Source organism: Schistocerca nitens, chromosome 6 (genome assembly GCF_023898315.1).
Source record: "Schistocerca nitens isolate TAMUIC-IGC-003100 chromosome 6, iqSchNite1.1, whole genome shotgun sequence".
Lineage (NCBI taxonomy): Eukaryota > Metazoa > Arthropoda > Insecta > Orthoptera > Acrididae > Schistocerca > Schistocerca nitens.
The window spans coordinates 23,733,794-23,805,882 of record NC_064619.1 but is presented as its reverse complement, the minus strand read 5'-3'; positions in this window follow the sequence as shown (position 1 = coordinate 23,805,882).

Genomic DNA, 72,089 nt, shown 5'->3' with positions numbered 1-72,089 from the left:
TAGAAATGTCATTAGCGAATCTTATCCTTGAGAGGTAACTTCACATTCCGAAAAGAACCTGGAACTCGTAAATTGTTAAGTTCATTACTTAAAGTGCCATTGTGAGTTCTCAGAATTTTTGCAAAAATAAATAATAATTTTCGTGAGTTTCACGTTTTTCCTACACTAGCTAGCACTACTCCAGTACCCAAGCAGCCCACTACTTACGTAAGAAATTTTGTGAATTTTTGTGTCATTTCCATACAGCGGACGACTCCAGAAGATATTTATTGCTGAAAGTTTTCCAGGCATTTCTCTTTAGAACGTTAGGAGCGTCTGTCTGACTTCTGTAGTAGTTTGGGGGTGGAAATTGCATCTTGCAGGAGCCACAGGGTAAAGGGTACATCTCAGATCAATCCGCACGCTCACAGCACAAGTTTCGTATTTTCTTGTTCCTTTTCTGTTCATGTAATATACTGCATTAACTAGATAATGTTGTTCATGCACTGCTACGGAATTTCATCATTCTTTTCTTGCAACGGAGTGCCGCAGGGTACGAGGGGCCGTCTGGCGGTCATGTTCCTCTAACCAGTTCTCGCCTACGAGTAACTCTGGCGTTAGAGCTAACGCGGGCGTTGATTATGTGCAGCACTATAACTTCTTTCATTTTGGCTTCTTTAGCGATTTGTTTTATAGTTTTATAGTTTTTATATTATTTTCTGCACTATGAACGATGTTTATTACTTATGTCATTATCTAGAATATTGGCACTTCAGCATATGTCAATTACTGTCTCGTAAATCTTCCTCTTTTTAACAATCTGACTTTTGTTGTGTCCTATTCCATTGCTTTTTATAACCTCACTGCAGACTTCAACGATTGTATCCCCCCCTTCATTTTATGCTGTTCTGTTAATCATTGAAAACTAGTGCATGCCTACAGGAGCGACATCTGGTGAACTTGCAACACAAACCTCTTGTGGCTACTGTACGGCAGCTCGTTTTGAACAGTAGTGTTACTGACAACATGACTCTTGAATATGATGTTATTTATATAGATTTGACGAGGTTGGTACTAATTTTGCATCTAACATTCGACGATGCCACTATGGCTGCAGTACTTTAGGACATTGTTTTTATGAAACACAGGTATGCTTCTTCATACTTAAAGCGCGCAAATGCATATGTATGTCAGTAGTACTTTTCATTACGGTCTATTTATTGTTTTTAAGCTGTAGACAATTTGCGAGTGTATTTATGTTGTTCCTATATATTTCTTACTGCAGATCTGAAGATGGTCGTTACAGACCGAACTGGTAATCTGTGATCAAAAAGTTTGTGACCATAGACGTAAATTAAAGGAAATTAATTTGATGGAAAGTGTGAGTGTAAAATTATGCAAATATTACTATACACAGAATTGTAGCAGTGTTTATTCTTACAGTGCTTCGTCCGAGAATGGAACGAGAGGAAAACTTGATATATCGCGGAATAGAAAGCGCCCAGAATTACACATTTTATAATGATCCCAGGTCATTAGAGTAGATAAAAATGTGTTTCAGAATGCCCACCATAAGTTTCCAGGCTCACTGTAGTCTCCTCCTACGTCTCTACGCCTGAGAGGGGGTGGGGGAGGGGGGAGTCCGGGGCTCCGTGCACTCGACGCCTTGCATCATGTGAAAAGAGGTGACCTGCGATTCGTCGAAGCACAGCATCCTCCCGTCAGTCACTATTCAGTTTCTGTCTATTCTGACCCTTTGATAACGTGGTGCTTTATGTGGCGCTATAGAGATTAGTTGTACCAGTGGTCTAGGGGTAGCGTCTTTGATTCATAATCAAAACGTCTTCGGTCTCGGGTTCGAGCCCCGCCAGTGCCTAAATTTTGATAAATAATCAGCATTGGTGGCCGAAGACTTCCGGCATAAGAAGTCAGCCTCATTCTGCCAACGGCCTTGTCAAAGAGGGCGGAGGAGCGGATAGAGGTTCAGGGCACTCTCTTGTCCTAGGGGTGGGAAATTGCCCCTAAAGCCGGAAGAATCAGCAATGATCAACGACATGAGGATGCAGAAGGCAATGGAAACCACTGCATTAAAGACACGTAACGTGTATCCACAGGACATGTGGCCTGTAATTGAAGAAGTGTCATGATGATCTCTCCATTGGCAAAAGATTCCGGAATAGTCCCCCATTCGGATCTCCGGGAGGAGACTGCCAAGGGGGAGGTTACCATGAGGAAAAAGATTGAATAATCAACGAAAGGATAACGTTCTACGAGTCGGGGCGTGGAATGTCAGAAGCTTGAACGTGGTAGGGAAACTAGAAAATCTGAAAAGGGAAATGCAAAGGCTCAATCTAGATATAGTAGAGGTCAGTGAAGTGAAGTGGAAGGAAGACAAGTATTTCTGGTCAGATGAGTATCGGGTAATATCAACAGCAGCAGAAAATGGTATAACAGGTGTAGGATTCGTTATGAATAGGAAGGTAGGGCAGAGGGTGTGTTACTGTGAACAGTTCAGTGACTGGGTTGTTCTAATCAGAATCGACAGCAGACCAACACCGACAACGATAGTTCAGGTGTACATGCCGACGTCGCAAGCTGAAGATGAACAGATAGAGAAAGTGTAATGCAGTATGTAAAGGGGGACGAAAATCTAATAGTCATGGGCGGTTGGAATGCAGTTATAGGGGAAGGAGTAGAAGAAAGGGTTACAGGAGAATATGGGCTTGGGACAAGAAATGAAAGAGGAGAAAGCCTAATTGAGTTCTGTAACAAGTTTCAGCTAGTAATAGCGAATACCCTGTTCAAGAATCACAAGAGGAGGAGGTATACTTGGAAAAGGCCGGGAGATAGGGGAAGATTTCAATTAGATTACATCATGGACAGACAGAGATTCCGAAATCAGATACTGGATTGTAAGGCGTACCCAGATATATACTCAGATCACAATGTAGTAGTGATGAAGAGTAGGCTGAAGTTCAAGACATTAGTCAGGAAGAATCAATACGCAAAGAAGTGGGATACGGAAGTACTAAGGAATGACGAGATACGTTTGAAGTTCTCTAACGCTATAGATACAGCAATAAGGAATAGCGCAGTAGGCAGTACAGTTGAAGAGGAATGGACATCTCTAAAAAGGGCCATCACAGAAGTTGGGAAGGAAAACATAGGTACAAAGAAGGTAGCTGCGAAGAAACCATGGGTAACAGAAGAAATACTTCAGTTGATTGATGAAAGGAGGAAGCACAAACATGTTCCGGGAACATCAGGAATACAGAAAAACAAGTCGCTGAGGAATGAAATAAATAGGAAGTGCAGGGAAGCTAAGACGAAATGGCTGCAGGAAAAATGTGAAGACATCGAAAAAAATATGATTGTCGGAAGGACAGACTCAGCATACAGGAAAGTCAAAACAACCTTTGGTGACATTAAAAAAAGCAACGGTGGTAACATTAAGAGTGCAACGGGAATTCCACTGTTAAATGCAGAGGAGAGAGCAGATAGGTGGAAAGAATACATTGAAAGCCTCTATGAGGGTGAAGATTTGTCTGATGTGATAGAAGAAGAAACAGGAGTAGATTTAGAAGAGATAGGGGATCCAGTATTATAATCGGAATTTAAAAGAGCTTTGGAGGACTTACGGTCAAATAAGGCAGAAGGGATAGATAACATTCCATCAGAATTTCTAAAGTCATTGGGGGAAGTGGCAACAAAACGACTATTCACGTTGGTGTGTAGAATATATAAGTCTGGCGATATACCATCTGACTTTCGGAAAAGCATCATCCACACAATTCTGAAGACGGCAAGAGCAGACAAGTGCGCGAATGATCGCACAATCAGCTTAAAAGCTCATGCATCGAAGCTGCTTACAAGAATAATATACAGAAGAATGGAAAAGAAAATTGAGAATGCGCTAGGTGACGATCAGTTTGGATTTAGGAAAAGTAAAGGGACGAGAGAGGCAATTCTGACGTTACGGCTATTAATGGAAGCAAGGCTAAAAAAAATCAAGACACTTCCATAGGATTTGTCGACCTGGAAAAAGCGTTCGACAATATAAAATGGTGCAAGCTGTTCGAGATTCTGAAAAAAGTAGGGGTAAGTTATAGGGAGAGACGGGTCATATACAATATGTACAACAACCAAGAGGGAGTAATAAGAGTGGACGATCAAGAACGAAGTGCTCGTATTAAGAAGGGTGTAAGACAAGGCTGTAGCCTTTCGCCCCTACTCTTCAATCTGTACATCGAGGAAGCAATGATGGACATAAAAGAAAGGTTCAGGAGTGGAATTAAAGTACAAGGTGAAAGGATATCACTGATACGATTCGCTGATGACATTGCTATCCTGAGTGAAAGTGAAGAAGAATTAAATGATCTGCTGAACGGAATGAACAGTCTAATGAGTACACAGTATGGTTTGAGAGTAAATCGGAGAAAGACGAAGATAATGAGAAGTAGTAGAAATGAGAACAGCGAGAAACTTAACATCAGGATTGATGGTCACGAAGTCAATGAAGTTAAGGAATTCTGCTACCTAGGCAGTAAAATAACCAATGACGGACGGAGCAAGGAGGACGTCAAAAGCAGACTCGCTATGGCGAAAAAGGCATTTCTGGCCAAGAGAAGTCTACTAATATCAAATACCGGCCTTAATTTGAGGAAGAAATTTCTAAGGATGTACGTCTGGAGTACAGCATTGTATGGTAGTGAAACATGGACTGTGGGAAAACCGGAACAGAAGAGAATCGAAGCGTTTGAGATGTGCTGCTATAGACGAATGTTGAATATTAGGTGGACTGATAAGGTAAGGAATGAGGATGTTCTACGCAGAATCGGAGAGGAAAGGAATATGTGGAAAACACTGATAAGGAGAAGGGACATGATGATAGGACATCTGCTGAGACACGAGGGAATGACTTCCATGGTACTAGAGGGAGCTGTAGAGGGCAAAAACTGTAGAGTAAGACAGAGATTGGAATACGTCAAGCAAATAATTGAGGACGTAGGTTGCAAGTGCTACTCTGAGATGAAGAGGTTAGCAGAGGAAAGGAATTCGTGGCGGGCCGCATCAAACCAGTCAGTAGACTGATGAACGAAAAAAAAAAAAAAATAGAGATTAGTCTTTTCCGAGGTATCCGATGTCTATTGAGTGGAGTTGTCTTCGCAAAATTCGTTCGGAAACTAGCTGAGATGCGCCTGCATTCGCTGACAGCAGCTCTCCCTATCAGATTCGAAACCTGTTGTCCTTAACATGGCGTCATACTTGGCTCTGGTCACTGAAGGCTGTGGACCACTGTTCTCACGCCGCGTTACGTAGATGCGAGTGCTAAATTTTTCGTCATTAACTCATTAGACAGTCCGTACTGATACATCTACAAATCAGGCAACTTCTTTCATAGTGCTATTACAGGCACATCCAAACACGATAGCTGGTTTTTTGTGATTCTCCAGTGTCTCCACGTGGCAGAATATTTAATGTCTGTGCTTGATTGATGACTCTGTTTAGTTTTAGTATGAAACTGCCAGCCTCACAGAGAAACGCAGCGGAGGTGATCTACTCGTACTAGCGGGTGAGGAGACGAATCACAGATATTGGCTACGCATCGCTGAAGAGACTGGCGCAATTTTGCTCGCGATGCTCACTCGCACCCATTCTGCTATATTACGGTCCGCCACGCCTTCAAAAGGAAAACTTCAACCGATTTCAGCTTCAGGCTAGCGCCGATAGTCGCTGATATTGCCATCGTATCGGAAAGTAAGCGAGCTGCGCGGACGGTTGAGTTCAGTTCTCTGTTATCTGCGTGCATCTTCGCGATTTTCTGTGGCTTCACCGCGGGATAGGTAACTATGAACTTAGGTTAGGTTACGTTAGACTGCCATTCTTACAAATCGCTGTACAGCTACAGGACAAACGCTATGGAAAGGTCGCGGGTGTGCAAAAGCGTTGATGGGTTCCATAGATATACCCAAATTGTTTTGTACTCGTATATCCTGCAAAGAAAGACTGGGTTTTTACATTAAAAGTTCCCAGAATGTGTTGAGATTGAAAGAAAATGGAGGGTCATTCAGTTCCGTGGATATTCACCGTTACTGGATCCACGACGTCACAACTGTCCAAGAAATGGGATCTGGATGAAACAGTATTGATTGAGAATGGCCGGACTTGGCCTGGATCAAGAATATATTTCTGACTCTGCAGTGGAGTGTGCGCTGATTTGACTTCCCGGCAGCTTAAAACTATGCTGCAACGGGCCTCGAACCTGGAATCTTTGCGTCTCGTGTGGAAGTGCTCTAGCTACTGAGCTGTTCAAACACGAATCTCACGTCGCCGTCACACCTTAACTTCCGCCAGTACCTCTCCTCGTATCTTCCCTGCGGAATGGTTAAGCCTCAGATTAGAATCTTGGTCTCAATGATTAACTATAAGCCTCCGAGTACTGTAATCAAGCCTGATACACATTATGAAGACATCGATACCAATGGATCACGATAATTTCATTTCTAACTAAAGCTCGTACAAAACTATGTTTGAGAACGATGTAAATCATTTAAACGTCTTTTCGTCAAATGTTGTTTTTGTCCTTCTGCTTCTTGGCACTTGGCGGGAAGGGTGATTGTATGATATACAGTTGGAAAAATGGTTGTATGGAGAAGTAACGTTTAGATGCGGAAAGAAAGGTCTTTTGGAAACTTTTGTGAGACATATTTTGTGAACTATTTGTCGACGAATTTATGAATACAGGAAGTTCAATGAAGAAACTAAACTGTTTTATTTGACATTTAACAAACTGTCAACTCGACAAACCTAGAAAAAGTATGTTCCTTTTCAGTGCAAAATCTGGGAAAACAACTTATATCCTGGAAAGAAGACAAGACCAATTTCAAAACAATGAGCTAAGAAAAAAGTAACCATGCCTTTCGATGACACTTTCTTTCTCATTTTTCCTTCAGATGACAAATTCCGTTCAGGTGACTCGTCATTTCGTAGACGATATTAAATTGTGTGTTACACATGGATGCTTCATCCTGGGATCTAATACTGTATGAAGAAATACACTCCTGGAAATGGAAAAAAGAACACATTGACACCGGTGTGTCAGACCCACCATACTTGCTCCGGACACTGCGAGAGGGCTGTACAAGCAATGATCACACGCACGGCACAGCGGACACACCAGGAACCGCGGTGTTGGCCGTCGAATGGCGCTAGCTGCGCAGCATTTGTGCACCGCCGCCGTCAGTGTCAGCCAGTTTGCCGTGGCATACGGAGCTCCATCGCAGTCTTTAACACTGGTAGCATGCCGCGACAGCGTGGACGTGAACCGTATGTGCAGTTGACGGACTTTGAGCGAGGGCGTATAGTGGGCATGCGGGAGGTCGGGTGGACGTCCCGCCGAATTGCTCAACACGTGGGGCGTGAGGTCTCCACAGTACATCGATGTTGTCGCCAGTGGTCGGCGGAAGGTGCACGTGCCCGTCGACCTGGGAACGGCCGCAGCGACGCACGGATGCACGCCAAGACCGTAGGATCCTACGCAGTGCCGTAGGGGACCGCACCGCCACTTCCCAGCAAATTAGGGACACTGTTGCTCCTGGGGTATCGGCGAGGACCATTCGCAACCGTCTCCATGAAGCTGGGCTACGGTCCCGCACACCGTTAGGCCGTCTTCCGCTCACGCCCCAACATCGTGCAGCCCGCCTCCAGTGGTGTCGCGACAGGCGTGAATGGAGGGACGAATGGAGACGTGTCGTCTTCAGCGATGAGAGTCGCTTCTGCCTTGGTGCCAATGATGGTCGTATGCGTGTTTGGCGCCGTGCAGGTGAGCGCCACAATCAGGACTGCATACGACCGAGGCACACAGGGCCAACACCCGGCATCATGGTGTGGGGAGCGATCTCCTACACTGGCCGTACACCACTGGTGATCGTCGAGGGGACACTGAATAGTGCACGGTACATCCAAACCGTCATCGAACCCATCGTTCTACCATTCCTAGACCGGCAAGGGAACTTGCTGTTCCAACAGGACAATGCACGTCCGCATGTATCCCGTGCCACCCAACGTGCTCTAGAAGGTGTAAGTCAACTACCCTGGCCAGCAAGATCTCCGGATCTGTCCCCCATTGAGCATGTTTGGGACTGGATGAAGCGTCGTCTCACGCGGTCTGCACGTCCAGCACGAACGCTGGTCCAACTGAGGCGCCAGGTGGAAATGGCATGGCAAGCCGTTCCACAGGACTACATCCAGCATCTCTACGATCGTCTCCATGGGAGAATAGCAGCCTGCATTGCTGCGAAAGGTGGATATACACTGTACTAGTGCCGACATTGTGCATGCTCTGTTGCCTGTGTCTATGTGCCTGTGGTTCTGTCAGTGTGATCATGTGATGTATCTGACCCCAGGAATGTGTCAATAAAGTTTCCCCTTCCTGGGACAATGAATTCACGGTGTTCTTATTTCAATTTCCAGGAGTGTATTAATCACTGGTGTACTCTTCAGATAACCTAAAGGTGAAAACCTTACAATGCATGCAAATGTCAACAGAGTGGAATCGAAACGGGAAAGCAATTAGGTTCTATGAATAATAGGACTATAAGACAAGGAAGACGTAATTGGACATACAAGACTGAAAGCTAAGTACGTAATTCCAGCTTGCTTCTTTAATTATTTCGTCAGAGCACAAAACAGTCGCAGAAAAATTATTAGTTGTGTCTCTCCTATTGCCTGTAAAATAATTTTTTACAGAATTCCGTCGATCTTGAAACTTTGCAAAATGTTGTTAACAAAAGAGAAATTGGTTAGTCCGTGAAAGGAACGATTTAGGTCTAGGATTAAGTCACAAGACAGATATTTCATCAGTTTCGGTTAACAATCGGTCAACAGAGAGCTTTGTGCCACTCGTAACAAAGTTGTTTGCCGAAATGAAGAGACGAATTTCCGAAAGCAGTAAGGCTACAAGAAGTGAGTTAAGGAAATAAAGAATGCTTTAAAAAGTGAGTTGAGTTGAAATATACTCAGGAAATGAAGCGGCTAAAAACAGTGGCGCTATAGGGAAGCAAATTTCGGCAACAAACAACCAAATTATTGAAACATCAGATTACTGAAAACAGTGACATTTTGAAAATTCAGAAAGGAAACAGAATTCCTGAATGTGCGTCGCCGATAAAATAATAGCTGGAGAATCAAATTCTGTCATCCTAGCAAGAACGAATTGAATAACTAATCAAATTTTTGCCATAAAAATCGAAGTAAATAATCAAATAGCAACCGGAAATTTCAAAATTGTGGAATCAGACGAGCAAATAACAAATACAGAACTCACTGTTCAGTTTGTTTATGAAAGAGTAACTGATCTGGGACTTAATGTGCGATGTGATATTTCAGACGCAGAAGGTAGTTAGTGAATCTTTTAACGACAGTTATGAAATAAAATTTCTTAACTTAAGTGGAAAAGTTGTTTCTGTTGAAACGATAGTTTATGAATAAGACAGTGAATTTAAGAAAACGGATAATCTTTGGAGAATAATTTATTTGATGTTCAGAAACAATTTCGTAATTTGCATGCAGTTGCAGCTCCTAATCCATTTTTAGCACAGGTTGTAATGTTTTATCTAACATGCCAGTGAAAAGTTTTCCTAGAGATGGTAGGTTGCATCGTTTTGATTTCTCAAAACAATATAAATGCAGTTTCTTTCCTGACATGACTAGTAATCTCAAAATCAGATTTGTTAAAAGAGTTTTGGATGGGGAGGCACTATCTTGGGCAACCTAGCCTCCTACACAAAACCAACCTATCAAGATTTTGAAAAGAGTTTCCTTAGTAATTTTTGGTGAGAATCAGAATAGCCTAGAAATAAAATGGAAATCCTCAGTGGGTCATATTTCAGAGCACATAGAAGGGGCATGAAAGAATTTTGTAAATATCAGTTAAAAAAACCTGTTCATTTGAACCAACCGATTGACAAATTGACTCAAACTGATATCTTCAGGAGAAGGTTATTTAAGTATTTTCCGTGTCTGTTTGTGCACTGACCTAATGAAAATGTTGAACAATTTTAAAATATGTAAATAATTTGGATAGGCCATTAGAAAGAAATAAGGCAGATTTTGGTAAAAATCAGCTCACACAAGGGGGGAGGGAGATTTAATCAATGGAATTTGGGTGATAATAAATCATAATGGGATGAATGAAAGGCATAATTACGGAAATCAAGAGAGGCGTCAACCAAGACAATCTCTTAATATGGTAAGCCAATATAAAACGGAACTTGAAAAAAGTAACAGGAACTGTAATCATAAGCTGTGTCTAGATCAGCACTTCAGTTAGGTTGTTAGGATTTATGACACTAATGGTGAATCCATTGGAGATCCACAGCGAGAGAGAGACGAATAATAAATTTAATACGGGGATCTATAATTGTGACAGGTATCCACATAATGATAGTTGCTATAAAACATAAGGTCAGCTGCCTCAGAGGAACCATTAAATAAAATTACAGTGTATCGAGAGTTTTGTTGTAATTTCTAGTAAGATTGGTTTAAGAAACAGACTAGAATATAACTTAAAAATCTTACATTGAACTGCAAGAAGGGGTTCCAGAAAACGTTTACAGTAAAGAAATGGGAAAAAATTGATGAAACCAGTGATGACAGCCAAGATGAGATCTTTCCTGAAAGTGAAGAGGCAGTGGAGCCTAAGCACAGAGATAAACTTATAACAGATGAAGATGTAGCTGTCCTCCCCCCGTTATATCACTCTCCCGTTATACCATTCTCTGTTGCTGTTTATATTACCCTACACTCATCTGACCAGAAATCCTTGTCTTCTTTCCGTTTCACTTGCCTGACACGTGCTACATCTAGACTGAGACTTCACATTTCCCTTTTCAGATTTTATAGCTTCCCTACCACGTTCAATCTTCTGAAATTCCACTCCCCGACTCGTAGAACGTTATCCATTCATTTGTTATTCGCCTTTTTCTCATGGTCACCTCCCCTTTGGCAGTCCCCTCCCCGGGATCCGAATAGGGGAGTATTCCGGAATCTTTTGCCAATGGAGAGATCATCATGACACTTTTTCAATTGCAGGCCACATGCCCTGTGGATACACGTCATGCTTCTTTAATGCAGTGGATTCCATTACCTTCTACATCCTCAAGCAGTTGATCGTTGCTGAGTCTTCTGTCTTTAGGGGCAGTTTAACACCTCAAGGACAAGGACTCTCTCCCCTTGTTGTTGTTGTGGTCTTCAGTCCTGAGACTGGATTGATGCAGCTCTCCATGCTACTCTATCCTGTGCAAGCTTTTTCATCTGCCAGTACCTACTGCAACCTACATCCTTCTGAATCTGCTTAGTGTATTGATCTCTTGGTCTCCCTCTACGATTTTTACCCTCCACGCTGCCCTCCAATGCTAAATTTGTGATCCCTTGATGCCTCAAAACATGTCCTACCAACCGATCCCTTCTTCTGGTCAAGTTGTGCCACAAACTTCTCTTCTCCCCAATCCTATTCAATACCTCCTCATTAGTTACGTGATCTACCCACCTTATCTTCAGCATTCTTCTGTAGCACCACATTTCGAAAACTTCTATTCTCTTCTTGTCCAAACTGGTTATCGTCCATGTTTCACTTCCATACATGGCTACACTCCATACAAATACTTTCAGAAACGACTTCCTGACACCAAAAATCTATACTCGATGTTAACAAATTTCTCTTCTTCAGAAACGATTTCCTTGCCATTGCCAGTCTACATTTTATATCCTCTCTACTTCGACCATCATCAGTTATTTTACTCCCTAAATAGCAAAACTCCTTTACTACTTTAAGTGTCTCATTTCCTAATCTAATCCCCTCAGCATCAGCCGATTTAATTTGACTACATTCCATTATCCTCGTTTTGCTTTTGTTGATGTTCATCTTATATCCTCCTTTCAAGACACTGTCCATTCCGTTCAACTGCTCTTCCAAGTCCTTTGTTGTCTCTGACAGAATTACAATGTCATCGGCGAACCTCAAAGTTTTTACTTCTTCTCCATGAATTTTAATACCTACTCCGAATTTTTCTTTTGTTTCCTTTACTGCTTGCTCAATATACAGATTGAATAACATCGGGGAGAGGCTACAACCCTGTCTCACTCCTTTCCCAACCACTGCTTCCCTTCTCTCTCCCCTATTTCTCGATAATACGAAACATGCTGCCCTTCTTTCAACTTTCTCTATGTACTCCGTTAATCCCGTCTGGTAAGGATCCCACTCCATGCTGCAGTATCTCAAAAGAGAACGGACCAGCTTAGTGTAGGCAGTCTCTCTAGTAGAGCTGTTGCACCTTCTAAGTGCCAAAAAAAATTTAAGTTGTTCGTGATAGTAATTTCTAGGAATTTAGTTGAATTTACGGCTTTACATTTCATTATTCTCTCGCGTATACCCTTTTAGCACTCATGTGGATCACCTCACACTCTTCATTATTAAGGATCAAAAATGGTTCAAATGGCTCTATGGGACTTAATATCTGAGGTCATCAGTGCCCTGGAACTTAGAACTACTTCAACCTAACTAACCTAAGGGCATCACACACATCCATGCCCGAGGCAGGATTCGAACCTGCGGCCGTAGCGGTCGCGCTGTTCCAGACTGTAGCGCCTAGAACCGCTCGGCCACAACGGCCGGCTATTTAGGATCAATTACCAATTGTCACACCATACAGACATCTTCTCTAAATCGTTTTGCAGGTGGTTTTGATCTTCTGATGACTTTACTAGACGATAAACGACAGCATTACGTGTAAATAACCTAAGGCGGCTGCTCAGAATGTCTCCTAAGTCGTTTGTATAGGTAAGTAACAATAGAGGGCCTATCGCCCCATCACCTTGTGGAAAACAAGAAATCACTCCTGTTTTACTCGACCACTTTTTATCAGTTACTACGAACTGCGACCTCTTAGACAGAAAATCACGAATCCAGTCACATAACTGAGACGATATTCTATAAGCACGCAAGGTGATTACAATCCGCAAGTGATTTTCGAAGTCCAAAGTCTTCTGAAAATTTAGAAATACGGAATCAATTTGAAATCCTTTCTCGATAGCACTCAGCACTTCGTGGAAGAAAAGAGCTAGTTGTGTTTCATTATAACGGTGTTTTCTAAATCCGTGTTGACTACGTGTCGATACGTCGTTCTCTTCGAGTTAATTCATAAAGTTCGAACACATTATATGTTCCAAAATTCTGCTGCACATCGACGTTTATGATATTGCTCTGTAATTTTGTGAATAATTCCTATTGTCTTTCTTGAATGTTGGTGTGACCTGTGCGACTTTCCGGTCTTTGGGTACGGATCTTTAGCCGAACGAGCGGTTGACTAAGATTGTTAAGCATGGAGATATTCCACTTCTAAGTTAGTGTTCTTGGCTGCTCTTGATTCGACTTCTAGAATATTTATTCCGTGTTCTTTGGTGAAAGAATATCGGAAGGCTATGTTTAGCAACAGCACCGGCATCGATAGTATTTCCATTGCAATCGCGGAGAGGAGGCATCGATTTTGTCTTCCCCCTAGCATACTTTACATACGACCATAGTCTCTTCCGATATTCTGCGAGGTTTCGAGACGAAGTTTCATTATGGAAACTATTATAAGCATCTCTCATTGAAGTCCACTCTAAATTTCCAGCTTCTGTAAAAGATCGCCAATCAAGGGGGTCCTGCGTTCTTTAAATTTGACATGTTTTTTTCGTTGTTTCTGCAACAATATTCTGACCTGTTTTGTGTAGCAATGGGGAGCAGCTCCATCGTTTGTTAATTTATTTGGTATAAATTTTTCAATTGTTCTCGATACTATTTCTCTGAATTCAAGCCACATCTAGGCTACACTTGCTTTGTTAATTTGGAAAGAATCGAGATTGCCTCTCAGGAAGGCATCAAGCGAAATTTTATCTGCTTTTTTGAATATACACACATCAGAAAAGGTTAACAGGGGAAGTGTCAAGGTGTCTCGGAGTGAACCAAAGCGATGTTGTTAGGACATGGAGGATATACAGAGAGAGAGGAACTGTCGATGACATGCCTCGCTGAGGCCGCCCAAGGGCTACTACTGCAGTGGATGACCACTACCTATGGATTATGGCTCGGAGAAACTCTGACAGCAACGCCACCATATTGAATAATGCTTTTCGTGCAGCCAAAGGAAGGCGCCGTAAGGCTGTACGATACGTGAATGCCATCCTCCGACCGATAGTGCAACCATGTCAGCAGCATATTGGCGAGGAATTCGTCTTCATGGACGACAATTCGCGCCCCATCGTGCACATCTTGTGAATGACTTCCTTCAGGATAACGACATCGCTCGACTAGAGTTGCCAGCATATTCTCCAGACATGAACCTTATCGAAAATGCTTGGGATAGATTGAAAAGGGCTGTTTATGGACGACGTCGCCCACCAACTACTCTGAGGGATCTACGCCGAATCGCCGTTGAGGAGTGGGAAAATCTGGACCAGCAGTCGCCTTGATGAACTTGTGGATAGTATGCCACGACGGATACAGGCATGCATCAATGCAACAGAACATTCTACTGGGTATTAGAGGTGCCGGTGTGTACAGAAATCTGGACCACCAGCTCTCAAGATCTCACTGTATGGTGGTACATGCGATCTAACATTGCATAGATGTTCGCCGAACGGGATTAGCCGAGCGGTCTTGGGCGCTGCAGTCATGGACTGTGCGCCTGGTCCCGGCCGAGGTTCGAGTCCTCCCTCTGGCATGTGTGTGTGTGTTTGTCCTTAGGATAATTTAGGTTAAGTAGTGTGTAAGCTTAGGGACTGATGACCTTAGCAGTTAAGTCCCATAAGATTTCACACACACATAGATGTTCGGGCTCACATCTAGTTCCTCTTCGTCGAAATGTCTTGGCACAAACTCATCTAGTGGTTGAACGGCATGTGTCGCATTACACGCCCTAAATTAGACACTTGTTACCCTTTGCTTAAATTGTCTGACTGATGGCAAGTTTCTGAAATTGAATCAAACAAACTTAAAGTAACATACAATCAGTAATAAAAATATTGGGAACTAAATCAACAGCCCATGAATGATATAGGCCACACAGTTGCGATTTGCTTAGAATAATGTTTATTCAGAAAGAAAACTAATAGCGAAAGTGATCGTATTTAGAGTTACTGTTACACTCGAGCGCATATCCATGTGGCACAGTTCGATCATTCACAGTCTCATCACGAAACACAAATTCAGTACTCCACCATGATATTTAGACTTACAGAAAGCTTTTGACAATGTTGACTGGAATACTCTCTTTCAACTTCTAAAGGTGGCAGGGGTCAAATACAGGGAGCGAAAGGCTATTTACAATTTGTACAGAAACCAGATGGCAGTTATAAGAGTCGAGGAACATGAAAGGGAAGCAGTGGTTGGGAAGGGAGTAAGACAGGGTTGTAGCCTCTCCCTGATGTTATTCAATCTGTACATTGAGCAAGCAATAAAGGAAACAAAAGAAAAATTCGGAGTAGGTATTAAAATCCATGGAGAAGAAACAAAAACTTTGAGGTTCGGCGATGACATTGTAATTCTGTCAGAGACAACAAAGGACTTGGAAGAGCAGTTGAACGGAATGGATGGTATCTTGAAGGGAGGATATAAGATGAACATCAACAAAAGCAAAACGAGGATAATGGAATGTAGTCGAATTAAGTTGGGTGATGTTGAGGGTATTAGATTAGGAAATGAGACACTTAAAGTAGTAAAGGACTTTTGCTATTTGGGGAGTAAAATAACTGATGATGGTCGAAGTAGAGAGGATATAAAATGTAGACTGGCAATGGCAAGGAAAGCGTTTCTGAAGAAGAGAAATTTGTTAACATCGAGTATAGATTTAAGTGTCAGGAAGTCATTTCTGTAAGTATTTGTATGGAGTGTAGCCATGTATGGAAGTGAAACATGGACGGTAAATAGTTTGGACAAGAAGAGAATAGAAGCTTTCGAAATGTGGCGCTACAGAAGAATGCAGAAGATTAGATGGGTAGATCACATAACTAATGAGGAGGTATTGAATAGGATTGGGGAGAAGCGGAGTTTGTGGCACAACTTGACCAGAAGAAGGGATCGGTTGGTAGGACATGTTCTGAGGCATCAAGGGATCACCAATTTAGTATTGGAGGGCAGCGTGGAGGGTAAAAATCGTAGGGGGAGACCAAGAGATGAATACACTAAGCAGATTCAGAAGAATGTAGGTTGCGGTAGGTACTGGGAGATGAAGAAGCTTGCACAGGATAGAGTAGCATGGAGAGCTGCATCAAACCAGTCTCAGGACTGAAGACCACAACAACAACAACACCATGATATTTACACGAAAAGTTAGAGCTCACACCAGGCGCACGGCTGCTCACCGCTCAGAGACTAAGTACCCTGATACCACCCAACGCGAAGTTTTCTAAGTCGTTTCACTTCCTATATGCCTAAAGCCTGATTGTCAGCTTTCGAGTCTTAATCCAAACTGTACCGTTTGGTGTCTCCAGTCCAACTGTCCCCTTTAGTGCCCTCCAACCGAACTGTCCGCCTTCGCGTCTCCACCAGCACTGCCCTCTGCCCGTCTCCGGCCCCGTCTCCCGCGCGCCTAATATCCTCAAAAATGGTTCAAACAGCTCTGAGCAATATGGGACTTCTGAGGTCATCAGTCCCCTAGAACTTCCGTAGCGGTCGCGCGGTTCCAGACTGTAGCGCCTAGAACCGCTCGGCCACCCAAAACGGCACGAATATCCTCGCTCAACTGACTAGTGCAGTTCCCTTTCCTGAAGCCGTCCATCTGATTGGCTACCGCTTATTCTGCATTATTTTACATTTTAACATATTTAAATAATCAAAGCGTTACAAATAAAGTAACAATAATATCCATTAGATGATAAACATTAAATTTTTTACGTAAAACCAATAAAATTTCCTTCTTAGCTTTGACTGCCACGGTCAGTAGCCTTGCACCAGTGCCCTTTCTGATAAATAAATACAGAAAAAAGTAATATCATGCACTAAACTTTATAACAAATATTGTATTACCTAATGATTCAATAAGGTGTCATGGTGTCATCGTTCAATGTGTTTTGTGCGGAGGAAATGATGATCTGATGCTTAACTGTAAATATTGATAATTTAAGTTTACTAAATCTTTTAAACAAATAAAGTTACAGAGTTGATATTTACAACGTTTGACATTTTAATGATGCGCTTCTATATGAAATGTCGATCGTTAAGATCGACCAAAGCGTTCAGATTTTAGCATTCAGGTCTTTGTTACAAAACTTGTTAATCAATATTGTTGATCAGTATCCAAGTTTTACTGGGATCATCATGAAAATTTATGGAGGATGGCAGATTAAAATTACTGTGGATTGATTCCCTGGATTACTACAGAATTAAATAGTTTTCATTAATGTTACCCGTTATGACCGATCTTAGGTCAGCCATATTTAACACTGATTTGCTTCCCTGGGTGCCCCTGTGACGTAGGTTCTCGTCTGTCTCACTCGCACACTAAGCGCTTAGGCCTCAATAGACAATAGACGTCTGTGAGTTTCCCCATCTCGTGGTGAAACTGCGCCCTTTGTGGCATCCGATCCTGGACGACAGGGTTCGTTTCACAATTCCTGAAGGCTGACTCTTTCGGCCATATACATAAATGAGAGCGAAATTCTCGTTAACTCACACACCTCCACTTCATAACACGTTAACCTGCCATATATGTTATGAAGTAGCACCCCAATTTATAAGACACAAATTCATAATACAATAACATAAATATCGTGCGAGATCAGTAGTGTAATTACACTCATGCTCATAAATTAAGGATAATTGCAGAACGTGGTGCCATACAACGTGGCACTACACAGAACTGGCGCTAGTAGCATAGGCACATAGGGAACACACACGACACAGATCTGGAAGTCCACGGTATTGGTGAAAAGTTGAGAAAACCGTCCCGAAACACATGTGCTACAAAACGCCACTGTTTCCTGCGCATGTATCCTGAAATCAGTATGGGATATGATCACCATGCACAAGTACGAAGGCCGCACAACGGGTTGGCATACGCTGGATCAGGTGGTCGAGTAGCTGTCAGGGTATAGCCTCCCATTCATGCACCAGTGCCTGTCGGAGCTCCTGAAGTGTCTTAGGGGTTTGAAGACGAGCAGCGATACGTCGACCGAGAGCATCCCAGAGGTGCTCGATGGGGTTTAGGTCTGGAGAACAGGCAGGCCACTCCATTCACCTGATATCTTCTGTTTCAAGGTAGTCCTCCACGATGGCAGCTCGGTGGGGCCGTGCGTTATCATCGATCAGGAGGAAGGTGGGACCCACTGCACCCTTGAAAAGGTGGACATACTGGTGCAAAATGACGTCCCGATACACCTGAGCTGTTACAGTTCCCCTGTCAAAGACATGCGGAGGTGTACGTGCACTAATCGTCATCCCATGCCACACCATCAAACTACTACCTCCATACAGGTCCCTTTCAAGGACATTGAGGGGTTGGTATCTGGTTCCTGTTTCTCGACAGATTAAAACCCGGCGAGAATCACTGTTCAGACTATACCTGGACTCGTCCGTGAACATAACCTGGGACCACTGTTCCGATGACCATGTACTGGGTTCTTGTTACCAGGCTTTACGGGCGCTCCTGTGACCAGGGGTCAGTGGAATGCACCTTGCAGGTCTCCTGGCGAATAAACCATGTCTTTTCAGTCATCTGTAGACTGTGTGTCTGGAGACAACTGTTCCAGTGGCTGCGGTAAGGTCCCGAGTAAGGCTACCTGCAGTACTCCGTGGCCGTCTGCGGGCACTGATGGTGAGATATGGGTCTTCTTGTGGTGTTGTACAGTGTGAACGTCCCGTACTGAAGCGCCTGGACACGTTTCCTGTGTGCTGGAATCGTTGCCATAATCTTGAGATCACACTTTGCGGCACACGGAGGGCCTGTGCTACTACCTGCTGTGTTTGACCAGCCTCCAGTCGCCCTAGTATTCTACCCCTTATAACATCAGTGTGTGTTCTTTGAGCCATTTTCAACACACAGTCTCCATTAGCGTGTCTGAAAACGTCTGTACACTTACTCCCTGAACCGTAATCTGACATGCACCAACACACCTCTGCATATGTGGACTGCTGTCAGCGCCACCGTGCGACGACCGCAGATCAAATGCAACGCGTGGTCATACCCCGAGGTGATTTAAACCCGCAAACCGCCCACCAGAGTGGTGTTTCACCACATATCAGTATTATTCTTAATTTATGACCATAAGTGTATTTGTAGTGGTGTTGATGCAGCATGTTTTAAATTTAAAGAAATTTATATCTAACATAAATTATGAAATGCGGCATATTAATTATATGCCAAATAAAACTACACATTATCATAATAGACTGTCTATTGAAATGCCGCAGAAATATCAGTGCCACAGCTCTCACTTTCAGAGAACCTTTTTGTAACAACGAAGTCTTCAGCGGCGCTCCACAGATTCGGAACCGAGTACCCCACCGAAATTCTGTATGGCTCTGCATTCCATCTCCAACATTTTTCGGGAACGAATCTGTTTAAATTCGAGTCAGCTGTAGATACCAGAAAACAAACACTTTCCGAAACCTGCACTGAACGCTTCCCGCAGTGGAATCGATACAAACAGATCTAAACTACACGGTAAACAATTGATTTACAGCGTTTACAAGATACTCGTAAATTCTTCAATGATTCTGATACTTTAGTCAACTCTCACTAGAGACATGCATCTCGTGACAGATTCCCAATCGACTTCATCGGCAAGTTAATATTTTCTTTTAGTTTAAATAACTCCCTTAGACTCAAACTAACAACAAATATGAACAAATCTCACCCCTCGTTTAATTCCGTGCAGTGAAGCTGCGTACACAAATTGATAATCCAAACAATAAATTATTCCCCCAAAATATTCTCATAAAAGTAGATAAACATACATCTGTCTTCCTAAGTTTCATTTTCCAAATTTCTCCGACCACCATGCACCCAAATTGGTGTGACCAAAACTTATAATTTGGACATTACAACAAACATAAAACCATCAAAAAACTCAAACCTAACACATACATACACATAAATAAATCCCTTATATACCCCCAAAAACCTAATTTATATGCTTACTGTGCATTGATTTTTGACTTGATACCGTTCACCAAATAATTGAGTTCTCCAACCTCCTCACACCCAAATGTGCATCTAAACTATCTCTTTATAACTGCACAGACCTTGTGCCAAAAAAAATCCGTATGTGACGAAACAACAAACAAGCTACAATAAATCCTGAAATAAAACTTTGCAAATTACCCCTCCAAATAATCTCATAATCTAAACACAGATACACTTATTTCTTAACCTACTTTCCCCTTCTAGACCCTTCGTTATCTTAAAATTCTCTCGAGTCCACAAATGAGGCAATAACAATCGTAATGTTCTATTGTACCATCGCCAACCAGTTACAGTAAAATCACGTTCCTCCATTCTGTTCAAATATCACTTTCTATATCAGAATCAAACTAACTGAATTCTCCCTTAAAATTACCGACATTAGTAGCTACATCATTATCATTAAATAAAGCATTACTTTTTACTTCCACGTCACTGCAAACACCTTCACAAACAGCACTTTCAACAGCCGCTGATACATCATACAACTCACTACAAAACCTCATTTACCTCTGTCGACAAATCACCAATATAAGAACGATTCATAGTTTCACCATCCTCTGCCATTACATCACTTAAATTGTAGCTACAGCGTCGTGTAATTTCAGAATCAACAGTATCATTAAATTCCGCTATGTTTTGATTTAAACCTGAGCATAATTCCTTTTCCTCTCCTACACGCTCCTGTGCCACTTTAATTTCAGATCGCACATCAAATTTAGATCCACATTCATTCTCTAACAAACATTCAAGATCCACAGATCCATCCATACTTTCGGGTTCACCTCCATTAGTAGAAAGATACACACAGATTCCTTCCTCTGAAGTATCAATACCAGCAGCTTCAACTTTCGTAACTTCAGCACATAAAGTATCATTACTGCCTGCCTTCAAAAATAATTCAGCATTATCCGCCGATACACTCATAAATTCATCAACAGCTGACGAGACTAATGCTACGCCGCCCTTATTAACCTCTTTAACAACTTTCGCCGTCACAATATCACCTGAAACATCATTGAAAGCTGACTCTTTGGGCGTAATGCTCGTTAACTCACATAAAACATGCAATGTGTGGTTTTCATGAGCAATAAAAATGACGGAAATGATGTTTATGTTGATGTCTATTCCAATTTTCTGTACAGGTTCTGGAACTCTCGGAACCGAGGTCGCGCAAAAGTTGTTTTTTTTTTTTTTTGATGTTTGTATATATATTTATTTTTCATTACATTTTTTATGATTTTTGGAGTTACGGTTTTCAGTCTCGCTGCGACAACCCTGTGTTCATCAGTCCCTGTATCCGTTTTGACGCTCGTTATTAGGATTATTTGTTGTTAAAAACTCAAGTATGTTTTCACAAACGTTTACTATTAGAGTGGTCTCATGAACTAATTGCTCGAAACAATTTTCAGAGAATGCGTTTAGCACAGTTTCAGGTGTTGTTTTGTACATACCTCCTTATTTGAACGTGTATTTTCCTCAAAATATCGACGGTAAATTGAAGTCACCATCAAGTATAATTGTACGAGTCGGATACGTGTTTGAAATTAAAGTTTCCCTTGAACCTTTGAGCAATTGTATCAAATGACTTGGGAGGTCGGTAAAAGGATACAGTTACTATTCTGTACCGGTTCCCAAGAATCACCTCTACCCATACTAACTCGCAGGAATTCTGCCTCAATTTTGCTATGATATAAACTACTTCTAATATCAACAAACCCGATGCCGCCACCTGTATTTAGCCTATCCTCTCGTAACACCGTTTGGTCCCTCGCAAAAATTTCGGTAGAACCTACCTCCGGCTTTAGCCAGCTTCCAGTGACTGTAACAGTTTCAGCGTCGGTACTTTCCATTACCGATTGAAGTTCTGGTACTTTCTCAACATAGCGACGACAATTTACAACTGTTATACCGAATGTTCATAGATCCACGTTCTTCCTGTGTTCGATCTGCACCCATTTAGACTACAACCTTTTTTGTGTTTCCCCGAGACTCTCTAACCTAAAACACCGGTTGGGTTGGCAGCACTGCGCCGACGCGGACTCTTAGAGCATTTGCTGCAATAAATAATTATAAAAAACGTTGTTATTAAGCTGTTTTTAAACGTTTACAATTGTTATAAATATAATCTAAGTGATGTTAAATTAGTGGAAGTGTTAGTGAAGTGTTAAAGAAGATTAAATGGGGTAAGAAGTTTATTTTCCTTCTCGCGCCTATAGCATGGATTTTAGACTTAATTTCACGCGCGAGTATCGTAAGTAAACAGTGACTTAAACTTATATGTAATCACCATTTTTTTTATTCAGTACTCTTTCAATTTATTTATGTCTACCTGAATATTTTCTAGGGTCCTTTGTTTACGTTTTAGTCAGTACTTAAATCAGTTTAGACAATTTTTGTTTTTACCATGAGTGAGAAATGTGTGACATGCAGTAGGATCGTTAGTTCCGGGGTATGGTGTGATGGGTGCTGTAGTTTCTTTCATTGGGGCGAATGTAGTGGCGTGGGAAATGGGGACATAAATGAGGCCCACCAGTGGTATTGTACGATCTGCAGTATTGATAGGAAAATACTGGAACAGGAATGGAAATTTGCAGCTATTCAAGCTGACTTAGACAAGGCAAGGGAGGATCTGCACAGGTAAAAGAGGGAGAGGGGTGAACAGAGGTGGGAAGTGGTAACAGCTAATAGGGGGAACAGGCAAAGGAGAGCATCAGACAGCTTTGTCATAATCCTGAAAATAGATTTGACCTGTTGCCTCAGTCAGAATCGGATGAGCCTCATGTAGCTGAAGCTGTAGAAAGTGCACAACAAGCTTTCAAGGACTTGAAAAAGGTAGGGAAATTTGCAAAGAGAAAGAAAGTTCTGTTGTTAGGTAGTTACCATGGTAGAGGTGTTGGCCAACTACTACAGGAAAATGTAGGTCCAGAGTACCACGTCGCAAACTTTTTCAAGCCTAGTGCAGATCTGGGTCAGGTAACAGAGGATGTAGGTTCTTTGTGCAAGGATTTCACAAAGTAGGATGCCGTGGTTATAGTGGGTGGTCTGGGAAATAGCATTGACAGAGACTCTGAATATTCCATAGAGAGTGACCTGGTGAAGATAGCATTAGCAACGAAGCATACGAGTGTGGGATTTGTGTCTGTGTTGAGACGCCATGATCGGCCTCATTTGAACTCATCCGTCGGGAGGGTGAACTTAGAGTTGGAGTGGCTGCTTAGGACTGATATAGGGTCCCTATGGATGCTAGCGATAGGTGGGACTACACTAGGCATGGCCTTCACCTCAATAGGAAAGGGAAGGGAAAACTGTCTGGGTTGATTGCAGAAAACTTAATGGGGGACACTGTCATAAGTGGTAAAATACCAGTGGTCACAGGTGTCAGACGGATGCCTTTTTTAGGATAGGGAAGGGGGAAAGAAAACGAGTTTTAAGAGAGATTGGCAGACACACTCAGTTTGAGAAAACAGATGAACAGGAGTCAGATTTTAGCATATAGCCTCCATTTAAACAATGTTTAACAGAAAGTAATCAGAAATTGCCAGTTCGTCTTCGCCAAAGCAGTTATAATCCCATTAGTATGCAGTATCAGTTATCTTAATTACACCAGAACATTCTGGGACTCAGAAATAAAGTTGGTGAACTATTCATTTGTATTGATGAAATGAATTCATCTAACCAAATTGACATAATCTGCCTCTTTGAACATCAAGTGACCACTGGTATAGATATGTTAGACATTTCAGGATTAAGCTAGCTTCCTACTTCTGCAGAGTAGATATCGATGGAGGAGGAGTTGCCACATTTATTAAAAACTGCCATGAATTCAAGAACATTGACATTAATAAATTCTGTTTAGAGCAGCATCTAGAAGCATGTGCAACAGAAGTAGAGTTCCAGAACAGATCCTATATAATAGTAACTATTTACCGAGCACCTGCAAGAAATTATAATCTATTCTTAGATCATCTAGAAGCTCTTTTGGGTTATTTAACAGGAAGAAACAAAGAAATTTTGATTGCCGGTGACTTAAATACAGATTTTCTAATGCAATCTTCCAGTAAACATTTACTGCAGTTAGTAATGTTGTTTTTCAATCTAACTCACACTGTAAACTTTGCAACTAGGATCACTAAATCCTCAAGGACAGCCATTGATAGCATATTTATAGACAAATCAAAGGAACAAAATCATATCAAAAAACCAGTAATACGAGGGCAGTTCAATAAGTAATGCAACACATTTTTTTCTCGGCCAATTTTGGTTGAAAAAAACGGAAATTTCTTGTGGAATATTTTCAAACATTCCCGCTTCGTCTCGTATAGTTTCATTGACTTCCGACAGGTGGCAGCGCTGTACGGAGCCGTTAAAATGGCGTCTGTAACGGATGTGCGTTGCAAACAACGGGCAGTGATCAAGTTTCTTTTGGCGGAAAACCAGGGCATCTCAGATATTCATAGGCGCTTGCAGAATGTCTACGGTGATCTGGCAGTGGACAAAAGCACGGTGAGTCGTTGGGCAAAGCGTGTGTCATCATCGCCGCAAGGTCAAGCAAGACTGTCTGATCTCCCGCGTGCGGGCCGGCCGTGCACAGCTGTGACTCCTGCAATGGCGGAGCATGCGAACACACTCGTTCGAGATGATCGACGGATCACCATCAAACAACTCAGTGCTCAACTTGACATCTCTGTTGGTAGTGCTGTCACAATTGTTCACCAATTGGGATATTCAAAGGTTTGTTCCCGCTGGGTCCCTCGTTGTCTAACCGAACACCATAAACAGCAAAGGAGAACCATCTGTGCGGAATTGCTTGCTCGTCATGTGGCTGAGGGTGACAATTTCTTGTCAAAGATTGTTACAGGCGATGAAACATGGGTTCATCACTTCGAACCTGAAACAAAACGGCAATCAATGGAGTGGCGCCACACCCACTCCCCTACCAAGAAAAAGTTTAAAGCCATACCCTCAGCCGGTAAAGTCATGGTTACAGTCTTCTGGGACGCTGAAGGGGTTATTCTGTTCGATGTCCTTCCCCATGGTCAAACGATCAACTCTGAAGTGTATTGTGCTACTCTTCAGAAATTGAAGAAACGACTTCAGCGTGTTCGTAGGCACAAAAATCTGAACGAACTTCTCCTTCTTCATGACAACGCAAGACCTCACACAAGTCTTCGCACCCGAGAGGAGCTCACAAAACTTCAGTGGACTGTTCTTCCTCATGCACCCTACAGCCCCGATCTCGCACCGTCGGATTTCCATATGTTTGGCCCAATGAAGGACGCAATCCGTGGGAGGCACTACGCGGATGATGAAGAAGTTATTGATGCAGTACGACGTTGGCTCCGACATCGACCAGTGGAATGGTACCGTGCAGGCATACAGGCCCTCATTTCAAGGTGGCGTAAGGCCGTAGCATTGAATGGAGATTACGTTGAAAAATAGTGTTGTGTAGCTAAAAGATTGGGGAATAACCTGGTGTATTTCAATGCTGAATAAAACAACCCCTGTTTCAGAAAAAAATGTGTTGCATTACTTATTGAACTGCCCTCGTAAGTGGACTATCAGATCATGACATGCAGCTCCTTGTTTTAGATGTAAATTCTAAGCAGAATATCAAGACTGCTAAATCTGAGTACAGGAGAGTAGTCAATCAACCAAAAATTGAATGTTTTAGAAAACTGCTCAATTATATGAACTGGAAAGATGTTTATAGTGCTCATGACATGAATGAAAAATATAACACATTCATGAACAATGTCAGTACCATGTTTGAAAACTGTTTTCCTCTAAAAGTTACTCAAATTAAACAGAAGTCTATAATAAAACCATGGATTACACAAGGAATAAAGATTTCCTGTAAGACAAAAAGGAAAATGATTCTGTCGACCAAGAATGGCTCCAATGCTGATGATTTAGCTAAATACAAGGAATACTGTAAAATATTAAAAAAAGTAATTCAGACATCTAAACAAATGCACTACGAGAAGAAGATAGCAATGTCAGGGAACAAAATAAAACAATATGGGACATAGTGAAAGAGGAGACTGGTAGAACCAGAAAGGGACAGGAGCAAATAGCATTAAGGGTAGATGACACATTAGTAACCGATGGGCATAGTGTGGCAAATCTATTTAACAAGTACTTTATATGCGTTACTGATAGATTGTCAGGAACAGTAAATAATGCCCTTGAATATCTTAAAGTAGCCTTATAAATAGCTTCAGGGACATGAATATGTCACTCACTTCATCAAAAGAAATAACTTCCATAACAAAATCTTTAAAAACAAAACAATCTAGTGGTTAAGATGAAATATCAACAAAGTTAATTAAGGCATGTTCTCGTAAGTTTAGTCAATTCTAAGTTACTTGTTAACCAGTCAATTATTACTGGGACATTTCCTGACTGGCTAAAGTATGCAGATGTTAAGCCTCTATTCAAGAAAGGGGATAAAGAGATACCATCAAATTACAGACCAATTTCACTTCTTCCAGCATTCTAAAAAATTTTAGAAAAAGTAATGTACAGGCAGCTTCTCAACCATCTGACCACAAATAACATATTATCAAGAACACAGTTTGGATTTCTGAAGAGTTCTGATATCGAGAAGGCTATTTACACCTACAGTGAAAATGTACTTAGTTCATTAAATAACAAATTACAAGCAGCAGGTATTTTCTGTGATTTGTCAAAGGTATTTGATTGTGTGAACCACAACATCCTTTTAAATAAATTAGAATTCTATGGTGTCCCGGGCAGTGCAGTAAAATGGTTCAAGTCATACCTTACTAACAGGAAACAGAGGGTGTCAGTGCAAGGGACTAGTTAATTAAGTCATCAGTCATCATCAGAATGGGAAGAAATTACATGTGGTGTCCCACAAGTATCCATCTTAGGGCCATTGCTTTTTCTTGTGTACATTAATGATCTCTCATAAGTCACACTGCCAGAAGTAGAGTTCGTTTTGTTTGTAGATGACACAAGTATTACAAGAAGTAATATGTCGAGTGTAGTTCTAGAAAGATCTGCTAATGATATTTTAATGGATATTAATAAATGGTTTAATAAATGGTTTAATAAATGGTTTAACCTAACCTAACCTAACCTAACCTAACCTAACCTAACCTAACCTAACCTAACCTAACCTAACCTAACCTAACCTCATTTGTGTCTTTAAATGTACACTGAACAGCCAAAGAAACTGGTACACCTACCTAATATAGTGTAGGGCCTCCGCGGGCACGCAGAAGTGTCACAACACGATGTGGCATGATCTTGACTAATCTCTGAGGAAGAGCTGGAGGAAACTGACACCACGAATCCAGCAGGGCTGTCCATAAAACCGTAAGAGTACGAGGGGCTGGAGATCTCTCCTGAACAGCACGTTGCAAGGCATCCCAGATATACTCAATAATGTTCATCTCTGGGAAGTTTGGCAGCCAGCGGAAGTGTTTAAACTCAGAAGAGTGTTCCTGGAGCCACTCTGTAGCAATTCTGGACGTATGTGGTGTCGCATTGTCCTACTGGAATTCCCCAAGGCCGGCGGAATGCACAATGGACATGAACGGATGCAGGTAATCACACAGGATGCTGACGTATGTGTCACCTGTCAGGGTCATATCTACATGTATCACGAATCCCATATCACTCCAACTGTACATGCCCCACGCCATTAAAGGGCCTCCACCAGCTTGAATACAAGTCCATCCGCTTGATGCAATTTTAAACTAGACTCGATCGCCCAGGCAATGCGTTTCCAGTCATCAACAGTCCAATGTCGGTGTTGACAGGCCCAGGCGAGGCATATAGCTTTGTGTAGTGCAGTCAGCAAAGATACATGACTGGGCCTTCTGCTCCGAAACCCCATATCGATGAAGTTTCGTTGAATAGTTCGCAAGCTGATATTTGTTGATAGCCCAGCATTGAACTCTACAGCAATTTGCGGGACGGTTGCACTTCTGTCACGTTGATCGACACTCTTCAGCCGTCGTTGGTCCCCTTCTTTCAGGATCTTTTTCTGGCTGCAGTGATGTCGGAGATTAGATGTTTTACGGGATTCCTGATATTCACGGTACACTCATGAAATGGTCCTATGGGGAAATCCCCAGTTCATCGCTACTTCGGAGATTCTGTGTCCCACCGCTCGTGCGACAACTATAACACCACGTTCAGACTCACTTATATCTTGATAACTGCCATTGTAGCAGTAGTAACCGATGTAACAAATGCGCCAGACACTTCTTGTCTTATACACACATCAAAAAAGTTTTGCATCACCTCGGTTCCGAGAGTTCAGGAACGTGTACAGAAAATTGGAATAGAGATCTTCATAAACATCATTTTTGCCCTGTTTATTGCTCATAAAAACCACACATTGCATGTTGTGCGACCATACAGCGAGACCTTCTTCATAGGTGTTGGACCAGATTGCTGTACACACCGGGACCTCTAATACTCAGTAGCACGTCCTCTTGCGTTGATGCATGCCTGTATTCGTCGTGGCATACTATCCACAAGTTCATCAAGGCACTGTTGGTCCAAATTGTCCCACTCCTCAACGGCGATTCGACGTAGATCTCTCAGACTGGCTGGTGGGTCACATCGTCCATAAACAGCCCTTTTCAATCTATCCCAGACATGTTCGATAGGGTTTATGTTTGGAGAACATGCTGGTCACTATAATCAAGCGATATCGCTTTCCTGAAGGAAGTCATTCACAAGATGTGCACGACGAGGGCGCGAACTGTCGTCCATGAAGACGAATGCCTCGCCAATATGCTGCCGATATGGCTGCACTATCGGTCGGAGGATGGCATTCTCATATCGTACAGCCGTTACGGCGCCTTCCATGACCACCAGCGGCCTACGTCAGCCCCACATGATACCGCCCCAAAGTAGCAGGGAACCTCCACCTTCCTGCACTCGCTGGACAGTGTGAATAAGGCATTCAGCTTGACCGGGTTGACTCTAAACACGTTTCCAATGATTGCCTGGTTGAAGGCATATACGGCACTCATCGGTGAAAAGAACATGAAGCCAATCCTGAGCGGTCCATTCGGCATGTTGTTGGGCCCATCTGTACCGTGCTGCATAGTGATGTGGTTGCAAAGATGGACCTCGCCATGGATGTCGCGAGTGACGATGCGCATCCTGCAGCCTATTGGGAACAGTTTGAGTCGCAACACGACGTCCTGTGGCTACACGAAAAGCCTTATTCAGCATGGTGGCGTTGCTGTCAGGGTTCCTCCAAGCGATAATCCGTAGGTAGCGATCATCCACTGCAGTAGTAGCCCTTGGACGGCGGGAGCGAGGCACGTAGTTCATGTCTCCCTGTATCTCCTCCATGTCCGCACAACATCGCTTTGATTCACTCCGAGACGCCTGGACACTTCTCTTGTTGAAAGCCCTTCTTGGCACAAAGTAACAATGCGGACGCGATCGAACTGCGGTATTGACCGTCCGGGCATGGTTGAACTACAGACGACACGAGCCGTGTACCTCCTTCCTGGTGGACTGGCTGGAACAGATCCGCTCCGTCCAATGGGTGCTGCTAATGCATTGTTGTTTACATCCATTGGCGGCTTTAGTGACTTCTCTGAACAGTCAAAGGAGCAGTGTGTGTGAAACAATAACCACAGTCAACGTCTGTCTTCAGGAGTTCTGGGAACCGGGGTGGTGCAAATTTATATATACACTCCTGGAAATGGAAAAAAGAACACATTGACACCGGTGTGTCAGACCGACCATACTTGCTCCGGACACTGCGAGAGGGCTGTACAAGCAATGATCACACGCACGGCACAGCGGACACACCAGGAACCGCGGTGTTGGCCGTCGAATGGCGCTAGCTGCGCAGCATTTGTGCACCGCCGCCGTCAGTGTCAGCCAGTTTGCCGTGGCATACGGAGCTCCATCGCAGTCATTAACACTGGTAGCATGCCGCGACAGCGTGGACGTGAACCGTATGTGCAGTTGACGGACTTTGAGCGAGGGCGTATAGTGGGCATGCGGGAGGCCGGGTGGACGTACCGCCGAATTGCTCAACACGTGGGGCGTGAGGTCTCCACAGTACATCGATGTTGTCGCCAGTGGTCGGCGGAAGGTTCACGTGCCCGTCGACCTGGGACCGGACCGCAGCGACGCACGGATGCACGCCAAGACCGTAGGATCCTACGCAGTGCCGTAGGGGACCGCACCGCCATTTCCCAGAAAATTAGGGACACTGTTGCTCCTGGGGTATCGGCGAGGACCATTCGCAACCGTCTCCATGAAGCTGGGCTACGGTCCCGCACACCGTTAGGCCGTCTTCCGCTCACGCCCCAACATCGTGCAGCCCGCCTCCAGTGGTGTCGCGACAGGCGTGAATGGAGGGACGAATGGAGACGTGTCGTCTTCAGCGATGAGAGTCGCTTCTGCCTTGGTGCCAATGATGGCCGTATGCGTATTTGGCGCCGTGCAGGTGAGCGCCACAATCAGGACTGCATACGACCGAGGCACACAGGGCCAACACCCGGCATCATGGTGTGGGGAGCGATCTCCTACACTGGCCGTACACCACTGGTGATCGTCGAGGGGACACTGAATAGTGCACGGTACATCCAAACCGTCATCGAACCCATCGTTCTACCATTCCTAGACCGGCAAGGGAACTTGCTGTTCCAACAGGACAATGCACGTCCGCATGTATCCCGTGCCACCCAACGTGCTCTAGAAGGTGTAAGTCAACTACCCTGGCCAGCAAGATCTCCGTATCTGTCCCCCATTGAGCATTTTTGGGACTGGATGAAGCGTCGTCTCACGCGGTCTGCACGTCCAGCACGAACGCTGGTCCAACTGAGGCGCCAGGTGGAAATGGCATGGCAAGCCGTTCCACAGGACTACATCCAGCATCTCTACGATCGTCTCCATGGGAGAATAGCAGCCTGCATTGCTGCGAAAGGTGGATATACACTGTACTAGTGCCGACATTGTGCATGCTCTGTTGCCTGTGTCTATGTGCCTGTGGTTCTGTCAGTGTGATCATGTGATGTATCTGACCCCAGGAATGTGTCAATAAAGTTTCCCCTTCCTGGGACAATGAATTCACGGTGTTCTTATTTCAATTTCCAGGAGTATATATATATATATATATATATATATATATATATATATATATATATATGTATGTATGTATAAGCGTTGCCGATCGCAGCGCCGTACTCTGCCTATTTAAATATCCGAATATTTGAATACGCATGGCTATACGAGTTTCTTTGACGCTTCAGTGTACAAGAAGACTTTCATAAGCGTTTGGCAGCAAATCTACATTAAGATAATTGCCTGCTTTCAGCGTTATGTTCTAGTGTTAAGATAACACAATTAACTTTTTTGAAGTCAGTTTGTTCGTTGAGTATTCAAGTCTTAAAATAGTCAATATCAGACTGTTTTGTTTTCGATAATTCTTCAAGACTTAACCTAATTGAAGTCTGTGTGTTTAACACTTAATCCCCTCAGAGCTGATTGAGTTTATTAAACGTTTTAGGCTTGTTCTACCTAAGCGTGTTTTCCTCGTGCTGTCTTCGGCGTGTTCTTAAGTATGTGGCTTTGGAGTGATAAATAGACGTAAAAATTGTGGAGGTTCAAGTGGATATAGTTTTAGTTATTAAGCAAAGATAAAGAAGCCTGTACACACATGATAAGAGAGCGGCATCTAAACAATCTGCGGGCTGAATTTCACAGGAATAACTGAGGAAAGACTCTCTCAATGGAATGGCATTGGGTTGGCTTTAATGTTTTAGTAAAACCTTAACGCAGTAACTGTAACGTCTGATACATGGTAATCGTTGACTACCGATTGCGAGGCATCTCGTACCAGGGTATCTAGCAGCTGCCGACAGCTGCAAATTAGCTCGTAAAAAAATCAAGTGTCTACTTGAAGCCGGATAGCGGAACATTTGAACGAGAAAGTATGATTTATTGGTGATGGATATTACAGACGAAATAGTAAACTGTCTGGATGTGGTGGAATATAATTCCTGTTTTTATTTTCGGAATAAAGTAACTTAAAAGTTCATTTCAAAGTTCATGCAAGCAGTATAGTTATACGTACGCTGTTGAGCCAAAACATTATGACCAGCGCCAGCAGGAGGTAGTATTGTGCCTGATGACGCTGAGCCCACGCGACGCGGTAAGAGAAGTATATGAGCGGAGCAGAGAATCATTCTAGCTACCGTAAGTGGCGCAAATGCGAAAATCCGTCAACTTAAACGATTTTGACGAAAGCCATATTGTTGAGGCCCAGTGCTTGGGAGTGAGTCCCGCGGGAATGGCGAAGCCGGTCGGCTGTTCGTGTGCTACTGTCGTGGGCATCTATGGAAAGTAGTCGAAGAATGCTGAAACCTCGAGTGGGCGACAAGAAGTTCGACGATTAAAACTGTGTGCCGAACCGAGACTCGATCTCGGGACCTTTGCCTTTCGCGGATAAGTCCTCTACCATCTGAGCTACCCAAGCACGACTCACGCCCCGTCCTCACAGCTTCAATTCTGCCACTGCCTCGTCTCCTACCTTCCAGACTTCACAGAAGCTCTTCTGCAAACCTTGCAGAACTAGCACTCCTGGAGAAAAGGATATTGCGGAGACATGGCTTAGCCACGGCCTGGGGGATGTTTCCAGAATGAGAATATCACTCTGCAGTGGAGTGTGCGCTGATATGTAACCTCCTGGCAGATTAAAACTATGAGCCAGACCGAGACTCGATCTCGGGACCTTTGCCTTTTGCGGGCAAGTGCTCTACCATCTGAGCTACCCAAACACGACTCACAACCCCTCCCGACTTCGAGTCTCGGTCCGGCACACAGTTTTAATCTGCCAGGAAGTTTCATATCAGCGCACTCTTCGCTACAAAATGATATATTCATTCAAGAAGTTGGACGTCCGTACCTCATCACAGAACACAGCGATCGAAGGGTTGCTCGCTCTCTAAAGCAGGATAGGCTGCGATCTATGGTTGAACTGACTACAGAGTACAGTGCTGGCGCAGACACATGTGTTTTGGAGCGTACATAGTCTTCCGCAGCAAAGGACCCCTACGGTTCCTAAGTTGAGCCAACAACTTCTTCAGTTGCGATTGCAGTGGGCACGGGATCAACGAGACTGGACCGCAGATCAATGTGTCTCCTGGTCGGATGAATCCCGTTCATTGTTAAACCAGGTCGATGGTCGTGTCCAGATATGCCGTCATCCAGGCGAACAGCTACTTGGTACATGCAGCGCGCCACGAACGCAGGCCGGCGCGGAGATTCTGCTAGGCTTCCATTGCACCTGCCGTAGTAATCGAAGGAACCGTGACAGCTGTGGACTTCTTGAACATAATTAGGGACCACCTGTAACCCCTTATGCTTGATGTCTTCCTCAACAGCGTGTGCATCTTACAGCTGCATAACTGTCCGTGTCAGAAGGCCAGAATCGCGCTGCAATGGTTTGACGAGCATGCTAGTGAACCCACGTTGATATCTTGGCCATCAAATTCGGCTTATCTGAATCCGATGAAAACCAACTTAGATCCGCGTCCATAAAGAAACCGCCCGTAAATTATAGAAATTGTGTGACCTGTGCGTAGGCATCTTCTGCCACAAACCTCTGTAGACCTATCAAGTACTTGACGAATCTATGGCACGCAGTATCATTGCTAAATTGCGTTCCAGCAGTGGACCAACATGCTTTTCAGCAGGTGGTCATAATGTCCTGGATCATCAGTGTGTATGTAAGATGTTTACATGGTATCGCAAGCGGTAACAGAAAATCGTTCTGCTGATGACAGGGGTTGAAACTTTCTTCTAAACAGCGAGCTAGCTGTTATTCAGAAATCGTACAGTAGAAGTGTCGTTCTTCTGTAGAGCGCACACTCTGCACTGCTTTGTTGGTCGTGCTTTCTTCTCAGAGGCAGGAATGGTCTGTAAACATTGAAAACTCCCGTTTCTTTCAGTCATCTAACCCTCTCTTGACTCAGTAAACTACTACCTAGAAGGTACTGATCTCATACACTCCCATTTACTTGAATGAGAGGCATATCTTCATTGTATAGGTTTATTTTCATAATATACATAGCAATAGTTCCTGCCATGCGGGGTAGCCGCGAGGTGTTAGGCGTCTTGTCACGGTCCGTGCGGCTCCCCACGCCAGGGGTTCGAGTCCCCCTCGCGCATGGGTGTGTGTGTTGTCCTTAGCGTAAGTTAGATTAACTAGTGTGTAAGCTTAGGCACCGATGACCTCAGCAGTTTGGTCCCATAAGAACTTACCACAAATTTCCAAAATTGCCTGGCATGCTCAAAGCATACTACTGCTCAACACCTGACATGCAATTAATGTAGTCTCTGATTATGTTAGGTTTCATGCGATATTTGTTGTTCAACAACGAACTTATATCTTTTCTACATGGTACTATTTGAAACCGCAACGACTTTCCTTTCCTCTCTCTGCTTGCATAGACCCCATCTTGTTATTTTTTTATTTATTAATGCTTGTTAAGTAATAAAGTGTATTCCATAAAACAACAAATGACGAAATATGTGGGTCTACCATCGATGTGTTATTCCTTAAAATTATTCGTACCCTTCTTGTGAGGTACCAGCTTTCATGCTTATGTTGTAAAAAATAAAAGAACCTAATAATTAACTTCCACACAAAGACGCCTGCATTAATGAATCAATGGCCTGGTGATGCAGACGTACTTTTCTTAATATATCCGAAATAAGAAATGGAAATGTGTTATGAAAGATGATGAAGCCTGCCAGTTCAGTGGTGTGGTTTCCAAAAATGACAGTATGCAGCGACGAGTCGGACGAGATGAGAGAGACGTGTCTTGCATTGTGGTTGTTTTAGACCTGATGAGAGATTATTTGACAAAAGATACTTGCTTTCCGCCTCTGGCAAAACGTTACCTTGCACAATTCACGCAATTCAAACCCTCTTTCATTTTAGAAAAAAAAATACTGGAGCACTTTCATGCATCATCATCATAACTTCTGCCTAAAAAGTAATACACATGATCAGTTCTCTCTGTTAAACAGTAAAGCAAGTGGTAATATTGTCCCACATTTATGCTCAATTCTCTCAAATTTTTCAGTCGATCGCGGTACTCTTCCTTCCCCTCTCCTATCCTCTGCCCATTATTGGCTGTGCCCTCAGTGTGATCTATCTGATGCTAATTTGCCTTTGTCGTTGTACGTTCCATAACTTTTTCTACCATAGCTACAGGCGGTTTTGCACTACAAAATTAAAGGATCACTTTCTCGAAAACCGTAATTGTCTCCCATTGTCACGTAGAAGTTTGAAATTTAGCTCAAAAGTGTCTACCATCTTTTCTGTAATGGTGCAAAAGTATGGCACCCTGCTACGTCACCCACGAGCTGGCGAAAAAAAAAAGGCGATAGCTCTGAACATCACCTGAGCTGTAAAACAGGTCAGTGACATAACAGCGGCACCAAATTCTGTACAGTGCTACCGTAAACGTGTCACACGACTGCCATGCCATTACACCCCATCTCACCCTCAAATGAACCCTTCATTTGATACCTCTTTGATGGGAATCAGAAGCCAGTGACGAAATCACGCGGTTGTCTTACGGGTGGAGGGTTGATCCCCACGTGTGTCGCGGTCAAAAAAGTCAGCTCGTAGTGCAATGAGCAACGATGACGACATTCTTGACAACTTTCGACACGGCTGCTAACTCCTAGGCGTTTCAAGCCTGCTATAAGGACATCACAGGTCTGCAATCCCACTGAACGTTATCTGATTCCTTTTTTGCTCTTCTATACAGGGTATAACCACTAGAAACTGCTCAAAACTACTTGAAAAAGTTTTAACGATATCAAAAGCAACAAAGGGTGTTTACGCTTTTGAACCATTCTGTTCCATGCCCTCCTGTGGTGTGATGATGGATTGGTGGGGTGGGGCGGGGGGGGGGGGGTTTCCAACATTAACATGTCCTTGAATAAAGAAGGCAAAGGGTCTCTCTTAGACCCTCCAGTTCGGTAACCCCCTAAGTGCCACCCCTGCACCTTTGTTGAGCTCATTAAAAATGTGCCTGTCAGAAACTCCAACACAAGCCTCATGGCCTCCTTTAGCGCCTGGTAGCACATTCGACACCTCTTAAATGGGGTTTGCCTATTTCAGGCACTAGAGTAGCCACGAAACTGAATTGGGGTCGAAGTTCCTGGTCAACACTTTTACGTTGCTCAACAAAGGTGCGTGGGTGAGGGCTTAGAAGCACCCTTTATCGTTTTATTAACACACATGTTATGTTGTTGCACTCTGACCCCTCCACCCATGGTCATGCCACAGAATGGCGCGGAACAGGACGGATGAAACAACAAACACACTTCGCTGTGGCGACAGCGGCAGCAGAGCGGTTCTAGGCGCTTGAGTCCGGAACCTCGCGGCTGCTACGGTCGCAGATTCGAATCCTGCCTCGGGCATGGATGTGTGTGTTGTCCTTAGGTTAGTTAGGTTTAAGTAGCTCTAAGTTCTAGGGGACTGATGACCTCAGATGTTAAGTCCCATAGTGCTCAGAGCCATTTTTGAACACTTCGCTGTTTTGTGTCACATTCAAATTTCGTCGAACGGTATACCAGAGAAAAAATTGCGGTCGCGCTTCACTCTAAAAGGGTGAGGTCACGTTTAAAGGGGTTCCAGCCCCACCATGTCCTTAGAGTAGGCTTGAAACGCTCAGGCGTAGACAGCAGTGTCGAGCGTTGTCCTGAACGTCTTCCTATTGCTCACTGCCTTTTTGATCGCGACAGGTGGGAGAATCACGACTCCAAGGGAAGGGGTGGTTCTATTAACGCTGTTTGTGCCATTCCATGAGGCCTTTTCGTGTCGATTCTGAGCATCAGTGTGGCTGAAATGTTGTCCTCAGCCATCCATAAGAAAACTGCGTGATTTCAGCGCTGGGTCCTGACCTCCAACAAAGTAGCGTGAGAAGAAGGGTAAAATGTGGTTGGGAGGGGATGTGCCGGCCTTCCCATCGTGTGACGCGTCCACTCTGGCGTTGGGCAGAATCGTGATGAAATTTGGTGCCCGTGTGAAATCACTAACCCATATCACACCTCACAACAAGTTCAGGGCTGTGACGTTTTCGTCGCCCGTGTCGACACTTTGCTGGTCAAAACGACAACAAATTCGAGGGTGACGTCGCAGGGCGCCACGGTTTTACACCGTTACAAAGGTAGGCACCTTTGACCAAAATTTCAAACTTATACGTCGCAATGGCAGACAATTACGGGTTTTCGCAAAAGTGATCCTTTAGTGTTGTTCCGCGGTATAGTTACTTCTAATAGAAGAATCCGACATAAAATGTAAGTTTTTGTATAACATCTGTCTCATTGTTGAGAAAGGTCCCTTCTTCTGACGCTACTTTGTTGGAGGTCAGGACCCAGCGCTGAAATCACGCAGTTTTCTTATGGATGGCTGAGGACAACATTTCAGCCACACTGATGCTCAGAATCGACACGAAATGGCCTCATGGAATGACACAAACAGCGTTAATTGAACCACCCCTTCCCTTGGAGTAGTGATTCTAAGCCCCCACCCACGCACCTTTGTTGAGCAACGTAAAAGTGTTGACCAGGAACTTCGACCCCAATTCAGTTTCGTGGCTACCCTAGCGCCTGAAATAGGCAAACCCCATTTAAGAGGTGTCGAATGTGCTACCAGGCGCTAAAGGAGGCCATGAGGCTTGTGTTGGAGTTTCTGACAGGCACATTTTTAATGAGCTCAACAAAGGTGCAGGGGTGGCACTGAGGGGGTTACCGAACTGGAGGGTCTAAGAGAGACCCTTTGCCTTCTTTATTCAAGCACATGTTAATGTTGGAACCCCCCCCCCCCCATCCCCACCCCACCAATCCATCATCACACCACAGGAGGGCATGGAACAGAATGGTTCAAAAGCGTAAACAACCTTTGTTGCTTTTGATATCGTTAAAACTTTTTCAAATGGTTTTGAGCAGTTTCTAGTGGTTATACCCTGTATAGAAGAGCAAAAAAGGAATCAGATAACGTTCAGTTGGATTGCAGACCTGTGATGTCCTTATAGCAGGCTTGAAACGCCTAGGAGTTAGCAGCCGTGTCGAAAGTTGTCAAGAATGTCGTCATCGTTGCTCATTGCACTACGAGCTGACTTTTTTGACCGCGACACACGTGGGGATCAACCCTCCACCCGTAAGACAACCGAGTGATTTCGTCACTGGCTTCTGATTTCCATCAAACAGGCATCAAAAGAAGGGTTCATTTGAGGATGAGATGGGGTGTAATGGCTTGGCAATCGTGTGACACGTTTACGGTAGCACAGTACAGAATTTGGTGCCGCTGTCATGTCACTGACCTGTTTTACAGCTCAGGTGATGTTCAGAGCTATCGCCTTTTTTTTTTTTTTTCGCCAGCTCGTGGGTGACGTAGCAGGGTGCCATGCTTTTGCACCATTACAGAGAAGATGGTAGACACTTTTGATCTAAATTTCAAACTTCTACGTGATAATGGGAGACAATTACGGTTTTCGAGAAAGTGATCCTTTAATTTTGTAGTGCAAAACCGCCTGTAGCTATCGTAGAAAAAGTTATGGAACGTACAACGACAAAGGCAAATTAGCATGTGTATTACATTTTAGGCAAAAGTTATGATGTTGATGCAGGAAAGTGCTCCAGTATTTTTTTTTTTTTTCTAAAATGAAAGAGGGTTTGAATTGCGTGAATTGTGCAAGGTAACGTTTTGCCAGAGGCGGAAAGCAGCAACAGAAAAGCAGTTTTCGAATGTTTCTGTTTTATGAATATTTTCAATTACGAAGAGATGAGAGGTAATTGATGCCTTCTATAAAGTTCTGGTTTTCTTTCCCACATGATATGATTATCCTTCAGTTTCATATTAACTAACGACCTTCACTTGTTAGCGTAGCGTTTAACACATGTAGGTTTCATTATTGTCAGCGCTACTGTACTGTACTATCTTTTGTCAAATAATCTCTCATCAGATCTAAAACAACCACAATGCAAGACACGTCTCTCTCATCTCGTCCGACTCGTCGCTGCATACTGTCGTTTTTGGAAACCACACCACTGAACTGGCAGGCTTCATCATCTTTCATAACACATTTCCATTTCTTGTTTCGGATATATTAAGAAAAGTACGTCTGCATCACCAGGCCATTGATTCATTAATGCAGGCCTCTTTGTGTGGAAGTTAATTATTAGGTTCTTTTATTTTTTACAACATAAGCATGAAAGCTGGTACCTCACAACAAGGGTACGAATAATTTTAAGGACAAACACATCGAAGGTAGACCCACATATTTCGTCATTTGTTGTTTTATGGAATACACTTTATTACTTAACAACAATTGTTATAATTAAAATTTAAAACATCTTGTCAAAAGAATAACAACACTCACAATAATTTAAAAAACTTGAACAGGATCAGTTCATTAATAACCAATTTTAGCAATTTATACCATTAAGAAACCAGGAATATACAGTTCCCAAATACAAGCAAGAAGTCACACCAATTAGGTATGGTCGCATGTGGTTTCAACACAGTGAGTTTTATCAGTAAAATTAATTACAAATGACTGGCACTCAACAATTCTCAAGCATGGATAACACATTAAACAAATGAATAACGTCCTTCCAAAACAAAGAAAGGATAAAAGGTCACGCCACTGATTGCAGGTGTTGGAAAGACTTTAACAATATACAAGCCTTAATAAAATCCCGTAAGCAATAAAATACACAATATCCCAAAATACAAGCAAAGTTGGGAAGGCATACAATTTAAATGTGACTCGCAGCTTGTACACACCAGCAGAAACATTGAAACGACCCTTAAATAAATATGCAGTTCCCCAAAATACATGATAAGAAGGGAAGACATACAATTTAAATGTGACTCCCAACTTGTACACATCAGCAGAAACATTGACAATGAGTATTAAAGAAATATACAATCCCCCAAAATACAAGGTAAGCTGGCAAATGCTGCAGACGGCTGTCACAGTCAACAGGCAACAAGCAGGAATGTTTTACAGTTTGTGCAAATTAGCTAATGATTATGGATAAAAGGAGGTCAACTGTTCATATTAATACGTAACAGGCCTTAAAACTTAACGTGCTCCAGAATAACAAGAGTGCAAGGTGTAAACGAGTAGTTAAAGAACAGATATAGTGATGATGATGATGATGATGATGATGATGATGATGATGTATGGTTTGTGGGGCGCTCAACTGCGCGGTCATTAGCGCCTGTACACAAAGTGCCAAATTTTACACAGTCCATTTTCTTTTTCACAGTCCAATCTTGTCACCTTCACAAATGATGATGGTGATGATGATAATGATGATGATGATGATGATGATGATGATGAAATGATGAGGATAACACAAACACCCGGACCCCGGGCAGAGAAAGTCCCCAATCAGGCTGGAAATCGAACCTGCGATGCCGTGATCCAGAGGCAGCAATGCTAGCCCCTGGACCACGATCTGCGGACTGTAGGTATAGTGAACAGGCATTTCTAACTTTCAGAATATACTTCAAGGCTTATGTGCTTACTGGATTCGCAAATTGGTTAGAGTTCTCAATTAATTGGCGACACTCCGCCATGGCACGTATCGAGCAACTTTACTTAACTTGAGCCAACACGATGCGGCTGATAGAGGCAACAGATTGCGGGCCAACGTTGATGTCTCGCACGGTGGAAGTATTGCCGCAGAAGAAGGAAAACACATCTCTGCTCCGGGCCGAGGAAACAGGAACGCGTCGTCCGCTGGCAAACTAGCCTACCAACTCACATCAGAAGGGAACAGTAATCTGCTCAAATAAGGCTACAAACGAGAATGCCTAGGATATAGCCAATGTTAACTTTTTGCAGGATTGACTACACGTACGAGTCACACGTTTAGTACTCCTTAAAATTACTTAAAAATTAGAAGAGTGAAATATCAACGACTCCTAATGCAATGACGGGCTTACTCATCTAGAAACGGTTCCTTGCCTTCGACACAAACGATGTTACGATTTCAATTTGATTAACTCATTTTGTAGCAGTGAATGCTCATACACTTGCATAGACTGTAGCCGGGAAAAACAAAATACGTCAGTTACACTGACCGATGACCATACACACTTTGAGGCACGTTAATACAGGGTGATTCAAAAAGAATACCACAACTTTAGGAATTTAAAACTCTGCAACGACAAAAGGCAGAGCTAAGCACTATCTGTCGGCGAATTAAGGGAGCTATAAAGTTTCATTTAGTTGTATATTCGTTCGCTTGAGGCACTGTTGACTAGGCGTCAGCGTCAGTTGATGCTAAGATGGCGACCGCTCAACAGAAAGCTTTTTGTGTTATTGAGTACGGCAGAAGTGAATCGACGACAGTTGTTCAGCGTGCATTTCGAACGAAGTATGGTGTTAAACCTCCTGATAGGTGGTGTATTAAACGTTGGTATAAACATTTTACAGAGAATGGGTGTTTGTGCGAAGGGAAAAGTTCTGGACGGCCGAGAAGGAGTGATGAAAATGTAGCACGCATCCAGCAAGCATTTGTTCGCAGCCCAGGAAAATCGACTTGCAGAGCTAGCAGAGAGCTGCAAATTCCACAGTCAACTGTATGGAGAGTCCTACGAAAAAGGTTAGTTATGAAACCTGAACGTCAACTACCCGAGGCGATGGATCGGCCGCCAGGCAGCCCGTGACAGAGCACTTCATCACTGGCCTCCAAGAAGCCCTGATCTTACCCCCTGCGATTTTTTCTTATGGGGGTATGTTAAGGATATGGTGTTTCGGCCACCTCTCCCAGCCACCATTGATGATTTGAAACGAGAAATAACAGCAGCTATCCAAACTGTTACGCCTGATATGCTACAGAGAGTGTGGAACGAGTTGGAGTATCGGGTTGATATTGCTCGTGTGTCTGGAGGGGGCCATATTGAACATCTCTGAACTTGTTTTTGAGTGAAAAAAAAACCTTTTTAAATACTCTTTGTAATGATGTATAACAGAAGGTTATATTATGTTTCTTTCATTAAATACACATTTTTTAAAGTTGTGGTATTCTTTTTGAATCACCCTGTATAACAAGTGTAATTCAATGTTAACACTGACGAGGCCTCACAATAAGCCACGCGGGGTGGCCGCGCGATCTAGGCGCCCTGTCACGGTCCGTGTGGTTCCCCCCGTCGGAGGTTCGAGTCCTTTCTCGGGCATGGGTGTGTGCGTTGGCCATAGCGTAAGTTAGATTAAGTAGTCTGTAGGCTTAGGGACCGATGACCTCAGCAGTTTGGTCCCATAAGACCTTACCACAATTTCTAATTACTTTCCTTACAATAACAAGCATCCATTAAAAAACAGCACTTAACTCCAGTCAGGTGTGAATGAAACATGACTTCCAGGGTTCCAAGACGGGGTGTTATTGTTTCTAATCCGTACAGCCAGTCTTTGAGGTGCCTGCCATAAAATTTAAGCTTGCAGAGTAGATCGGGAACTTGCCGACCAGGAAGCACGCAACGTCCACCGCTCTTGCCGCAGCTCGCCGCTATCAATCCCTAATCCAGCTGGCAAGTTTCGCCTCCGACCGATTTAACCACTTACAGCTTCTCCTGGCCCGTACCGGACAGCAGGAATCCTCAAAAACCAACAACTTACCAGCCACGTGCCCTGCAGCTGGCTGTCAGTACCAGGGCCCGCTAAACCAACAACACACGCCTCGACCACCTCCCGATCTATGACCAGACCAACACCCGCAACCGAATTAGTTAGGGGCGTCAGCAGAATGTCATGCCCGCCAACATTTAAGCCGCCAGGGCTCAAAAGCATTAAACGGCACCACAACCATTTGTCTTCGGCCTGTCTAACAATGCATGCTGCAAGCGGTGCCACAACGCTCCATTTGCTTTCTCGACACAACATGACAAAGAAACGAAAACTTAATTATGTTGGCAACGCCAATAAAACTCAGCCGGCCGGTGTGGCCGAGCGGTTCTAGGCGCTACAGTCTGGAACCGCGCGACCGCTACGGTCGCAGGTTCGAATCCTTCCTCGGGCATGGATATGTATGATATCCTTAGCCTAGTTAGGTTTAAGTAGTTGTAAGTTCTAGGGGACTGATGACCTCAGCAGTTAAGTCCCATAATGCTCAGAGCCATTTTGAATAAAACTCAGTTATGTTGACAGCTCAACGGGGTTGTTATGGCAACGCCTGCAGACTTTGTCGCTAGACAATCTCATGATGAGCACTGGTTGGTCGTAACTGGTTGTGGCGTTGTGAAATGCTACTAACTTCTCTACTGCTTCACCCACCTGACCCGATCGGGCGAGGTGACGTAATGGTTAGCACAGTGGATTCAAATTTGGAAGGACGATGGTTCGAATGCCGCCCAGCCATGCACCGATATGCTTTGCAATCCTTCCTTAGTGTGAGCTTCTGCTCCGGGCTAATGACCTTGCTGCTGACGGAACAAACACTTCCCTTTTTTTTTCAGTGCCAAGTTCATGTACTGCTGTCAGGTTTTCAACTCTCCATACGCACATATTCATTTGTGTCAGCAAGTAAAAGCGTAAGGAGCTCATAAGAAGTAAGCAAATCAATAAATACATTGACCACAAAATTCTGAGTGTGTATTTTCAACTCGACATTAGGGAAGGAAGCATATTAAGGTGCAACTTCCCGTCCACAACGGGACAGTTAGAGACGGTGCACAAACTTGAATTGGGAAAGGATGCGGAAGGACACCGATTGTGTCCTTTCCAAAAAACCATCTCCGCGTTCACCTTAAAGAAACGTAGGGAAATCACGGAAAACCGAAGGCTGGATGGCCGGAAGCAGATTTTAACCGCCGTCATCTAGAATAAGACCTTTCAGCAAACCCAACTTCCACATTGAACAAAACTTCTGGTTGGTCTTGAGGAATATCGTGACTCACCCCTCAATGATGTTTTAAGTGCCTCCTATAGGAACAACCTAAAAAGCTTTTCTTTCCATTCACTGTTGGTTTCGTCTAAAAGTACGCTATAATGGTAACTTCCAAAAAAATGGTTCAAATGGCTCTGAGCACTATGGGACTTAACTTCGAGGTCATCAGTCTCCTAGAACTTAGAACTACTTAAACCTAACTAACCTAAGAACATCACACACATCCATGCCCGAGGCAGGAATCGAACCTGCGACCGTAGCGGTCGCGCAGTTCCAGACTGTAGCGCCTAGAATCGCTCAGCCACTCCGGCCAGCGGTAACTTCAAAATGCCTCATGCAGACTTAACCATCTTTTTGCCACATACGTTCCAGTGGGTTCCTTCAAACTCATTTCTATTAGAAAGCTGTTCAATTTGTCCATAACTCAGCGACCTCTCATTAACAACAGTTTTGTGGAGCAAACTGACTGTAAACACCTGTGAACCATTTACAACAAATATTACTGATGCAGTTACAATAATTACATGAAAAGTACTTTCAAACAATCTTAGGAACACGTAATGTGGGTATTGGTACCTGACAACGAGCTATCCCCGCAGGAAAACAATAAGATAACACGTAGATTTCATTTTCTTTCAAAAATAACTTTTTTTTTCCCCTCCAGAGATTTCGATAGAGCAGAGGAACTGCGAATGAGACAAGGAAAACATTTAGCACAGCTTCCCGGAGATTTAAGTTCATTTTGTCACGGCAGTCAACGTCCTCACAGGAAAGAGTTGCGAATTCGCTTTAAGGGGGGCAGGACGTCAAACGGGCCGACTTGGAGCAGGAGAGGCATCACAGGACATTTTAATTTCCAGTGTCTATACTTTTACAAGTAAAGTAATAAAACTTTGTTAGCATCACCAGGAAGGATTCAGAATTCACACTCATTTCAGTGGAAGTTCGAAAACATAACAAAATATTTTTTTTACATGTGAAATTTCATCATTTTTTCACTTACTTATGGCTGCATTTGTTGCTATAGGTACACTTTTCTTCATAAGTTAGAGAGATTCTTCGATGAATTTTGCACAGCATACATACCATACTTACAGGTGTATGAAACTCTAGAATTTATTTAATTTATGAAAAAACGAATGAGCTGTTATATTTTAAACTTCATGTTTAGAAAAAATACGAATTTTATAGTTAATTACCTCAATCTTTACCACAGTTTTTAATAGATTTGGAAAATTCTAGAGTTTTATACACCTTTAAGTATGGTTTGTATGCTGTGCAAAATTCATAGAACAATCTCTCTTACTTATGAAGAAAAGAGTACCTGTAGAAACATATGCTGCCGTTAATAAGTGAAAAAAATGATGAAATTTCACATGTAAAGAAAATTATTTCGTTATGTTGTCGAACTTCCACTGCTATGAGTGTGAATTCTGAATCCTTCCTGGTCATGCTGACAAAGTTTTATGAATTTATTTGTAAAAGTATAAACAGTGGAAATTAAAATGTCCTGTGGTGCGTCTCCTGCTCCAAGTCGGTCCGTTTGACGTCCTACCCCCCTTAAGCATTTTTTTCTAAACTACTGTGGAAAAAACCGCTTAACGGCAATGGCTCGTTGTATGCTAATGCCAACATTTTAGTGAAAAGTTGAGGTTAACTGCTGTTGCCTTCCTCACGTGGCTACCCTGGAACGTTGCCAGAGACACAGCTCGGGGCAGTTGGCGGCCGCGAGGGCACGTGCAGTGTTTGCTGCCGCCTGTGTTACGTGACGTCACAACCGACAGCGCACTGTCCGCCCAGCACGGGCCGCACGCGTGCTCGACCCTCGTCGCGTACGCGAACCCCGCACCCCGCGGCGTGGCCTTTGTGGCGGGCGTCACACGTGACGACAGAAATGCCGGCTGAAAGCGAGGGTGGAGTTGCGGCGAGAGCGAGTTTTCCGTTAATGCTCGCCCGGGAATTACCCGGCTGCGGGAAGGAAGAGCAAACGAGAAAAGAAGCGGCGGACGGAGCCGCGCCTGCGGCGTCTCCCTTAGGGGAGAAGCGCCGCGGGCGGCGCCCCAAAACAGTGGGTCTGAAAAACCAGCCAAAAACTTATGAGGCGAGATATTGCGCTGAGATCCCTGCTGCTACATGTAGGAGTTGTTCTGCTTCTCGAGGCGTGGCGGCGCCTGTTACAACGTCCCAGGCGCCACCTCGCGACAGTCATCATGACGGGGAATGCAGGACTCTGCTGCGAGACAAAAAGTGATGCACAGTTGTGTCCGGCTGTTTCCTGAACGATAATTCCGGAACATTTCAGAAAACTGTCTGGCTCATTCATACATTTACTCATCCATTCATAGTACTCTTGATATGCTCCGCAATGTGCCGCCATCTAGCCATAAGGTAGGTAGGTAAGCAGTCCTTGTAGAAGAGCATTCCATTCATCCTACAGCACTGCTGACAACTTCTGGATGATCGTTTGTGCATTTGGACGTGCAGCAAAACTTCTCCCCAACGCACGGCACACTGTCTCGATGGGATGTAAGTAGGGGGAATGGTCAGCTCAGACCATTCGCCAAGCATCCTATGCTTCCAGGAGCTCCTCCACCTGCTCTTTTCGATGCGGTCGTGTATTTTCATCCACAAAGATTATGGCAGAAAAGATGTCTATGGGGAAGGAGTACAGTGTCACAGTAACACCGACCGGTGAGTGTACCGCGTTCAAAGATATGGAGGTCCGCACGCCCATGCAACATTGTGCCTCCCCACGCCGTAACACTGGACCACCAGAACGATCACGTTCGACAATCACTATTCAGACTGAACCTGCTCTCATTCGAGAAGAGCCCGAAACCCGATTCCTCGTTGGTCTCATCTCTATGTACCACAGATTTTGCCACCGAATTGCGGTTGTCATCATAACAGAATGTACTGGTCGTCAGTCAAAGAGACCACCACCACGAAGTCGCCGTGTGAAGCATGACATTGCTTGCCTGCCTGACTTGAGTCCATTCTTACCTGTTTCACAATGTAGAGGTCATGCGCTGCTGTAGTTGACCTCCTTTGGGCAGCAGTGCCCGTGCTTCGGAATGCCCCCCACGCACGTGAAACCGTGCTGTGAGCACTACCAAACTCCTGGGCTGCGCTCGTCACATTTCATCCTTGGTCCAGTTCCCCTGTGAATCTTCCCCGCGTAGAAGGAGTCCAGAATTCTCTTCATTACGTTGCAATAAAAAACACCAGATAAGTGCACCGTAACTTCTCGCTGATTGGCACAAACTGACCTTTCCCGTTCGTTCAACTGCCTGGTGTTGTGGGACCAATTCTGTTTGGCACTATACTCACCCTCACCTTGCGCCACGTGATGTTCAGCTTTTTGTGTACGACTGGGAATCCTCTGACAACATGCTCCCGCATTTTCATTCACTAATATTTTATGATACTTCATCTATCTCGTCCTTGAATTTCGCACACCAGTGTACTTTTCCCCGTCCAAGTGGCCGCTCAAGGAGCGTATGGACCTCCGAGCAGATGAGAATCGGTTGTCGCGTGCATCCATGATGATGCTAGACGCCAGTAGATCGGTTCACGAAACAACGGCGTTGACGCAATAAAGCAGGCACATTTCACTGGTGTACTATGTACATACCGGTAGCTGAAAGTGTTAGAAAAAGTCCAGATTTTAAAGATGTGAAGGAGAGCGTGTGATATAAGTAAAGGTAACTTCGAATACATATACACAGTGAACATTAATAAAACCGACAAACTGCAGGGACGGACTACTGACCGGAAATGGAGGAAAAAAGGTCATGTGAACATTTGTCCGGAAGTGGTCGGTATGCGTGCAACGGCAATAAAACGTCCTGGAAAACAGTACAGATCTGCATGGTAGCCACATCACAACAGACGTGCAAAATAGCTTCCATGCAACGCAACGCACGCGTTCACACGTTGCATCGTGGATTGCCGCACTCTTTCGGACATTCCGACCTCCCTCCGAATAGCGCCACAGGCGTCGTGATTACGTTGTTGAAGGGTCTGCACTTCACGAACTGATTCAGCATACACAACGCTTTTTAGATGCCCACAGAGGTAAAAATCCAGGGGGTTTAAGTCTGGTGATCTAGCAAGCCATTCTAAGGGCCTCCTCGTCCTATACAACGTCGGGGAAGATGTTGAGGTGTCGGTGAACTGTAATGAAGAAGTGGAGTGGTGCTCCGTCTACATCTACATCTACATCCATAGTCCTCAAGCCATCTGACGGTGTGTGGCGGAGGGTACCTTGAGTACCTCTATCGGTTCTCCCTTCTATTCCAGTCTCGTATTGCTCATGGAAAGAAGGATTGTCGGTATGCTTCTGCGTGGGCTCTAATCTCTCTGATTTTATCCTCATGGTCTCTTCGCGAGATATACGTAGGAGGGAGCAATATACTGCTTGACTCTTCGGTGAAGGTATGTTCTCGAAACTTCAACAAAAGCCCGTACCGAGCTACTGAGCGTCTCTCCTGCAGAGTCTGCCACTGCAGTTTATCTATCATCTTCGTAACGCTTTCGCGATTACTAAATGATCCTGTAACGAAGCGCGCTGCTCTCCGTTGGATCTTCTCTATCTCTTCTATTAACCCTATCTGGTACGGATCCCACACTGCTGAGCAGTATTCGAGCAGTGGGCGAAAAAGCGTACTGTAACCTACTTCCTTTGTTTTCGGATTGCATTTCCTTAGGATTCTTCCAATGAATCTCAGTCTGGCATCTGCTTTACCAACGATCAACTTTATATGATCATTCCATTTTAAATCACTCCTAATTCGTACTCCCAGATAATTTATGGAATTAACTGCTTCCAGTTGCTGACCTGCTATATTGTAGCTAAATGATAAAGGATCTACCTTTCTATGTATTCGCAGCACATTACACTTGTCTACATTGAGATTCAATTGCCATTCCCTGCACCATGCGTCAATTCGCTGCAGATCCTCCTGCATTTCAATACAGTTTTCCAATGTTACAGCCTCTCGATATACCACAGCATCATCCGCAAAAAGCCTCAGTGAACTTCCGATGTCACCCACAAGGTCATTTATGTATATTGTGAATAGCAACGGTCCTACGACACTCCCCTGCGGCACACCTGAAATCACTCTTACTTAGGAAGACTTCTCTCCATTGAGAATGACACGCTGCGTTCTGTTATCTAGGAACTCTTCAATCCAATCACACAGTTGGTCTGATAGTCAATATGCTCTTACTTTGTTCATTAAACGACTGTGGGGAACTGTATCGAAGTCAAGAAACACGGCATCTACCTGTGAACCCGTGTCTATGGCCCTCTGGGTCTCGTGGACGAATAGAGCGAGCTGGGTTACACACGACCGTCTTTTTAGAAACCCATGCTGATTCCTACAGAGTAGATTTCTAGTCTCCAGAAAAGTCATTATACTCGAACATAATACGTGTTCCAAAATTCTACAACTGATCTACGTTAGAGATATAGGTCTATAGTTCTGCACATCCGTTCGACGTCCCTTCTTGAAAACGGGGATGACCTGTGCCCTTTTCCAATCTTTTGGAACGCTACGTTCTTCTAGAGACCTATGGTACACCGCTGCAAGAAGGGGGACCAGTTCCTTCGCGTAATCTGTATAAAATCGAACTGGTATCCCATCAGGTCCAGCTGCCTTTCCTTGTTTGAGCGATTTTAATTGATTCTTTTATCCCTCTGTCGTCTATTTCGATATCTACCATTTTGTCATATGTGCGACAATCTAGAGAAGGAACTACAGTGCAGTCTTCCTCTGTGAAACAGCTTCGGAGAAAGACATTTAGTATTTCGGCCTTTAGTCTGTCATCCTCTGTTTCAGTACCATAATCTAAATGTGGTCGAGCGACACCCTCATCTAGCTCTTCCTAGATGATCGCTGTTGCGCGGAATAATTCCTAGCGCGCCGATGGCTTCAGAGGTGGTCTTCTCGAGGTTTTGCTTTTGCACTGCATTGCGCAATCTTTTCGTTATGAGTCGTGTGCTTCGGTTTCCCGACGTTCATGTGTTTAGTGCGTTCGGCTCCTCAAAGCCCTTAGCCACCGCTTGCCGAAATTTCCACACTGTCATCTGCCGATCTGCAGAGCTCGATGAAGGTATCGCGGCCGTTCCTGAGCTCGTGAAACGGCCGAATCTGTAGTTGTTTCCAGATATCTCCCAGACAACGGCCTCCCGGAAGCTTGGATTACAGGAGTACGCCACTACTCCCAGCCGTCATGCGGAAACCACATAACCTGCCGTATTGCCAAAGGCACATTCTCAAGCAAGCCAGGCAGAGTACTCTGCAGGAAGTCCAGGTACGTTCCTCCGTTTAGGCGCTGTGGAATAATAACCAGTACAAGTATGCGAACGCCAGGAATATCTGCCCACATAGAGAAGCTGAACCGATGCTGAAGCGACACCTCAGCCATTCCGCGAGGATTCTCTGTAGCCCACAAATGACGATTATGCATGCTGATCTTGCCAGTTCTGAGAAAGGTTGTGCCGTCGGTAAATGGGACTGATGACAGAAATTCCATAACTGCGCTGGTCTGGTGCAAAAACCATCGACAAATTCCTTCCCGTAGAGGGAGATCCGCTGCGATAATGCTTGGCTAGTTGCAAGTGACAGGGGTAGTAGTGATTGTCATGCAGAATACACATAATCGTACTTTGGCGTGCACCATGTTGGCGCATCACTTGCCTGGAGTTTGTACTAGGGTTCATCTCAATATCCTGTAGAACCTGGTTCTCCAGATCTGGTGTACGAACGGTGCGCCGCCTCCCAGCACATTCGTCTGTCTGAAAGGACCCATGATTATGCAAACACCCAAAAAGAGTTCGATGTAGTCAGTGTCTGTGAGGGTCCTTGTTTTTGTATAGCCGTGTTGCCTCTCGACTGCTTCCATCTGCTTGGCCTTACAAAAACTCCATGTATACCTGTTCCCAACAGAATATCGGACCATTCTGCTGCAGGCAGAGTAAACGGCTTACCTGGCACCGAAGTCCCATAAGGAACATTTAGCAAGAAGTCATGTATTCCCCGCTATACTTCATGTCTTCCAGGCCAAGATGTTAGCGTCTGGAAAAGCTTCAAGGCCACCATAGTCTGCATGGTTGCCCCACACAACTGTCAAGGTCAGGCATGTACTACCTCCAAAAACAGCTTGGAAATCACATGTGAACTGCATTCGTAGTCCACGAAAGACATTAGGTCAAGTCAAAAGTTGTTGCTTATTAAACTGTCCAGCGAGATCAATTTCAATCGTCCTCAGTGTCTTGTAGATAGCAACACTGCGCCGCCAGTGACGACGGTACCCAAGTCGCAGAGGCATTCTGGCCTGGAAGACATGGAGTATAGCAGGGAGTACAGGACTTCTGGCTAAGGTTCCTTATGGGACTTTGGTGCCAAGTAAGCCGTTTACTCTGTCTACAAGAAAAAGGAAGAAGCTAAATGCAGACGAGTATCTGTTCATATGGGCTAAAGTAGGCAATGGTAATTGTAAAATAAAGACCAGTACGCTGCGTCCATCACACAGCCTGCAAGACACAAGGAACACGCGGCACGTGGCCAGAGGAACCTTCATTCGTCAGCGTCATCTACGGTGGCAACGATGCATTTCCGGGCACATGTTCATAGGACCTTTTTTCCTTCATTCACCGTCACGGCTCCTTTCATGCAGTTTGTCGGTTTCATCATGCATATTGTCCGCCCCCGGTAGCTGAGTGGTCAGCGCGACATGAATGTCAATCCTAAGGCCCCGGTTCGATTCCCGCCTAGGTCGGAGATTTTCTCCGCTCAGGAACTGGGTGTTCATCCCCGTCGACGCACAAGTCTCCGAAGTGGCGCCAAATCGAAAGACTTGCACCCGGGAACGGTCTACCCGACGGGAGGCCCTAGTCACATGACATTTACATTTACCATGTATTTTAGGATGAAAATGGGAAAACCGATGGGGCTCCAGTCACAATGTAAGCATCCATGTTGTTAAATACTATAGCCACACAATGCGTAAGCACTTGTTCCCTCTAGTGAAAACACTGAACTCGTATATAAACTATTACATAAACTATAATTGTAAAATGGCATCGGAAAACACATTGAGAAAGGACGTAAGAGAATGCAAAGAAATAATATGGGAAGTAAGAACGTCCATAAGGGCCAGAATTCGTGTCGAATTACTGATTGGTGATTACGTTCGTTAAGATTCGTGGAAACCAACTAATCGGAGTTCTGCGACCATAGTTTACGCAGAATGTAGCTTTAAAATTGACTGACAACGCAAATAATAAGAATAATCATGGACATTTTGTGAAACATGTATAAGAATAGTGGGTGTTTTGCCACCCACAGCTTGCAGTGCACTCTCTCCTGAATGACTCCACCTTTATCTGCGGTCACCAGGGAAGTGTGAGCTCACACGAAGAGTTATACCTGCGTTTCCCCGCAACCGTGCGTTCTCGTTACATTCCCTCAGCAACTTAAGAAAGCAAAGTAGCAGACGCGTCTCTTATGCAGAAAATGTTCCCTGATTTTTATCTATTGATCCGGCAGGGTAATCTTTCTTCAGCAAACATTGCTTTTGCTGAAATCTTTCATTGTAGTGGTAATGTGATGAATGATTATTGCCACTCATACAAGCAACACAACCAATTTTCAAATTCTTGCACACAACATCCATTCTCCTGTCTCTCTTTACAGCAAAAGATCATTAACTCTTTCACGCAAGTTAATTGTGCTTTGTATCATTTCATTTTCTGCGGAGAGCATTGCCACTGAACCAACCTAGTCTTGAGATCACTGTGCTTCTTTAAAATGTCTTGAGTTTCTTCACAGTTGAGAAGCTGCTCTCCGCAGCGATCGTAGGTATCGTGCAGACGATTCTTAACAGTCTGTACGTTTCTGACAACGTTCACGGGTTATTTTCAGTTAGAAATTGAAAAAGTTTGGTAGTGCTTGTGACTCTAAAATATTGTCGCGAGTAGACAACATGCATTTCAAATTTTAGACATTAAGTCTCTCAAAGTGGATATGCTTCTATTATCTGTATAATTAACTGTGCAAGGAATTGTTATTCGTATTTTACACAGGTCTGTGTCAAAAAAGAATACTGCAGAAGGAAAATTACGCGTACTTAGCCGGCCGGAGTGGACGTGCGGTTCTAGGCGCTACAATCTGGAGCCGAGCGACCGCTACGGTCGCAGGTTCGAATCCTGCCTCGGGCATGGATGTGTGTGATGTCCTTATGTTAGTTAGGTTTCATTAGTTCTAAGTTCTAGGCGACTGATGATCTCAGAAGTTAAGTCGCATAGTGCTCAAAGCCATTTGAACCATTTGAACCACGCGTACTTAGCTTTCCTTTACGTGATATGTTATAACATTGCATAGTCTTTTGCTACTGGAGTTCTATTGCTTACTTCTTTCGAATGTCTGCTCTGGAACCATTTGTCCGATATCCTGTATTTGTTTTTGCTTGGACACATCTGTGAAAGTTATAAATGTGTCTTAATTTTTATAGCACTAATTCTTTTTCTCCACTAGCTGATTGAGTAACATCCAGATGTGGAGTAATTCTGTGAAATACTTTACGCCAAAATATAAGCACAGCATCACCTAATATTCTTCGACTTGCTCCCGTTTGGCTCATTGTTGTTTAGTAATTTTGTGACAACTCAATCGTTTCCACACATTCAGTCCGCTGCGATCCATACTATTATATCCTGATAACAACACCAGTTTTAAAATTCTTATTAGAGACGTGATTAATTCTTTTGTCGGCAGCTTCGTGGACAACTGAAATTCTCTGTGGTGAGTAAGTAAAGGCAGCTCCTCAGAGATGCAGACTATTAATGCAGCGCCTACTCTTAACACAACTCTCCCACTCCACAGCTAGAACACAGTTGAGGTGTGGTACTGCGATAGTCCTCTAAAGCTGCTTCCGGAATGAGCTCACATGGGTTCACAAGCTCTTCTTACCGCACGTGCGAAGCTACACGCTACGAAAGATATAAATAGAATTTAACTATTTCGTATAATAGAAGGCTCCTCGGTTGCATGCTCTGAGGTTCAAGTTATACTGTGAGAATTGCACTATTCAACAATGTGATTTTTGTGTTGTATGATGGAAAGACGAATTTGCTGCAGAGGCGAAATCAGTTTCTACTGCACTTACCAAACTCCCCACATACATATTGTATGACCCATAATACAGGGTAATTATCATTAAAGTTCTAGATTCAAAACTATAAAAAAGAATCCCTGCTCAGAATGACGTCAATTCGAACGAGATATTATCGAAGAAGCGGGAAAAATTGAGGAAACCAAAAAGAATACCACTATATGACGCTGTAAGCAGGAAGAATATGCTAAGTGAAAGAGCCGGAGTACATATACGGATTCTGAAATACAATGCGGCAGAGGAAGGAATACAATTGATCGGACGTCAGCAGAAGATGTGGTCACAGCTTTGCAGGAGAGGTGGACCTATGACGTGCAAACATGCAGTGCTCGGGGCACTTCCCGAACTTTGGACACACCTGTGAGCAAGGTGCATAAAATTTTACGTAACATCATGCATTGTTATCCACACAAAATTGCCCGTAATAATCAGTTTAGAGAGATCCGCATCAGTTGTACTAATTATTTGTTCAAACCACGACCGAGTTCGCAGTTTTAAAACCCCGTCTTCAGGTGTATGGAAATGTAAAGTATAAAGGAGAAAAAGGGAAGAAATATGATGCAACTTACGTGTAAAACCCAAAAGAGCAAATTGCCGAAACAAGGAAACTTACTTATTATATTTGGTAACAAATAACATGCGGTCGAGCCAATCAGTGAGGGCGCTCCAGTCACTGGATGTTGACACAGAAAAAAGGGGGAGGGTCCAGTAATCAAATTGACTTAAAAATTTAACGTCCGGGCGGTTGTTGTGAAGTAAACAGAAGCCGGGAACAAACACACTGCCGGTCGCCGGCCAACCGTACGGTAGGAACACCAGCCACTACCGAGTAGAAGGCTATGGAGGTTCTTACTACAGCTGTCCAAGACGCAATGTCTGACGCCATGCTACATACAACACCACAACAACACTCGACGGGCCTGCTCCAGGAAATCCCGGGCCTTATCTCAATGAAGAACCGCCTCTGGCAGCGTACCAGGCGCCCGTTCTATAAACTGCACGTTAACAGACTCATGGGACTAATACGAATGAAAATACGGACATTTAAAAACGAGCAGTGGGGACAGAAACTCGCAGGGTTCTGGTCTATGGAAGCTAGCCAGACACTTTGTAACCTCCCCCTCAGTTATCGACCTTAATGACAGTGAAAAATGAAACCGCGTGTACCTAATGGGAATTTTGGAAAAGCAATCGTCACCGAAGTTAACCTGTCGGTAAAGAGGGAGGAAAGGGTTACATCTAAATGAAAGGAAAAATGCAAATGAAACTGGTGGAAATTAATTTTGAAATAGGGATAAAGTTAACAAAGAAAGTAAATGTGCGGCCGTTACGTTAACAATCAACTAGCGGTAATTAGATATTTGAGATTTGGGGGAAATTACGGTCGCCAGTCCTAAGGACAATTACTATAGTAACTGAAAAAGAAAGATTATTACACATATAATTAGCACTAGAAGCGTGGCAACTGAAGGTTGACACGTGCAGTGTGAAAACTGAAAGTTTGTCAGAAGTAATAAATTTCGCTACACTCTGACTGAATTTAGCAAAAGAATTAATAAAACAGGAAAATCGAAAGCTAATTTAGTGACTGAAGTTAATAGTGAACTTTGTTTCTGAAGCATATCGAAATTCAGTAAAATACAGTTAGTCTTGGGCTACCTCAACAATCATTTCAAAAGCTACTTGAATCTACGTAATTTAGAAATAAGAGATTTAAGTTCGAACTTGGGTTAAATGATTCTGGACAATTAACAATAGTAAAATTTAGTACGTACCAAGCTGAGCTGCAGTCACAGGTAAGCTAAAATACGGTAACAAAACTCGCACTCTTAATTTGTGCCTGTGTAATCTAGCTATTGTAGCCAGCTATGAATACTTAAAGTGAACTTTGAAATTAAAGCAGTGAAATGGAATTATGCTGGCGTTTGAATTTCAACGACACTCGGGTTCATTTCGGAAAAGGAAGGGACCCTGCTTGGCAATGCAATTGGGACAATGAGCAACAAAGGTTCATGCTAAGTTGCTGTAATTTTGCGAGGCAAATGGAACAATCTGAAAAGCTGAGGTCTGCCATACAGTTCTGAAACTTTACGTGCTTTTAGTCTTCCTTGTTGGTTGATTGAAGGTTTGAAGCCGTCGATCGAGGAGGTGGCGACGGTCACTCATTGTCGGCCGTCGCTGTTGCAGAAGCTGGATGTTGGCGCGCCTTCTTCTCGACACGGTCACCAGGCGGTACGGGCTCTTGATGGGCGCCAGCTAATGCTTCCCGTCCGCGACACCATGTCAGAAACTATCATCGCGAGTCGAGCGCAATTACATGCTGCCAAACCCCGAAAGCGCGGCAACTCGCAGGAGCGTCACACAACACACCTGCTCAACTCGCTACTCCAGCCAGACTCCAACTGCTCTGCCCGCGCTCCACGCGGCAGAGTTAACACTACCAAAGATCCTACACACTTTGATTCTTCACACGACCTATCGATGTAATCGTTCGATAGCAGTTTTCCTTAGGCAAGACCCAGCGTAGAAATACAAATAATATTTACGAAACAAACCAATTATACATCGACATAAATGCATAAATATATATATACAAATAGTAAAACAATTACAATATGTGAAGATACAGAAATGTCATATATTCAGGTAACAAAAATAAGCAAAACAAATTTATAGTACAATAGATGGAAGTAGGAGGATATGCATTTCCGGCGTTACAACTTCACCAAGGAGAAATATTACATTCCTACTCTACAAGGCCTAGGCGGCTCTGTATAAGGCAGAACTTATGGCCACAACACTTGCAGCATCTGTCATACCGAAACTGGCTCCTTCAAACCCATCATTTACACTTGAGACGGACCAGGAGGTTACTCTATTTATAGTCCAACCCGCGCGCAACGAAACCATGCGTACTAGCACAGATGAAATTACTTGGCTATCAAGCATTCTAATGCTAGAAAAGCCCCTGGTCCCGGTGGCATTCAAAACCGTGTCCTCCAGGAGTTCACGGATTGAGCCGTAGAACATCTTACACACATAATGAATGCCATCTTACAACACTAACACTTCCCTGACTTTGGAAGGCGGCCAAGGTCCTGATGTTCAGGAAGCCAGGAAAAGACCACTCCCTCCCACAAAATTACCGACCCATCAGTGTGCTGTGTTCGCTCAGCAAGATTGTCGTCGAGAAGGTAATACTAAAACGCATCATTAGGCACTGCATCGCCCATGACAGCCTAAGACCGAAGCAATTCGGCTTTAGGAATCACCACTCTACAACACAACAACTCCTCCACGTAGTTGAACATATAACACACGGCTACAACACCAACACACAGAGGCTTTGTTCCTGGACACCGAAAAATCTTTCGACCGTCTCTGGCACAACCGCCTCATACGCAAACTAAGCGATGCTAGTTCCCCCGGCGGACTCGTACGACTCGTACACTCAAATCTCACGAACAAATATTTCAACACTGACTTGCAGGCAATAATATCGACACAACATGGTATCCAAGCTGGAGTATCGCAGGAAAGCATACTGGAACCCATCATGTTCGAACTCTACATTTATCATCTTCCAGCAACACAAAACACGACGTTGGCGACACGCGCATGACATAGCCATCCATGTGGAAGATCATCGAACATAAATTCACGATTACAGAGGCTTGGTTAGAACGATGACGTGTTAAACTTCGACAAGTTCGAAGCAGTTCTGTTCGCACACAAACCGAAGCAGTGTACGCAAGTAACACTACATGCACGTCCAATACGTTTCCGAGAGAGAGTTAAATACCTCTGTGTCTCGCTGGACAGCAAACTTACGTGGAGGACCACATAGAATACATTGCCAACAGAGCGCACGCGAGGCTCACACAACTCTACCCAATGCTCAACAGAGAATGTTCACTGAATAGTAGGGTGTCGAGGTCCATATACGTGACAATGATCAGACTTCTGATGGCGTACGCTGCTCCGGTCCGGGGATATGCTGCTCCTACATCCCTGCACCGCCTGCAGATCATCCGGACCACAGTGCTACGCGTCACAAGCAATGCTCCACTTCACAATCAATACCACCTTGAAACCCTCAAGGAAGAATTCAAAAACCTTGCCACATAACTATACAGGAATTTGAGACACTCGACAAATCCTTTCATCCTTATTCTGGGGAATTATGATCACAAGCATAGGTGGAAGCATACGAGACCAAAGACACTGCTAGCTTGGGCATAAACATCTACGGTGAGCAAACATAAACTCACAAGCGACAACATCTGCAAGCCCCTGGTTACGCCAGGTGCTGTCACAGCAGATTAACAGGCAACAGCAGGGAAGCCAACAACTGCACACATTAACACACAAATAAACCGCCAACACTAAATTACGCTATGAATCCGATATATGGCCTATCGGACACTAACCGATGGTGTATTCAACTGTTACAGGTATGCTGATGCTCACTGAGAAGCCAATGCCGGTACACAGCTGCAGCCGCCGAGTAACACCGCCCCATTACGTCAAAAGTATCCGCCTGCATGCCACCCACTACTGACAGAACCTACCTTAACATGGCCTGTCGCCGGCACCAAGTAAAACGCTGCTGCTCTTACTACCCAAACCAACGATCGCAGAGGTTTTCTTCCATGGCTCTTGCCTTGGCACTTTTTTTCCTCTGCCCTTCAAACCGCTACCCTTCGTTCAACTTTCGACACAATCTATCTCCAGATGAGCACGTATTGATGGTTAATCATATCCAGACGTACGCAAACATCCTGCAAGACCTCACTTAGTGAAAACTTACTAATATGCAGAGATGGTAGTAGGCCTTTTGTGTTGGCCATTGCGCCGGCGTGGGCGAGGACGGGCTCCTCGATATTTAAAAAAACTGTCGAGCAGAAAAGGCCACGCCGCAGGTCTCGAAGTGTGGGGTAGCAAAGGTGCCAGAGGGCCTAATCAAGTAAACTGACGTTATCAGTGATGATATAGAGAATCTGAATCGATTGGTTCGAGCACTTACAATACATTTAAGGACATAACAGAATGTGAACGAGCTGGGGTATGCCCAAAGGCTAAATAGCTCTCAAGCATGTGACAATATGTGATACCTTTAGGCAGCAAGGCACTCGTACTGCAGTGTCGAGAAAAAGAAAGTTACACCTGCACTACGTCTACATCTACATCTACATGACTACTGTGCAATTCACATTTAAGTGCTTGGAAGAGGGTTCATCGAACCACAATCATACTATCTCTCTACCATTCCACTCCCGAACAGCGCGCGGGAAAAACAAACACCTAGACCTATCTGTTCGAGCTCTGATTTCTCTTATTTTATTTTTATGATCATTCCTACCTATGTAGGTTGGGCTCAACAGAATATTTCCGCATTGGGAAGAGAAAGTTGGTGACTGAAATTTCGTAAATAGATCTCGCCGCGACGAAAAACGTCTTTGCTTTAATGACTTCCATCCCAACTCGCGTATCATATCTGCCACACTCTCTCCCCTATTACGTGATAATACAAAACGAGCTGCCCTTTTTTGCACCCTTTTGATGTCCTCCGTCAATACCACCTGGTAAGGATCCCACACCGCGCAGCAATATTCTAACAGAGGACGAACGAGTGTACTGTAAGCTGTCTCTTTAGTGGACTTGTTGCATCTTCTAAGTGTCCTGCCAATGAAACGCAACCTTCGGCTCTCCTTCCCCACAATATTGTCTATGTGGTCTTTCCAACTGAAGTTGTTCGTACTTTTAACACCCAGGTACTTAGTTGAATTGACAGCCTTGAGAATTGTACTATTTATCGAGTAATCGAATTCCAACGGATTTCTTTTGGAACTCATGTGGATCACCTCACACTTTTCGTTATTTAGCGTCAACCTGCCACACCGTACAGCAATCTTTTCTAAATCGCTTTGCAACTGATACTGGTCTTCGGATGACCTTACCAGACGGTAAATTACAGCATCATCTGCGAACAACCTAAGAGAACTGCTCAGATTGTCACCCAGGTCATTTATATAGATCACGAACAGCAGAGGTCCCAGGACGCTTCCCTGGGGAACACCTAACATCATTTCAGTTTTACTCGATGATTTGCCGTCTGTTACTACGAACTGCGACCTTCCTGACAGGAAATCACGAATCCAGTCGCACAACTGAGACGATACCCCATAGGCCCACAGCTTGATTAGAAGTCGCTTGTGAGGAACGGTGTCAAAAGCTTTCCGGAAATCTAGAAATACGGAATCAACTTGAGATCCCCTGTCGATAGCGGCCATTACTTCGTGCGAATAAAGAGCTAGCTGCGTTGCACAAGAACGATATTTTCTGAAACCATGCTGATTACGTATCAATAGATCGTTCCCTTCGAGGTGATTCGCCCGTGAATTCAGTTATGGCGAGTTTTGGTGAATTTACTTGAACCTAGCAATGCTTTAACTTTATTGCGACCTAATGCGCCAAAGCTGCTGTGCGGTCTTAATGATTGCGAGCAGACGAGATGACTGCAGACGTCTAGGTGGAGACGACCACAGCTCCGGCTGCTACCCATCTAACTGCAGATGCTGCCTTCGCCTCACTACTCGAAGTTCACGCTAGTCCGCGCTCCCTGAATGCGAAGTCTGAGGTGGAGTATGACGAAGCGTACTGTATCAAGTGGAAAGTCCATTGCTGACGGCGCTCCCAACGTCTGCTCTGAACGAGATTTCGTGCAAATAAGCCCGCATCTCGTGGTCGTGCGGTAGCGTTCTCGCTTCCCACGCCCGGGTTCCCGGGTTCGATTCCCGGCGGGGTCAGGGATTTTCTCTGCCTCGTGATGGCTGGGTGTTGTGTGCTGTCCTTAGGTTAGTTAGGTTTAAGTAGTTCTAAGTTATAGGGGACATGACCACAGCAGTTGAGTCCCATAGTGCTCAGAGCCATTTCTTTCGTGCAAATAAATTGGCCAGGCAATAACAAAATTTTTCCTGGATTCCCCCAATAGTGTGTGTGGCCTTTACTCCAACCATTAATTGTAAAATTAAAAAAAAAAAAAAACACAGCCACAACCTAGCCTCCAACCCAATGTCTGTAGGCCTGTTCTGTACTGAGAATTCTGAACCTTTTGTCTCCTCCATGAACAAAAGTTTCTTAGTCAGCCAATGACCGGTCATTTCGCAAGGAAAAATGCTGAAACGGCACTCTGTTTTGTTTTTGACAAGTTCTCAGGAAGTTTCTCTTGGCCTGGGAGTGACGAAATTTCTCCCGGCTCCCTGTTGTGCCGCTCGCGAGTCGTATCTGAACTTGGTAGTAAAAAAACGACACACAGGAAGTCTTTCTGAATGTTTTTACATGCTTTCAAACCAGGGGAAAAGAAAACGGCCATAGAAATGCAGCTCCCCCCCCTCCCCCCTGAGTTCTGTCTTCTGCAAATTTGATGGGCACCAAACGGAGCTTAAAAAAGCAATCCGTGTTTTTCGTGGGAGTCATACCAAGGAAGAATAGTGTTCCTTAGCTGGCGAAAGTGCGCCGTGATGTTATCTCTGAATAAATTCGCCGGGCCACCCTGCAATGCTCATCGGCTCCTCCTTCGGTTCGGGTCTCGCTCTCCAAATGTCGCCTGAGCCACTAACCGCGTGCTCCGTTCTCCCTGCTCGCCAAAACTGTGTTTCACATGCGGTGAAATCCAGTATCTATGTTATCCCACATTGTTAATCACAGGAGAAGACGATCTGACCTTGCAATTACTGCTATTACTCTGTTATTAGATCAGACAAATACTCGATTACTCTAAACGTCGTTTGTTGAATTACTCGTATTAATTGGATCTGCATATCAGAAAGAGAGTAATACTGTGGTCGAATTTTAACCTGTGCATGTGCATTCAGTGTCTTCTCTGTGTTTTAAGAATCGCCAACTGTGTTTTTTAACTTTCTGGTGAATTTTTTAACTGTCCCCCATGAATGTCTCCATGTCAGTGTATTTTTACCTCCATTTTCTCCCCTTACTCTGTTTTATGTTCCCCTTTTCTATCGCCTTATGCATGTAACATTTTATTCTTGTTTTAGTTGTCATGTCACTTGGCTGAAGAGCGGCGGATTGTGCCGCTGACAGCCCTCCCCTGCCCATATGGGGCAGGTGAATGAAATCACCATAAAGAAAAAAAAATCAGGAAGAGAGTTTCCCCGCCTACCATCTCTCTGCCTCCCTTCTCTCCCCCAAGTCCTTTTGCTCTCCCCTCCACAGCAATTCCCATTCCTTCTCTCGTCCGCCCTGTCCCCCCCCCCCTTTTCTATGTCCCCTCCCTCCATCAGCTTCCCCTTTTTCCTTTTACTCTCCTCCTCCCTTTTTCCCCCTCATCGATCTGGGTCCTTCCACCCCACCCCCCCAATCTGCCGCCGTGTCACCTGTATAGTGCTGTTTCAAGTGAGTGTTCAATGTTGTTCGTCCCCTGTCAGTGTTGCAAACAGCCACCATACTGTCGCTAGTTGTGTTTTTTATCTCGTGCGAACAGAAACCAGACTGTCACCATTGTTTTAATTGTGCCTGTCTACTTACTGTGTGTCTTCATCCGCATCGTCACCGCAGTGTTTTTATATTTTAAATTCCACAACTTTCTGCCATTTCACTTTTATTTTAATGTCACCACTTTATCGCCTTTTTTCTTGTTTGTTTATATTCTCATTATGTTTTTTTAACTTTTTTGTAGTTTGTAGAGCAGCTTATTACGCTGCTGCCACCCCGCCCTTCTGGGAGGGGGGGGGGGGGGGAATCTAAATGCAATTAAAAAAAAAAAACAAAAAGAGAGTAAATGGGGAGAGGTAGGTGAGGGAAGGCCTGACGCTTCTCGGCTTTCTCGGCGAGTTTACATTAATCCTCAAGTGTCTGTCAGTTCACTTTCTTAAGAATCTCTGTGACACTCTCTCACAGGTCGAGCACACCTGACCAGTACTCTTTTTCAGGGGAATGGTTGGGGCGCGTACCACTGAACCTTCCTGTCCGCAAAGTAGCTTCATTACTATGTTGTTGTTGTTGTTGTTGTTGTTGTGGTCTTCAGTCCTGAGACTGGTTTGATGCAGCTCTCCATGCTACTCTATCCTGTGCAAGCTTCTTCATCTCCCAGTACCTACTGCAACCTACATCCTTCTGAATCTGCTTAGTGTATTGATCTCTTGGTCTCCCTCTACGATTTTTACCCTCCACACTGCCCTCCAATGCTAAATTTGTGATCCCTTGATGCCTCAAAACATGTCCTACCAACCGATCCCTTCTTCTAGTCAAGTTGTGTCACAAACTTCTCTTCTCCCCAATCCTATTCAATACCTCCTCATTAGTTACGTGATCTACCCACCTTATCTTCAGCATTCTTCTGTAGCACCACATTTCAAAAGCTTCTATTCTCTTCTTGTCCAAACTGGTTATTGTCCATGTTTCACTTCCATACATGGCTACACTCCATACAAAAACTTCCAGAAACGGCTTCCTGACACTTAAATCTATACTCGATGTTAACAAATTTCTCTTCTTCAGAAACGATTTCCTTGCCATTGCCAGTCTACATTTTATATCCTCTCTACTTCGACCATCATCAGTTATTTTGCTCCCTAAATAGCAAAACTCCTTTACTACTTTAAGTGTCTCATTTCCTAATCTAATCCCCTCAGCATCACCCGATTTAATTTGACTACATTCCATTATCCTCGTTTTGCTTTTGTTGATGTTCATCTTATATCCTCCTTTCAAGACACTGTCCATTCCGTTCAACTGCTCTTCCAAGTCCTTTGCTGTCTCTGACAGAATTACAATGTCATAGGCGAACCTCAAAGTTTTTACTCCTTCTCCATGAATTTTAATACCTACTTCGAATTTTTCTTTTGTTTCCTTTACTGCTTGCTCAATATACAGATTGAATAACATCGGGGAGAGGCTACAACCCTGTCTCACTCCTTTCCCAACCGCTGCTTCCCTTTCATGCCCCTCGACTCTTATAACTGCCATCTGGTATCTGTACAAATTGTAAATAGCCTTTCGCTCCCTGTATTTTACCCCTGCCACCTTCAGAACTTGAAAGAGAGTATTCCAGTTAACGTTGTCAAAAGCTTTCTCTAAGTCTACAAATGCTAGAAACGTAGGTTTGTCTTTTCTTAATCTTTCTTCTAAGATAAGTCGTAAGGTTAGTATTGCCTCACGTGTTCCAACATTTCTACGGAATCCAAACTGATCTTCCCCGAGATCCGCTTCTACCAGTTTTTCCATTCGTCTGTAAAGAATTCGCGTTAGTATTTTGCAGCTGTGACTTATTAAACTGATAGTTCGGTAATTTTCACATCTGTCTACACCTGCTTTCTTTGGGATTGGAATTATTATATTCTTCTTGAAGTCTGTGGGTATTTCGCCTGTCTCATACATCTTGCTCACCAGATGGTAGAGTTTTGTCATGACTGGCTCTCCCAAGGCCATCAGTAGTTCTAATGGAATGTTGTCTACTCTCGGGGCCTTGTTTCGATTCAGGTCTTTCAGTGCTATGTCAAACTCTTCACGCAGTATCTTATCTCCCATTTCATCTTCATCTGCATCCTCTTCCATTTCCATAATATTGTCCCCAAGTACATCGCCCTTGTATAAACCCTCTATATACTCCTCCCACCTTTCTGCCTTCACTTCTTTGCTCAGAACTGGGTTGCCATCTGAGCTCTTGATATTCATACAAGTGGTTCTCTTCTCTCCAAAGGTCTCTTTAATTTTCCTGTAGGCAGTATCTATCTTACCCCTAGTGAGACAAGCCTCTACATCCTTACATTTGTCCTCTAGCCATCCCTGCTTAGCCATTTTGCACTTCCTGTCGATCTCATTTTTGAGACGTTTGTATTCCTTTTTGCCTGCTTTATTTACTGCATTTTTATATTTTCTCCTTTCATCAATTACATTCAATATTTCTTCTGTTACCCAAGGATTTCTATTAGCCCTCGTCTTTTTACCTACTTGATCGTCTGCTGCCTTCACTACTTCATCCCTCAGAGCTACCCATTCTTCTTCTACTGTATTTCTTTCCCCCATTCCTGTCAATTGTTCCCTTATGGTCTCCCTGAAACTCTCTACAACCTCTGGTTCTTTCAGTTTATCCAGGTCCCATCTCCTTAAATTCCCACCTTTTTGCAGTTTCTTCAGTTTCAATCTGCAGTTCATAACCAATATATTGTGGTCAGAATCCACATCTGCCCCTGGAAATGTCTTACAATTTAAAACCTGGTTCCTAAATCTCTGTCTTACCATTATATGATCTATCTGATACCTTTTAGTATCTCCAGGATTCTTCCAGGTATACAACCTTCTTTTATGATTCTTGAACCAAGTGTTAGCTATGATTAAGTTATGCTCTGTGCAAAATTCTACAAGGCGGCTTACTCTTTCATTTCTTCCCCCCAATCCATATTCACCTACTATGTTTCCTTCTCTCCCTTTTCCTACTGACGAATTCCAGTCACCCATGACTATTAAATTTTCGTCTCCCTTCACTACCTGCATAATTTCTTTTATCTCGTCATACATTTCATCAATTTCTTCATCATCTGCAGAGCTAGTTGGCATATAAAGTTGTACTACTGTAGAAGCATGGGCTTTGTGTCTATCTTGGCCACAATAATGCGTTCACTATGCTGTTTGTAGTAGCTAACCCGCACTCCTATTTTTTTATTCATTATTAATCCTACTCTTGCATTGCCCCTATTTGATTTTGTATTTATAACCCTGTAATCACCTGACCAAAAGTCTTGTTCCTCCTGCCACCGAACTTCACTAATTCCCACTATATCTAACTTTAACCTATCTATTTCCCTTTTTAAATTTTCTAACCTACCTGCCCGATTAAGGGATCTGACATTCCACGCTCCGATCTGTAGAACGCCAGTTTTCTTTCTCCTGATAACGACGTCCTCTTGAGTAGTCCCCTCCCGGAGATCCGAATGGGGGACTATTTTACCTCCGGAATATTTTACCCAAGAGGACGCCATCATCATTTAATCATACAGTAAAGCTACATGTCCTCGGGAAAAATTACGGCTGTAGTTTCCCCTTGGTTTCAGCCGTTCGCAGTACCAGCACAGCAAGGCCGTTTTGGTTAATGTTACAAGGCCAGATCAGTCAATCATCCAGACTGTTGCCCCTGCAACTACTGAAAAGGCTGCTGCCCCTCTTCAGGAACCACATGTTTGTCTGGCCTCTCAACAGATACCCCTCCGTTGTGGTTGCACCTACGATACGGCCATCTGTATCGCTGAGGCACGCAAGCCTCCCCTCCAACGGCAAGGTCCATGGTTCATGGGGGGATTACTATGTTAGGCAACTTAAAGGTTTGCCAATGATTCATTCCACGGACGTAAACCTGATTTATTTCATTTCTTCATGATGATAGTCGCAAAAAATATGGTTCAAATGGCTCTGAGCACTATGGGACTTTACATCTGAGGTCATCAGTCCTCTAGACTACTTAAACCTAACTAACCTACGGACATCACACACATCCATGCCCGAGGCAGAATTCGAACCTGCGACCGTAGCAGCTGCGCGGTTCCGGACTGATAATCGCAGTATGAACGATATCAAGGTCGTCTGTAGTGGGAAAAGTGTTATATTGAAGTCTTTCGTACATTTCGAAGCAGCAGTCAAACGTTCTTGACAACTGAATCGATTGCAACCAGTCAGTGAGTCTACTTTCTTGTGTTATGTTATTAAACCAGCACATGGGACGCTGTGTACTTGATTACTCACTTACTGTTCTCTCTGTTCGTTGTGTACTTGATTGTACTGTGTGTCCTCTCCTTCGTCGCAAGTTGTTTTGAGATTAAGGTAAGATGAGCAGCAAAATAACATTTTGTTTCTCATCCTGCATCTATAAAGCTAAAAGTTGCTAATGATTCTTGTGCGAGTGAAGACCCAGGAATTTCGACGTTATGAATGAAAACACACGCTACACTGATGTAATATTCTACAATAATTATTATTTGTTTCGCAAACCGCTTTTCAGCTGTTACGCCATCATCGGATACAAAGATAAGTACGCGATGTGGAGAAATTTTGTTGCATCAAAGATTTAAACTAGTGCTTACACAGAGTATCTCCTCTTCCAGAGATCAAAATGTTAGTATTAGACTTAGGAATAAACCTACAGTGACTATTTCAATGAAATAATCACTCTTTATTGCAGTGAAATAATCACTCTAGTTTTATTCCTAAATCTGACATTAACATTTTCAACTCTGGAAGTGGAGATGCTCTGTATATGCACTAGTTTAAAATCTTTGATGCAACAAAGTTTCACTGTACGACTTACTTAGCTTTGTACGTAATGTTGGTTAGTAGCCGAAAACACGTTTGTGAAATAAATAATAAATATTGTAGTATTCTAGTTCAGTGTTTTGTGGGTTTTCATTCATAATGCATAAAATTTTCTAGCAAGAAGCGACGGAACAGTCAATCAGTGCTGTTTCGGCTTTGGTTGTCCGTGGATGATAAAAATGAAAATGTAAACCTGAACACTGAACCCACGAGTATAAATAGAGTGAACGAACGTGTGTATGATAGCAAGTCAAATGCTCGTCCAGAATGTTAGATTTTGGATCAAGATATCTCATTTTGTGCGAATAATGACTGGTCAATCGTTTCAAACAAAACACTTGGTTTCAAAATTTGTAAAGAAGTAGGAAATTTAGGTGTAGAAAGAAAGAAACAAAGTATGAACATTGCGCAACACCGTGCTACCATGTCTGTGTCATCTTGAGCTGATTCGAGGAAAAAAGAGATGGTTTCATTGCGGAAAAAAATACTTAAACATAAAGTTCCGCTCATCAAACTGCTGTCCAAATAGTGCTTTGTGCTATAGAGAAAGCTTCAGATATTGCTTGCTCTAGGGCATTTATAAATGTACAGGGGATTATAGCAAATATATTTCGCACTACCTTTAAAGTCGCGAAAAGGAGTCAGCCTTTCAGTCCTTTTGAGAGCGAAATTGATCTGCAAGAACTTAACGCAAAGTAAGAAGGCATGAAGACTATAGAATTCATGAACTCATGTCAGTTTGCAAACCGTTATAAGATTAGGCAACGTTAATTATAATGTAGTATAAAAGTTAAATAGCTAATCAGCTATGTTGAGAACTTCAGTAATTGTTGCTGCTTTAATTGTGAGAATACTATCAAACTTTTCGTTATAAAAAGAGCGCTGCCTGTGAGCATTCGTGCTGCCTTTCTTTATATCCGTTCAATATCCCCTATTAATCCTATCTGGCACAGGCCCCACAGAGTTCAATATTTTAGGATTGGTCGGACGAGTGTTTTGTAAACAATCTCCTTTGTATTCTATTTGCATAGAAATTAACCGAAGCCTGCCACTTACTTTACCTACGACTGGACCAACGTCATCATTCCATTTCATATTCCCCAACAAACGATAGAGCATGTTGTGATTCTTGAGTTCCTCCCGGCGTATTTGATAATCAAAATATCCACGGGTGTACTGCCGGTCTACAGTGTCCAACGGGCACAATATTTCGGCGATCATACATGTCGCCATCATCAGGTGAACTGACGGACTGAACTCCTGTGAACGTGCCGGCACGGAGATCCGTACGCTATGGCTGCTCAGAGGGAACTGGGTTCGGTCGCGGCGGCGGGCGATTTAAATACCCTTGGTCAGACGATGCGTATCGTCGAGGATCGATGCCGTGAACACCAGAGGCACACTCGACTGATGTATCCGAGCAAGTCGGCGGTCGCTGAACATTGTTTGTCGGAAAATCACGCTATGGAGTATGAACGCACGAGGATTCTGGTACAGACGTCGAGATACTGGGACAGCGTTGTTAGAGAGGACATCGAAATTCGCACCAATGACGACCTCATAAACCGTGACTGTGGCTATAATCTTAGCAAGGCTTGGGAACCAGCGATTGGGTTAATCAAGACTAAATGGAGCAAACGTATAGTTGTGACGACCACGGCGGACAGAGCCATCACACCGACGTCATCTCAGACGCCGTCGCAATCTGTTCCACCGCGCGACCATGGCGCGGGGCGCGGACGGCGGAGGGAGTGCGCCGCGGGTGGAGGGTATTTAAATCGGCCGCCGTCGCGACCGAACCCAGTTGCCCTTGAGCAGCTATAGCGTACGGATTTCCGTGCCGGCACGTTCACAGGAGCTCAGTCCATCAGTTCACCTGATGATGGTGACATGTATGATCGCCGAAATATTGTGCCCGTTGGACACTGTAGACCGGCAGTAAACCCAACCCGTTGATATTTTGATACAGCATGTGTTTCAGAAGGTGCAACTCAGATTTCGATAATGTGGATCGCGTAATGGAGACCACTTTCAACGACTTTTTAACTCAGTCGTTTTTCCACCTGCTTATACTGGTTTTTGAACAAAATGTGCACTGTTTTCTTTTATAATTTTAATCCGTGATTGTGAACCCAGTAATGATTTTATTAATTTTTATACATGCTGTGATGCTGGAGTAATAACAGTTATTTACATTTATGTTTTTCTTCTATTTGCCAATCTGTTTCTTAACAAATAACGATAATGAAGTCAGGTGTTAGCAACGTGAATGTTGCGTACACGCACTTGCACAAGGTCCACGTCGCCGTCATGCGGGTTTACGGGACACACAGAGAGGGCTGCCGGAGTCCGCTCCTAATGCTATCAGCAGCGCACACAGACCCGGCCCGGCCTAGCGACCGCTTTGTAGCCGGACCGCAGTTCCGGGCCGGGCTTCTCCTAGCGCCTGCGCCGCTGCGGGGGTGCGGGAACCTGATTGGTGCGGCCGAGGCGTAATTCCGCGTCACGGCGCGCACTCGCCAAGAACCCAATCAGCTGCGGCGACGAGGGCATTAGTCTGCAGGCGAGAGGCAGCGGCTGGTGTTACCAAGGAAGACCTGCCGGGCACGGCCTCCAGTACACATCAGCATCAGAACGGTCTCCACTGCTTCTCGCTTGATATACAGGGTGAAAAGTATTTAAACCGGCAAACTCTGGGAGGTTGTAGGGGACATCAAAATAAAAATTTTTCCCTAACGTCATTTTTTCCTACGAAGATTATTTAAGGGGCTCCGGAACGCCCTATACTTGCAATGTTAAAATAACGCTTATAAATTACATCTTTCCTCACAAAGTATTTGAGGTAGGAAGTTGAACTTTTTACAGATTATTTATTGGAATATGGGCTACAACTTAACACAGGGATTTTACAAAATTTTAGTTCAGTTATTAAAGATGATTTTTTTCAGTTGTAATGAAAATTCACAACATTTTTTTGCAATTTTTTATTTATATATTCAAAAATATACAGTTCTTTTGAAAAAGGCTGTGTTAAATTATGCAGAAGGTACTGTGTAACATTTACTGAAAGTTTGAAACAAATATGTTTGGAAGATTCTTAGAAAACATGTAATTAGTATGAGAAAATAAAAGTTTTGGGAATCGAGCGACAAAGATTGGATTAACTTTTTAGTGCATTCCAGGTCCATAAGATGGATTATCTTCATCCTCTGCAAACTCCTCCTCCAGCTTCCTCTTGTTCCTCCTCCTGTTTACTCTTGCTTGTATTTCTAGACTCTTTACAGCCCTGTCTGCAGCCCGAAGGCGTTCCTTGTCTAAAGCAAGCATCGCTCGTTGTTGTGTTCGTAGATTTTGCTACCATTTTCTTCAGTTGCAGTTACTGCAACACTGTTCCAAAAGGTGGTCATGTATGAACACTTATCGCATTTCAGTTGTATTTCACTAGCAAGTCCTACGTGCTTTGTTATGGAGAGTTCCAGACCAACTTCACTACAATGAATACATCTTACACAGTTTGAAAAAATTCCTTTGAGAACCGACATATCAAATATTTCATTCACATCCGATTCGCCCATAAAACATTCATAGTTTTCACTCATTGAACCAAGCTTCTTCTGTGAAGTATTTTCTTTCCCACTTTGACTGCTATGGGCAGGTGTACTTGAGAGGTTAGGTTCACTCACTTGGTTATCGTCTTTATTGTTTACAGTAATAACACATACCTTTGGCTTTCCAACATTTCTCCTTTTCTTAAAAGCCTTCAGAGGATTTCTAATAACTTTACTTTTACTCATTATTATACTTCAACAAAACAGAGACTCAAGAAACAGAATTAATTACGAATATTTTCGAGATAACGACAGAGTAAATAAACATGAAACAATCGACAATCACACCAGCGATATATATTGAACCATCACAGGTTAGCCACAACACATACTGTATCTCACATCACTAAAATGTACCTGATGAACACGGACGTTAATAATAACACCATTTGACAGCAGTTTAACAGCGCCACAGTGGGTCACGCCCATGTAGAACACATTTCAAAAAAAATTTAAAAATAGTTGTAGTCTTCGGAATTGAATAAATTATATATCTATTAAAAGGTAATAGTCTGCAGATTCAGAAAACGCAAAAAAGTAAAAATTGAACTTTTCATGATTTTGAGCCTTTCCGGAGCCCCTTAAACCGTTGGAGGCCGTATTACGCTCTTCAGTTGATAGAGGCCGTATTACGATCTTCACTAGTTAGAGGCCGTATTACGCTCTTCAGTTGTAGGCAACTCCTGTCCACCAGTGTAGCAGTGCACTGTCCCTGTTTACTAATGGAGCGATACACCTGGAGTGAGTACACTGATACGGTTGGTGCGTACTACATAGCGCACCACAACGGACGAGCCGCACAGCGGGTATATCAACAACAATATCCTAATTGCCGTATCCC